This window comes from Drosophila ananassae, chromosome 2L (genome assembly GCF_017639315.1).
Source record: "Drosophila ananassae strain 14024-0371.13 chromosome 2L, ASM1763931v2, whole genome shotgun sequence".
Lineage (NCBI taxonomy): Eukaryota > Metazoa > Arthropoda > Insecta > Diptera > Drosophilidae > Drosophila > Drosophila ananassae.
In genome coordinates, this window is record NC_057927.1 from 18,125,784 (window position 1) to 18,178,560 (window position 52,777).

A 52,777-nucleotide genomic window follows, 5' to 3' on the forward strand; every position below is an offset into this window, starting at 1 on the left:
TTTTCCCCTAGAATAGTTAATGTATGCATTCCACTCTCATGCGTTTCTTAGCGGTTTTCACCTGCTTGAAATACAGTTGAATTTATCATGAAACCTTTTTAGCATTTTTTGTAGGCACTTTGGCAAGAATTTGGTCTTATTGTGGGGGGAGTATTCAATTTGTTGGACGCCAAAATGGACTTTCACTCCGCGGACTTTACTAAACCCAGAACCCAGCACATTAGAAAAGTTTTGGGGTTAATTACTCATTTCGCTTAGGGGATGCTGCACCCAAAGAAGACTTCAATTAGGTACACATTTTGTGCATGATTTTATTGCAGAAATATTTACACAAAAAGGGCATTCTGGTTTTTTCTACTTAGTACACTTTAAACGCTTTGGGGGTTTCCTCATTTCATATTTTTTTGTTTTGCTTTGTACACTCCTCAATAAATAAATAAATAAACAATACGCTGAAAGTACGCGGTTTAACTACTTAGACTAGGGCGAAATAAATAATCAAGCAGATTGGCCGAGTTTCGAAAAATGGTTTGGTTCACTGTCCCAGCCTCACTTCTGTCCGGCGTAGGCCAAGTCTTGGGCATCCTGGGGCTCCTGCGAGGACCTGGCCCAGGCGTGGGGATCCCAGGCGGGCGAGGGGTGCTCCAGGTGCTCGATGTGCTCCACGGGCAGGTCCACATGGTGATCGATGTGGTGCTCCAGATGGTGGTCGATGTGGTGCGGCACGATGTGTTCAATGTGGTGGGGAACCACATGTTCGATGTGATGGGGCACTACATGCTCAATGTGGTGGGGCGCAACGTGGTCTACATGGTGGGGATAGTGCACCACTTCGTAGTTGACAATCTTGGGCTTGGCAATCTTGAAGATAACCAAAGCTCCGGACAGGACGAGTGAAAGCAGACCCAGAGTCATGGCCTTCCACGTTTTGAGGGCGATCAAGCCCAAAGCCAAAGGCACCAGCACTGTAGTCTTGAGCTTCAGACCCAGAAGGAAGGGGAGCACAGCCTTACGGATCATGCCACGTCCTGCAAATGAATAAAGTATAAATATCATATTAAATTTTATCATTTTTAAAGAGTTTAAATATGAGAGAAAGAAAAATAAATATTGTTAATTATTGTTAAAATTAATTAAATTTTCAATAATTTTTTTTGCAGCGGCTGTTCTCTTCAAAAAGTGTCAAGAAACCCGTGCAAAACGTAATAATATATTTATCCATAGTTTAGTTCATGAAATGTATAATTGTCACAAATCTCTCTGATTTATAGCTACTCGAAATTATATACCAAATATCTAGAGCAATAGTTTATATAAATCATGTCACTTTGATTTATAGCTCATAGTTGAAAATAAATTGAAATACGCACCTTCGTTGGCAGCTGCCAGGGGAATAACTCCGCCCTGGGTCAGGGGATTCTCCAAAAGGAAATCAGGCACCAAGGAACGGGCCTCTGAGCTGCGGAAATACTCAGGTGCCTGGATCCTTAGGGAATGGCTGCCCAAGTAGCTGTCGATATCATCGAAGAGTCGCTCCTCAGGATTCAGGGACCGGGACTCCACTTTCTCTGAGGTTCGAACAATGGAGAGGCGCTCAGTGATGCGAACCTCTGGCTGTTGGAGGGCCGCGTTGAACCACTGAAGGGCCTTGGGGCGGACGCACGAGACGCTCAGATCCTTGAGGCAGCCATGGTACATGTCGAGGGCCAGCTGGGCGGCGGACTTGGGCGCTTGGTGACCTTCGGCGGGCGCCGAGTGGGCGGCCGTGGAAAGCGCCGCGAGGGCGACTATCAAAAATGCGGCGGGGCTCTTCATCCTTTCTGTGGCTGGCTCTATTCTATCGGTCGGTGGTGCGCACGCGTTGGCCACTCAGCGGGTTATGCAAATGTCGCACTGGTACCGCTTGGTTTTTATACGGCGTGTACTTTGCTAATTGAATTGCGTATGCCAGGTACGCACGGAGCTCTCTTTCCGTCCCGCTTTGGTCAGCACTTTTAGCCACCATTTCGTTTCGATTCGCTTTGTTTTGGCCACTCGAAAAGTCATGGAAAGCGCAAGTTACGAGTTTCACCTTTGTGCGGGGTATGGCCAACAACTAACTGGCTTCTGGTTCTATCGGTCGTCTATTGGGTCAATTGGCCAACGGTTTATGGGCACGCTGTTCTCTTTGTCGGCGGCATAGGAATACGTCAACACGACGACGATTTCCAGCATAATACCCTCAATAATATGCCGCACATAATTGAAAGTTATTTGATGGCTTCTTCGGGGTACTCCGCTCCACTCGTAAAATCAAGTGCCCAGCAATCCACAGTGCGTGCCTGGAAACCCAATTAGAATAAAACTCTCACAGCGGTCGTTTCTTCGGCATTTACCCACCAAGAAGTACATGGGACAGGCAATCAATTGCACCTGCAGACATTGACCAGCGAATCGGAAACCACTTTTTTATACTCCACAGCAGGGCAGATTTTGTTTGATTTTACATCTCAGAATAATTTCACTTTTATTCCATTCATAATATTGTTACATACTTTTAAAATGAACTTGTTTAATTTAAGTAGAATTGATTCCTTTGAATTGGGTGGGGCTTATGCATAATAAGGACCAACAGTAGGCATTACTATTTAATTTAAATACTTAACTCATAAAGTAAGACCATTTCATTTAGAGTCCTTCAATAATTTTTTGTTTTATGTTTTTTAAATTTCTAAATAGGGCTTTTGATCCAATCAGGCTTAAAAGACTCTCAAAATTAAAAATGTTTAGATATGCCTTTCGGTTAGTTAAAAAAAACCGTTACAAAAAGTGAATTTAAATTTAGTAGCCTTTTTAAATTATTTTATTTTGCTATAATATATTTTCACAATTTTAATTATATTTTAAAATTTTTAGAAATATGTAAAAAGAGAGAAAAGGTACAAAATCTAAATTTGTATTAATGGAAAACTGAAATGTACAATCTGTTCTATAATATAATATTCCAAAAACTCTAGAAAAGTTCTTGACCAAATGAAAAAGCGTAAATGATGGATTTTGGTTTGTTCTTATTCTATTTTGTCTCAATGAGCTCTTGTCCTTGTAGTCCGATACTGTCCACAAAGGAAGTCGCAATAGAATCAATTAAGTGTGGGAGTGGTGCCTACTTTATTTCATTAAAAATGTTTTGTTGGTTTCGAATAGCGGAAATATTTTCGTGGGCCAAAAAATGTTGGACCTCCTGACGCTGACATTTCTCGAAGTACTTGGCATTTAATGAGCTGCCAATTTGGCAATCGGTGTTTTGATGTCAGTGCAGTTGGTTGGGCCGAGACAGCGGGCCCACGAATCTTAATGTCTTACTTATGCTTCCGATTTTTGTTGTAATTGTATATATTTATTTTTTGATTTTACTTTATATTTCCTTTGTTTTTTGTTTGGGCAAAATGGAAATTTGCTTGGAGATGGGGTAGAAAAGTGAAAGCCATGCCATTTGCGTGTTAATTGCGCCTGGAATTTACATAAATATTAATTTCAGATGAGTTCGTGAGCTCGTCTTGGAGACATCAAAGTCGCCCAATAGGCTGCCTAATAAATATATTTATGCAAATGAGTTCTTTTCCATTTCGACTGTTTGCCAACGACAATTAGGCGACATATTGGCACGCCATTCCTGCTGAGTTGTGGCGCCTTGATTTATGCAAAGAAAATGTGTTATTATTGAACCTGCTGGTCTGAGTGAGTGATTCCCAGCATGTGGGTTGGCGGGTCTGAATATAGACTGCTAAAATATTCAAGCGGATTAATTCAAAGTAAATCCAACAGCATTGATTCTTGAGAAAGACATCAGGCATCGAGGAAGCATATTTGTGCTAAATTAGGCTTCGTCGTGGTCGGATTTGGTTTAGTTTTTAAGTAAGTATTTTAAACTTTCATCAGTAAAGCATTTGGGTAAGTATATTGGACAATCAAATGCTAGATTACTTACTTTGAATTCAAACCACTTTAAATAATTATATTTAACTCATCCCTTTAAAAATCCTTTCAAGGATATTCTGAAATTCGATACTGAATCCATATTTATTGAGATTATTCAGTTTCCCAGAAATCCAATTCGTATTAAAACCAAATGCAGACCAGGTTAATATTTAACACAATTTCAATTTATTTTCCGTTTATGTGCGCTGGCGATAAATAAATCCTCTAGTAACAATTTTTGCATATTGACTAATTGAATTTTTATTGGCGTCTATGTGACCGGCTATTAATAAATATTCTGATTTCATTATTGTGTGTTTTATCGAATTATGTGTTAAATAAAAATACATTCACATGTGAGTGGATGGACAATTTGAAAAGTGCACTGACCGCAGCCAATTCTAATAAATAATTTGTGAGTTATTTTTAACAAAATCAGAATGAATATTAAGTCAGCGGTCGAATGTCAGATGGGCGTAAATTAGAATAAGCTACGTAAACCATTAGACTAATACAAATAAATAAATAAATAAATAGTTTAACAAATTAATTATTCTTAAAATAGAGTTATTATCCTATTTACAGTTCGGTTTTTAACAAGGAAATATTGACTTTAAAGTTGCTCGTTCTCTTTTCGCAAATCTGGACCTGGTCCACAACAACCCTCTGGCTCATTTGGCCGGCATGTTGCACTGTGGGTACAGGCTCTGACAGTCCTTTTGATCCTGGCCATCTCGGGCAGCCTGAATTAGCCGGTAGAAACGCCTCACAGCCTCATTCGCATGCGTTACGGGCTCCAGTTCGCTGGTATCGCTGCAACGGACACAAATGGTTAACTTTTATAATAAACAACTTTTCGCGTATTTAATTAAGTGCCTATGTATGTAGTCGATGTGCGAGTACAATTTTTTTCTGGTACAGCCTTTAGCTTCAAGCAGATGCTTCTCCTTACGGTTAGATAAACTTTTGCTGTTGGGAGCTGCTAGGAAGTCAGCTAATTAATTTTGCAATTTCGGTACGACGCACTAAAGTTTTTCGGGAAGGGCATGTCGAATCACTTGGACTTACTTTTGGGCTTAGCAGCGCCCGTCTTTTGTGTGCCAGACAGCCGTGTTTCATCCGGAAACCCCCAACCAGCCATCCAAGGAATCGAGGAACCTATTCAGCCATTCAACAAGCTCAAATTGGAGGCGTCTGCAGCAATTGATTCTGGAGGCGGGGTGTTGCTAATGGATTTCATGTGACTAGTGAGTCGTGCCGTGAATGTGGGACTTGGGGAGCTTTGGGAATTTGGGGGATGGGTGGGAAAATCGCACCCACAAAAGCCAAGGCCAAACTGATTTCCTATGCTCTTTGGCTGAGTTTCAGGAGGACGTGACCTGACCATAGAACATCTTGTTTCACTTTTAGTGTCTAATACATAACAATTTCTGGCGCTCCATTAGAATTACATTTTATCTCACATGAGGTTAGGAAAATAGAAGGATGAAAGCCTTAGCTCTGAAAAATTAATGAAAAGGTTTGAAAAATAATTCTGAAAAATGCCAAACAAGTTTCAAAACGAGCTTCAATTATCATCAGATTCCTTTGAATGTCAATTATAATTACTACTGGACTTTTTCAATTAATTAAAAGGACTCTCAAAATTTAAATGGTGCTTAAATATGAAGGGCGTTTAAGACAAAAGTTAGCTTCTATTAGGCCAATTTACTTTAATTAATTTTCAGCGAGAAAGAATGAAAACCTGAGTTTCCAGAAATCTCTTTTTTGGAGCTTCGATAAGACAATTAGGCACACTTGGGCCGCTCAATTAATGAATGGCTTGTCACGGCCACGCAGACCCATAAATCACACAATGCCCAGGAGTAGGGAATAGGTCTAGGTTGGACTTCTCCCGGGACACTGCCGCTGTCAGTAAAAAATTTTGTCAACGCAGACACTCATCTCTCAAAAGGCAAAGAAAAAGTTGCCGAAAACAATTTTGCACTCATTGTTGTCAGCGTGAAAAACCTGGGCATGCCTCGAAAGATAATGAGCCATGAGAAATATGATGAATGCGAAATGCCAGTTTATCTAGCCGTCGACATGCTCGAGTGAGTCCGGAGTGACCGATGTGGGTGGAACCATTGACGGGGACAATGACGTGCACCATGTGGCATGTGCCACAGCGTTCCACTCGGCTTCCCGTGTGCTGTGCGCAGTTTGCAGCTCAATTAGAAGACGCGATGCGATGCAACAGCTACGAACTTGCCACGACAAAATGACAAACTGCACTTAGACAGCTTGCCTCGGAGATTCAACCTCAGAGCTCCACTTTCTTTTCACGCTCTTGCCCATTAATTGATAGGCGATGATGTGGCCGGGTTCAGGTTTTCACCCATCGAAACGCATAAAACTTGCCAAGTTGAAAACTAATTTAAGTTTGACATTGCAATTGGACATGGCCAGGGAACAATTAGACCAAATATAATGGTTTTCAGTGTATGTGACACTTTGAAAAATAATATTAAATTAATAAAAAAATTACAGACAATTTTTGAAGCAAGGAAAATCTGGATAGGACAATGTGAAAAGCCTGACATCATAAAACGTTCCTTTAAGAACCAGTTCTAATAAATGACTTACCGACTTAATTCGGCGGAAACGAAATTGCTGTGAGGACTATAGGTGGCCGGATCCTTGTACATGCTGCAAACAATTCGCTCTTTGCACAGGTCATTTTTCACTCCCAGCTGTTCGACGATTTTATCGATTTTCAGCAGTATGGGACTGTAGAATGGATCGTAGTTAAGCGGATATAGCGGCTGGAAATGGTAGAAAAAATACGCAAATTATTCAAACTGAACAAAGACTTAAACAGAGGATTTTTTGTGGCAAACCTGTCCGTCCTGAACGAAAGGCTGATGTTCAAGTATTTTCTGTTGCTGCTGGATTATTCGTTGTTCGGCTTGAATGCGAATTGCTTCCTTCAGCTGGGCAGCCAGTTCGGGCTAGAAAAGGGTTTTAAATAAATTAATATTATATTACAATTAGGATCTGCTCCCAATTCCCCGTATTTTGTTTATCCCAGTATTAGTACTCTAAAGGCTTAATGTAATGCACAAAACATGTTTTTCAGAGGTTTAATTTTCTCTGAAAATTAATTTGAAATGTTCTATTGTTTTAAACCTACATGGTAGCTGTCACAATTTAGGTTGTTTATGCAATGAACTTTTCGGTTGTCAAAGGGTCGAAAATGCGTTGCAAACCATCTGTTTTGGACAGTTTAGCAGAGTGAATTTAGAGCCGCTGGCACACTTTCCCGACAGGGAACAGCAAAGCAAGTTCCCATCATATTCGGGTGGCTTTGGCAAGGTGTGCTTATTTAATTAAGGTGAACAGCGGGGCATTTTGAAAGCTTACGGATTTTGCTGTCAGCTTTGCCGGCAGTGCATGGCAATGGCAATGTCAGTGGTAATGGCAATGGCAAAGTGCATTTTAATTATGGCTTAGTGAACAAGCCAAGTGCCTAAAAGCACAGCCCACATTTGTCCGTTCCTTGGGCGCTTGAGCACTTGAAAGTGAAAACTGTCATTGAGTGTCAGTCTGGAAAATTGTTTGCAAAGCAATTCACCTTGCACGGCCCTGCAATTTGAATGGTGTCGTTAAACAAAAAGAGAAAAGAATACAGGCACCAAGTCAAACATAACACAACAACTTGCATGGGCCACTGGGCCAAGGAAATAAGTATCTGCACTCAGAGGAAAGTGTCAATAAATGCTGCCCATGTGCCGGTTGTGGACTTTTCTTTGTGGGTTTGTTAGTTTGTTAGTGAGACTGCAGCAGCTTGATTGATTGTGATGTCTTATTGCTTAGCTGTGCAAATTTGCAATATGCAATCTTTCTATGGGAGCCGACACTGTGTCACTAATGAAGGGTAGAGCGGGTGGTGCCCCCTGTTGGTGTCAGCCCAATGACCCAGACACCCAAACTAAGCACCCTGCAAAAGTTTCCAATAATCCGTAAATAGGTATTTTACTCTCACTTTTTTAAGAAAAGACTAAAGGGTTATTAAATCTTAACATACACATATTACCAGCGGCGATCCTTTAAAATCCTTTATTATTTTTGCATTATTTCTACACAAGCATGGTTCCTTAGAAATTGTGTTTTCGAAAAGTTCATAGCGTAACTATGAGCCAGGCTAAGCAGGATTCCTGATTTCACAGATTTCTTAGTTTTAATAATTACACGTAGAGCACTTTAAACCTTCACATGCTTATTTCAAATAGAAACATACTTATGTATGCACCTTTATGGGATGTAATGTGATACTCACCGAAAGTTGTGACTCAGGTTGCTGCTGTACTAGGGGCTGGTGTTGCTGTTGATGTTGCTGTTGTACTTGAAGCTGATTGTTCCGTGCTGGGTCATATTGCGCCGCAATTTGCGCTGCTGCCGTAATTCCTGGTCCACTCTGCGGTGGGTAGCGTCCCGGAACGAACACCGGGTGGTGCTGGGAGTGTGCCGGCCTTGAGCTGGAAAAACAGGGGGACAATTAGTGGCGGGACGGGAGCGAGAGTGCACCGAGTAGGTGACCCACAATAGTTTCATGGGAGCGTCGAATCAAATTTCCTTTTCGCTGCTCTTTTTAATTGGCAAAAATTACTAACAGTGTGCTGTTTGGCTTTCATTAACAAAAACTGTAATTACATTTGCCTTCGCCATGGGGAGACATGTGTAACGTTGGGAAATAAACAAAAGGACACCGGAAATATCCCTTTTTCAAGGATAATTAAATAATTTAAATTAGTGAGGCAAATTGCAAAATGTACAGAAAACTTAAATACATTTGGGTTGAAGTTAAATAAACTTGAAGCTTTTGATTTAAAACATCCTTTAACATATTAAATCTTAAAATTATATTTGATGCCAATTATTTGATTCGATATTCTTCAGTCTTTCATAAACCTAAATCAATTTTTTAAAAATGTATTAAGCACAGTGAAATTTATAATATAAGGCAATATGAAAATATTCAAGGAAGAATTGTTAGCGTAGGTACTAAAAACAAAGAGATCAACCAAAAAGGTAAATTAACTCTGAAGGGCTTTTAGAATAGGGTTAGTAACTTATGACGTTATTCATGAGAGTGCGTTTCTGTTTCTGTGGCCAAGAGTGCTGGAGTGCCAGTGCAAGTGAGTTTTCGTGTGCTTTGGTTTCGGTTTTGATGGTTTTTGGACGCAGGTAGGTACCTTTGTTTGTCCTGACTTTGAAATGGGTTTGAACTGTGACTAGAGGCATGTACTTTCTGAGCACTTAATTGCTGGTGTTGTTGCAGCTGTGTTTTTAGCTGCTGCTGCGGCAGCTGGAGCTTGTGCTGCGACGTTGGCGGCCTGGCCTGCTGCGAGGATACGGGCCAGCGCTGCGGCTGCTGTTGCTGCTGCGGATGCGACTGTGTTGCATGTTGCTGGTGTGTCTGGTGTTGCGGGTGTTGTTGATGTCCCTGTGTGCTGCCTAGGCCCCAAGCATGCAGGACGTCGGCGTCTTTTGCCGTGTCGGGCTTAAAGTAATGCGCATTCTCCTCAATTTGTGCAACGCGATTTATATCGCCTATGTATCTATATGGTGATTGCAGTCGATTGTCGTGGGTGATGAGTGTGAGTGTGTTTTAGAGACAAGACAGATACACAGACAGTTACAGTAACAGTTGAGGATACGGGAAGAGTTATGCTGGCAATGGGTGTGACAAAACTTACTCGGATCCCAGGCCAGGACCACTGTTCTCCCAGGCCCCTTCGAAGTGCTCAAATCCTGGGCCGTGGCTTTCGTGAATGGGAGCTCCATGGAGATAGGTTGACGGATGTCCTTTCGGAGGGTGAGTGTAAATAATTTCAGGCACCGAATGGTGCTCTCCGCTATGCCATGGCGGCACAACCTAGAAAGAAAAACACCGAGAAAAATATTTAAAGATTTTATTACAATTTTAAATTATTTCTGCCCCAAATTTCAAGGACAAATGGTGCCTCTCTTTTATATTTGTGTACAAATCGAGCTAAAGGAATACAAAAAAAAATGATAAGCGTAAATTGAAAACAGTCAAGGCTGCAAGGCTTCTGCTTGACATTTAATGAACTCGAAATAGCAGAAAAGTTTTGGCTCTGGAGGGCTTCTTTTTCGAGTGCTCTTATAGCGACATCTTTTTGGCTATTTATAGCCAATGGCAGTGCTAGAACCGACCAAATAATACGCATTATGCCACACGACTTTGTCTAGTGGCAGCCGCCTCTTGGCTCAGTTCAATGACTGCCAAATAGCCGTAAATATGGAATCAAACACCAAGCTATGCGACAGTGTCATTGCTTGGAATGGGACTTTCTAGGTTCTTGATCTGCCTATTATTTGGGCTTTTTATTGTACGCCGAATCCGAATTGTATTTCAAACTCTGCGCCCCAAAAACTTTCCTAGTAAAGAGGTGACAAACGTTCATAAACAGATGACATGAAGTGGATGGTTCAACATTTTTGCGACCGGGAAGATATTCGTTCTCAGGGTGAAATTAATTTCTACCATCTTTGAAAGCTTCCAGGGTTGGCAGCCGTTTTTCAGTTTAATAAAGTTAAAGTGGTCAGAAAATTATGCACATAATAGTGGCCACCTGGGTGTGAATTCATAATGGATTAGACTACTCCCTGTTAGACATTCATTCCTTGTTTATTAGCTTTCCCCTGGAAGCAATTCAAATATTTATTTATTCCTGCGGAGAACAAGTTTAAACGCATACAGTCTCCATGGATAACAGCTTTCTCTGATTGTCACTGAAGCCCAACTCAATTGCACTCGACTAAATGAGAGTTGTAAAGGATTATAATTGCCAGATTGACTGTGTGTTTATTGAATCAATTTTCATGTAAATCCCCATCGTCTGGAGCTCTGGGAATTTTTTTCGCAGATATGGAAACCCGGATAATCCCGCGGAATGCCAGGCCCTGGTCTCCGTTGAATAGCATTCCCGGCGACATTTACGAATGCGAACATAAATATCTCATAAATGCGAGTATCTACGAGTGTGGAGTCTTTTCAAACAAACAGGCATTGCGAAAGCGACGAGAAGGACTGTTGAGGCTCCCAAGAGGAGGCTAACATATATAATCCCTACCTACGGGTACAATTCAAAAGATGGGATTTCATTTGACGATATGTCAAGCTGCTGGGCGCTGTCTGTGTCAGCGTGAGATTTTTTTCATGGAATGTAGAATAGGCACGTGCTACTTTAACTGAGAGACGGGAATCTTTCAATGAAATACTTTTCAACTCCTGTCTCTTGGTGACGACTCTAGACTTTTTTAATTGAATTTCCGGGGGCTTGCTCACATATCAACAAAAGAAACTTCCGACCGGTACAGATACAGACAACACCGAATCTCATCAAGTTTATTAATGAAATTTTTGGGAAAAATCTAAAACGTGAAAATAATAATCGTCTCAACCCAAAAACCAGTTAGCCACACGTTGAGGTGTAAAAGAAAGCTCAAAGAAATGTCATGTTTCTGTGTCATCGGTTGTACCAACTAAAAATGTTACAAATAAAATAATCTCATTGAAAAATCTTAATGACTGTTTGGTTCACTGGATAAAATCTGAAAGTTGTAAATCATTAGCAAACCAGAATTGGTAAAGTAAGGGTTCTCAAAAAATTTATTTAAAGGTAAGAAAATTTACATATTTTCAAGAAAAGTAACTGTTACTCTAACCCACAAATGTAGGTTTAAAATAAATTCGGTTTTAGCCATTACAAAAAAAAAGCCGGATACTTGCTGGAAATTATTTTCCGAGACCTTGACACAAGCTTCCCCCAAACCTTGCGGTTTCTTTGGAAAAAATCAATACTTTGCCCCGTCATTCTCTATTCATTATACCCTTGCAGAGGGTATTATAATTTTGGTCAAAAGTGTGCAACGAAGTGAAGGAGACATCTCCGACCCTATAAAGTATATATATTCTTGATCAGGATCACCTCCTGAGTCGATATAAGCATGTCCGTCTGTCCGTCTGTCCGTCTGTCCGTCTGTCTGTCTGTCCGTCTGTCTGTCGGTTTCTACGCAAACTAGTCTCTCAGTTTTAGAGCTATCGAGTTGAAACTTTGCACACATCCTTCTTTTCCTTGCAGGTAGTATATAAGTCGGAACGGCCGGGATCGGTCGACTATATCCTATAGCTGCCATATAACTGATTGATCGGAAATGCCATAACTTTGGTGTTTTTTAAGTTAGAGGGTTGGGACTTTCCACACATGTTATATTTGACCAAAATATCTTATGTACAAGGATCGGCTGACTATATCCTATAGCTGTCATAGAACGATCGAAATTGGCATAACTTTGGTGTTTTTTAAGTTAGAAAGATGGGATTTGGTACAGATTCTATTTTGGGTAAAACAATCGGATCTGCCAATTTTCATAAGGATCGGCCGACTATAAACGATCCGCTATATATCTAATAAAATAAGATGGGTGGCGCCACCTAGCGGACTGCGACTGAACTGCAAGGGTATATCAACTTCGGCTCCGCCCGAAGTTAGCTTTCCTTTCTTGTTTTTTGCTTACCGTATGATGGTGATCGATGAGATGATGATGATGATGGTATTTGGTTGGAGCGTGATAGGATTGCTGGTAGTAGGAGCAGAGCTTGAAGAGATGTGACAGCGCCGGGAATAGGAAGAGCAGGAACTTGAGGAGCAACTTCTTTGCAGCTCCGACTCCGATGACGATTGGCAACAGCCAGAACAACTTGATCTTGATGATCTTGATTATCAGCAGCAAGGCCAGGAATGACAGCACCAGTTTGCTGCGTAGAAATTTTTCTGGACAAACGAAAGTAGCAAACGAATCAAAGTTTGTTAATGCACAGGCAGAGAGTGAAAGCGCTTTCGAATGCAGAATCGCATCTGCATCTGCATATGCATATGTATCTCTGTATCTTGAAGAGTGCGTGATGAAGCAAGAAATTGCGAGTATTACTTACGTATCTTCTTTTGGATTATAGCCCCGGCCAGTCGGGCCTTGACTACCTGTTTGGGTATCAGCTCCAGCTTGGCAATGATCCCGTTTCCTTCGATCGCTCGCGGCGAGATGCGGAATGTGGCGCCATTGAACATGACCTCTGGCAGATCCACCTCCAGATCGTGTGTCATGGCGAATTTTATGCTTTTTCCGTAGAGAGCATTGGTCACTTCCTCGATGGGGGTTTCCGGGCTGGCTGCTTGGGAATTAAAAAAGCATTAGAAATTGTGCCGCTGTCGGGGATTGAAATGAACACTGAGTGACGCTTTTGGGTTAAGGAAAGTTTTGCTGATTTCCAGCTTACAGGATGCTCGGGTGTTCTTGCGCAACTAAGAGCAAATCCTCGTTCCGCAAACTCGACACAATGCCTATAAATAAATTTCAATTTGGTAAAAAAGTAAAATGTAAAGGGATGTGGGGGAGTTCCGTTTATGGAGCAACTTCCACTGAGGCAACATTTTTGTTTAATTTTGAAAAAAAGTTTAAAGGCAGGCGGGCTAGGAGATTTAAAAGATTTAAGATTTGACGAGTTTAACTGATTTCAAGGCAACGAAGATTGAATATTAAATAAGGTATTAGCTCACAATGGTTTCATCAATTTAAGTAGAAAGTAAATGGTATGCATTCTCAAACATTATTGGCTAATTCTGAGCCGAGTTCAGTGGCTTACATAATTCTTGGCCAGCGTGATTGTTGCTAATGTGCGATTGTTACAGTGTTTGCCACACTAAGAGCAAAAGAAAACATCGAATGGCTGCTAAAAAGCCGCATAATTGAGCGCAGTCAAAGCGCCGTGACTCATATAAACGAAAGATCGTTGCCGTGGTAGATATTTATTTTCTGCTCTCTGGCGGAGCAGTAAAATACGTAAAAAATCAAATCAAAACCCAGCAAGTGAAAGTTACTGGTAGCGGCACAGGCATCGGCATTTTTGTGTGGACGTGCTCAGGTATCGGTGAACAAAGCAAAGAAAAGAATCACAGATGGGAAAAGTGATCACACACACAAAAAATCCCAAACAAGGGCTCTTACATAAGATACATCTATTAGCTAAACGCTCATTCGAGGTGAAGAAGTATTTTAAAATCAAGAAATGAATGGAAGGTGCAGATAATTGAGGTAATCGACCATTACATTTTTCAATAAAACTTTATCAAGCCTATACTGTTTAATAGATTATGTTAGCTTACCGGCTCGAGCCTGGGAGTGATCCTCTTTCTCCTTTTCAGCTTCATAGTGAACTTGATTTTTGAAGAACTTGAGGCGTTGGGTTACATTCACATCCTGGACATCGAGGGCGCCATCCAGGTAGCTGAAGACATTCTTCTGGAAGCATGAGATGTCCGGCTTCAGGTAACAGTCTCGTACCAGACCATCCCACAGCTCGTTTCCGCTGGAGAATCGTCTGGCCAGACGCAGCAGCAATGAGTCACTTCCCTTAATCTTCTCTAGCTTATCCGGAGCCTGTGTGGCGTTCACCACAGGCTGCCATTCTTCTGTGACGGGAGCCTCCGTTCCCGGCTCTGTGGTAACCGTCACCTCCTCGCCTGATGACTCCTCCGTTTCCAAGGAAGTCAGCGGAGTGGTGGTAGAAAGGTGGCGGCCAAGCCGACCATTTCTGGCCGTTTCATCCGCTTGGACGGCCGAGTTTATTAGGCAGATCAAGAGGAAAACCAACGGGCCTGTTTTGAACATGCTGCGATTTAGACGCGATTTCCCGATGCGATTTCTACTGGCCTCCACTGTCTTGGAGGATGTACTCTGCCGCCGGCTCTCACCCGAGGTCCAATTATGGGGCACTTGCTGGTTGATTTGTGAGCTTTCCAGCATTTTCAGTTTCGTTTTGGGCTATCCGATTTCGGTTTCACTCAGTCAGTTAGCACTGTGACTGCCTGCCAGGTAATTAACACCTTCAAACTGCAATTGCAGCCCTGCAATCTGTGTCTTTCCGCTTCCCAGAATGTTTATTTAGCCAAAGTAACGTGGCTAGGAACGTTCAGTTTGGCAGACACAATGGCCGGCTTTATTGGCGAAATCGTTAGCCAATTGAGGAATCAATTTATGTGGCACTGGGGCTTAGCACGCAAGCACAATGCCATTGATTGGTGATGGCTCTGATTTGTTTTTGTTCACCACCTCGATTCTTTCTTTTTTTTTAATATATATTGTATTTGGCCGTACTTTCTTCTTGAATATTTACTTTGGACTCGTTTGTTTGGAATTTCGCTGCCGCATTTAGCGCGTTTTCTATTTACCAGCTTGTGTTATCTAGCGGCCAGCAATTACTTCATCGCGCGGCACACCTACGGTGTAACGGTGTATCTTGTGACTCGTGTATCTTGTGTGTTGTACCTCGTATCTGACAAATATGCAAATCACCTGTTAGCGCGTTTCGCGTGCGCATGCGTGCGCGTCTGGCGTTCAACTGAGCTTGTTGCGGCTCACACTGCTTGCCATGGTCTTGGCCAGGCTAAAAGCGGACCGGTCTCCCTCTCTATTTTTATGTTTCTCTCTCACTCTTTGGTTTCGTTCAGTTCAGTCGATCACTTTTCGCACTGCAACATCCGCGGTATCTGACCGAAGTATCTTCCTCTGCATTCGCACGTTGTATCTGCAAGATTCTTCCGACGCGCGCAAAATGTTAACTGTAAGTCAGACCCACCGCTGAAAGTTGTTTCGTCTGCTCTGCACTATGCTCCTATGTTTGTTTATACATTTTCCAGTTAGCTTTAGATTGTTTCAAGCTCAGTTTGTCTGCTGGTTTGACGTTAATTCCCCTTGTTTCTGCTAGCCGCAGTTTGAGCCGCTTTTTGTCGTTTTTCCTCTCTCAGGCGGGGCTTTTCACGGCCATTTAGGATCCCCAACCACAAACGAGTTTTCTGCAACGACAAAGCGACGATTTTTATTATGTTTTTATGAAGCCAATATGCTTAGTGAGTGTTTGACTTTTTCCCGGCAACTCAAAATCGAGTTGAAAGAGAAAATGGGTCAAAAGTCGACCGACTTATATTTAATAAATTGGTAGCATTTTTTTTTCTAAGTTTCTATACAAGTGTGCATCTTTATTATGCATTTTCCGGTTTTCCAATTTATAACGTTTCACAAAATATACATAGGTCAGTAAGCTTGCTGCTAAAAAATAAAAAATTCTATCAGACGATTAAGAGCGGAATTGGAAAGCTGTTCTTGGTGACAATAGAAAGCAATCAAAATGTCAAATAAAATTAGTATTACTTGAACCACTTCTGGTGAACAACAAAAGATGTATGCCGGCATACTTGTGATATATATTCTCTAGCTTTTGTCGTTCATGGCCGTTAAAGGTACTTGAAGCAGCAAATAGGGCCATCATCTATAATCAAGATATCAATCTTAACGATTGAACCTAGCCTTATTTACGCAGGTCCTTGATTCCTTTGTGGCATTCTAATTAGCTGCAAGTACTCGTTGATGATGGCTCAGACATTCACAGATGACAGTCTTGATATTAACTGTTTGTTCGCCTATAATCGTCTTTCCAGTGCAATCAATTACAGCATATTACGCTCGCAGCTGCACTGCGAATCACGCCTAATGGTTATTATTTTTAATGAGCTCCCAAGCAACTTAGGCGGTACGTATGCAGAAACGACATATGTTTCATGTAACGAGTCGTCTTGTTATGGCTTTTCATATTAAATCCATTCTATTAAAGTGCCATGCCGACTTATGTCATGCCGAAACAACATGCTCATAAAGCAGCGAGTACACAATTGCCATAAAAATAATGGCTGACTAAATCAAGTTGGCCAGTACACTGGCCAGTGGCAGAACTCCCTGTCCAAAATTAAAGCACTCAAGTGATGTAAGTTCTACGGCGGGTTCAAGACGAGTCGAAGACCTAGGTCAGACCGTTAGCAGACTAGAAGGGTTAGCGGCACAGAAAACAAGGTATTTAGATACTGCACTCCGAAAAGAGCAAATCATCTTCTAGTTATGATATCTACTTAGTAAATCTAGTAAAAATTATTCCTCTTGTCAGAAGATCAGGAAGATCTTTGAAAACTTTTTCTGCTAAATTTATTGACATGTGTGTGTTAGTTTTTGCGACAAGTGCTCTAAACTATTCCGTTATGGAACTTATGCAAGACTCAAGAGATTCATTTGTTTAACCTCTTGTTCTGCCGCTTTGACTTTCACTTGAATGCTTTCTGCTCTTATTTTAATAATGATTCAATTACATCTACTGTAATGACACTTGAAAATGGCCAGCTCTCGGTGGCAATTTAGATTACGTTTTTCGGAAGGTAACAAGCTTTCCCTGTAAAATGTGTTTGTGTCTTGTCGTTTTTTTTTGCCACTGTCAGGCACAGCATTTCCGTAAGATTTTATTGCATTTTTATGTGACAATTTCTCGGACGGACACACGCATCTGAGTCGTCGGTGGTTACGTAAAGCTTTAAGCATTTGCATTTCATTAAATTGTATCAGTTCCTGAGAGAGCCAACTTTCGGTTTCAGCCGAACGCCTAGTGAATGTATCTAATAGATTACTAATTTCACTTTATGCGTGCCTGTATCTGAGCTGGCCAAAGTGGTGCGATTTTTGTTAGCGTGCAAATATTTTAAAGAGTCTGTCTTTTGCGTTGCGTTTTTTTCTTTAGCCGTCAGAGAAATCTATAAGCCTGGTAAACCAAAAACAAATTCACTTTCGTTGCGGTTAACCAACTTGACTCACTAATGGCTTATTAAGTCCAAATAGATCGGATTCAACGTACTTTTTATGATCCATCTGCAAGGGAGTGCAACAAATTGAATCTAATTATTGCGACGAGCCCATAAAAACTGCGAATAAAAATAATTCGGACTGTCATTGGGCTTGCATACATATCTGCGGTTTATGGCCTGCAATTTATGCTAAAAGGTTTCAATTTCAATTAGGCTTGATTATTGAAGGGAACGACCTTTTGTTTACTTTCTTCTGACATGTTCGTTTTGTAGCTCTTAATTTGGGGGAACTTGTAAAAACCATGAGCAGTTTAGTTGGGTTTGAGAATTTACAACCAGTAGGCACGCCAACTAAGGCACTAATTGGGATTCTAATGTGTATTAGAGCGTGTTGAGATTCCCATCTGGCATGCGCTAATAATTCAACAGAGCCCTCTCGGGGCGGGTATTTAAGAACTTTATAAAGAGCCAGCCAGCTGCTGGCGCTAGAAACGCCACAGGAAATTTCACTTTTACCAACTGGAAAATGCACATGCACATGAACATTTTCTTGTAAACTGGTTTTTCATTTTTTCGGTTGATAAGCTGGAGGCTAAATTTGCAACCGGCTTTGCCAGCAGCTGTTGCCGTTTGTTTGAGTGGCCTGCCAAAAAAAAACTGGGTCAAATATTCGCGTTCACGGACAATCGGGTCCGATTTGTTTGGCTTTTCGGCCGCTAACTTACTAACTGGATGGGATGTTCCGACAGCCACTGCCTCTGGAAAACACGCACTGACACTTAAACTCACACACACGTCATAACGATTCTGGGACGCAATTTGTTGTTGTGGTGTGACGCCTAATTAGCGTGATATTTGGTCGTTGTTGTTTTTCCGCCACTGGTCACTTTCGCTCTCGCTTTTCACAAGAAGAAATTTGGGAGATTTGATTTCAAGAATCCATCACCCCAAAGCCCGACGCGTCTTTCACTTTTTACTGTTTTGGGCTTTTATTTCGTTTTTTAGCGGAGAGGCGTGATAAACGTCGAAGGCCGGCAAGCGTGGAAGACCAACTGAATATCTGAACCGAGGTGCTCAAGATGCGACCAACTTTGGGTGTTGGTAGGTGAGTTTTGTCGTACAGATACTTATACCAACACAACTACAGTTAAGGAGAGAGATAGAAAAAGAAAGCATAAATTTCTTCAAGGGCCTAAAAGTATGCATCAATTGGTAAAAACTATTCAATTAATTGTGCTAATATTGTAAACCATTCGAATGCATTCTACGATTTATCCTCTAAAGATCACTTAACCCACTTAAGTCATATCTCCACAAAAGTTATTCAAGTATTTTTTTTTCAAAAAGTTGTATATTTTACTAAAATGTATCAATTAGTTAATATTACATATACATTTTAAAGAGTTCATCTAATTTTGTGGTGCGGAGTCACTCTGCTTACTATTGTCATCCAAATTTCGTGTGGGTTCTGTTGGTTTTGTTACTGGAGATTCAGTTGTGGTTGTTGTAGAGGTAGATGTGGTCCTCCTAAATTTTCCCCTCCATTTCTGATTCCCAGGTTTTATGAAGTTGTTATTTATCTCTTGCCATTTGGAACTATCACCTTTGAAGGCATCTCGTAGTAGTTTTGCAGACATCAGCTCATTAAATCTTAAATTGATTTGATCTTCAAGATTGTTGTTATGCGAAGTGCTCACTGTATTCATTTGGTTCAGCATTAACGGAATGGGATACGGAACGTAAATTGGCATTGGGTAGAAAATGGGTTGAATATGTGCCTGGGCGGTCATTGCAGCTAGTGGAACAGGATTAATTAAAGGGAAACTTTCCCAGCCACCAGGCATCGAGAGGAGCTCATGAAGCTTTGATTTTTGTTGCTGATTTAAAGATGGTTTTTTGATTTGTTGCGGGCGGGATTTTTTATGTGGGTTTTCTGTTTTAGATGTTGAATCCGTTGGGGTTGCTAAAGTTGTTTCAAAATCTGGATTCAGCAGTTCCGGTTCCGACATGACTTCCATATTAACGTTTGAGGTAGGGTTTGCCAGCATAATTAATGGTGATTTTGGATCATCAGCTCCTTTTAGAACTTTAAGGAACGGCTGCGCATTGTTGTTGGTTTCACCAACAACTAATTTTAAAAGCGAAACCAAAATCACTGAAACTATTTTTAAAATTGTTTAAAACATATTAAAACGACTAGCTTCCTTCAAACTTACTTATATACATTGACTTCATCGTGATTAAAACGCTACTAAAGTTCTTGTGATCAATTCTTGCCTTTATACCTTCAAATCATTGTCTGAATAGAAAGTAGGTTAATTAAAACATTAAACTTTAATTTTGCTAATTGATAACGAGTATTTTTTGCCTATATCTCAACATGCTAATTAAAAATACAGATGCCTTCCACTTTCTTTATTTATTAGTCGTGGTTGTTAAATTCTGTGAGAAATTCTGCAAACCATAATAAACTAATATCTTTATCATATAATTAAAATCTATATTTGACGGGCTTATTTCGGAGTAGTAGACATATGCTTTAAAATTATAAGTGGGATTACATACTATTCTTTCTCAAAGCGCATTAAGAAATATCCAAAAATCGACCTAAACATCATCTTGACATACAGGAAGATGCGGAAAGATTTTACAAACTGTGTTTTCAGTTGTCGAACTCGATGTAGGTATGGCGGTGGAAGTTGTTCCAGACTCAGTAGTAGTGGAACTTGATACGACAGCTGTCGACGTTGTTCCGGACTCAGTCGTAGAAACTGTTGTTGCCACCGCAGTGGAGGTAGTTCCTTCTGTTGTCGTGGAGCTTGACGTTGGGATCGCTGTGGAAGTCGTCGATTCTGTTGTCGTAGAACTTGAAGTGGGTATGGCAGTAGATGTTGTATCTGAAGTTGTAGAGCTTGATGTGGGAATTGTCGAAGTTGTCATCTCTGTTGTCGTGGAACTTGATATGGAGATATCTGTGGAAGTTGTGGTTTCTGTTATCGTTGAACTCGACGTGGGGATCGCTGTGGAAGTTGTTGTGTCTAATGCTGTAGAGCTTGATGTGGGGGCCGATGTTGAAGATGCTGTCGTCTCTTTTGTCGTCGAGGGAATTGCTGTGGAAGTTGTTGTGAAGCTTGACGTGGGGGACGCTGTAGAAGTCGGCGATTCTGTTGTCGTAGAACTAGAAGTAGGTATGGCAGTAGAAGTTGCCTGGTCTGATGCTGTGGAGCTTGATGTGAGCGCCGCTGTTGAAGATGTAGTAGAACTTGAAGTGGGGATTGCTGTTGAAGTCGTCTCGGTTGTTGTGGAACTTGACGTGGGGACCGCTGTGGAAGTCGTCATTTCTGTTGTCGTTGAACTCGACGTGGGAATTGCTGTGGGAGTCGTCGATTCTGTTGTAGTAGAACTTGAAGTGGGTATAGCGGTAGAAGTTGTCGTGTCTGATGTTGTGGAGCTTGATGTGGCGATTGCTGTTGAAGTCGTCTCGGTTGTTGTGGAGCTTGACGTGGGGATCGCTGCGGACGTTGTTGTGGAGCTTGATGTTGGGACCGCAGTGGAAGTCGTCATTTCTGTTGTCGTTGAACTCGACGTAGGAATTGCTGTGGAAGTCGTCGATTCTGTTGTCGTAGAACTTGAAGTGGGTATAGCGGTAGAAGTTGTCGTGTCTGATGTTGTGGAGCTTGATGTGGCGATTGCTGTTGAAGTTGTCTCGGTTGTTGTGGAGCTTGACGTGGGGATCGCTGTGGACGTTGTTGTGGAGCTTGATGTTGGGACCGAAGAGGAAGTTGTCATTTCTGTTGTCGTTGAACTCGACGTGGGAATTGCTGTGGAAGTCGTCGATTCTGTTGTCGTAGAACTTGAAGTGGGTATAGCGGTAGAAGTTGTCGTGGGGATTGCTGTAGAAGTCGTCGATTCTGTTGCCGTAGAACTTGAAGTGGGTATAGCGGTAGAAGTTGTCGTGTCTGATGTTGTGGAGCTTGATGTGGTGATTGCTGTTGAAGTCGTCTCGGTTATTGTGGAACTTGACGTGGGGATCGCTGTGGAAGTCGCAATTTTTGTTGTTGTTGAACTGGACGTGGGAATTGCTGTAGAAGTCGTCGATTCTGTTGTCGTAGAACTTGAAGTGGGTATGGCGGTAGAAGTTGTGGAGCTTGATGTGGGGACCGCTATTGAAGTTGTCGTGGAACTTGAAGTGGGGATTGCTGTTGAAGTCGTCTCGGTTGTCGAGCTTGAAGTAGGTGTGGCAGTAGAAGTTATTGGATTTTCTGTTGTTGCGGGAAGAGCTGTGGATGTTTTTGGATCCCCTGTTGATGTCGGAATCGCAGTTGAGGTTGAAATAGAAGTCGGAACAGCTGTGGAAGTGGTTGGATTTCCTGTTGATGTTGGAATGGCAGTAGAGGTCGGTCCGACTTCTGTTGCTGTCGAAGAAGATGGCGGAATGGCAGTGGATGTGTTTGGATCCCCTGTTGAAGGCGGAATCGCAGTGGAACTGGTTTGTGTTGGAGCTGTATTTGAACTGTTTGGATCTGATGGTGGCTGTGATACGTTTGGTGAGGCTGTAGTTGTTTTTCTACGTCGCCATTTTCCCCAAAATCTTTTAAGAGCGTTGCGTGAGCGGGATTCTTCATCGCTCAATTTATTTTCATTTAAGCTGCCGATTTCATTTTCATTTTCAAACGGATAATAATTTTTTCCTTTTTCTTGGTTACCATATTTTAGCATTATGGGAATAGGTAAGTTGGTTTTAACTGCATCCTCAATTTTTTTTAGTTCGTCTGACTGGTTGAAGCCTTGGCCTAATGTGAAGCATAGTATCAATGCTGAAAATGAAACAATGTATAAGAACTGGGTTTTACTTTACTTTATCCTCTGCCCCTACCAACATAAATGTTCTCCATGGTAGATTAAAAGCAACTAAGATTCTGGAAATAGATTTGGCTTTTATATCATAATGATTCGTGCAAATTTGAAAGTGGGTTAGTGGTTTGCTCAAACGCTAATTAGAAGCAGAAAAGAGGGAATATATATTATATTTCCACATTTTCTTTAATGTGTTAATTGTTAAATAAATATTTATTTATATCACTACACGAATATATTCATATACATATATACATATGTAAGTATATATAAATATTATTTTAAATTTTTAATTCATAATAAAGATTTTGAAAAATGGGCTACGTAGTTGCCGTGGATGTTGTTTGGGTTTCTGTCGAGGTGGGAATCGCCGTGGAAGTAGTTGGTGCTTCTGTGGCTTCAGAAGGCTTAGTGACGGGTGTTGAGGATGTGGTTCCAGCATCTGTGGAGGTTGGAATTGCAGTTGATGTGGTCGGTGTTTCCGTTGTTGATGAAGACGATGTCGGGATCGCTGTGGAGGTGGTAGGAGTATCCGTGGAAGTAGGTACTGCAGTGGAGGTTGTTCCTTGGGTTGTTGTAGTCGACGTCGTTGTAGATGAAGAACTTGAAGTGGGAATAGCGGTAGATGTTGTGATATCTGTGGAAGTAGGAATTGCCGTAGACGTTGTTGGTGTTTGCGTCGTTGACGAAGTCGAAGTCGGAATGGCTGTGGAGGTGGTAGGAGCATTTGTGGAAGTTGGAATTGCAGTGGAAGTTGTCGCTCGAGATGTTGAAGATGTGGAACTTGATGACGGAATGGCTGTGGAAGTTGTAGCTGCACCAGTTGAGGTAGGTATTGCCGTGGAGGTAGTTGGCATTGCTGTTGATGCTGTGGGTGTACTACTTGACGTAGGAATAGCCGTAGACGTTGATGGCGTTCCGGTGGATGTTGGAATTGCTGTGGATGTTGTCGGGGTTCCTGTAGATGTAGGAATAGCCGTGGAAGTGCCAGGGTCCGGAGTTGTTCTTCTAGTGGTTGGAGGTGCATTTGTAGAGGTTCTTCGATGCTTTCGGCGCCATTTTCCCCAGAACTTTGTTTGTGAGGATGGCTCTGAATCATCAGAACCGATATAATCTCTAAGTTTATCTAATTTTTCGGTCTCTATTTTATTAATTTGTGAAGCAATTTGTCTTTCCAATTCACTGTTCGGAGGTCTAAGCCAATTTTTTAGAGGAATAGGTAACTCCATGTTGACTAAACTGGGAATTTCCTTTACATCAATTTGTTGATACGAAGAATCTTCCGATTCTCCGAGTCCCAAACTTATACAAGATAGGGTAAGAAGCGACAGAAAAGCTGTTGATATTCGAAATCGAGAAATCAGGAAATACTGTATGTATGTATGGAGAGTCTCAAGTCTAGACTTACCTATGCAGAACGACCCCATGGTGTTGTTTAAACTACTGTCATTCTGCTGTCAGCTATGGCATTTTATAGTGCAAAAAATTAGCTGGGATTAGAAAGTTTATAAGAAACTGAAATCAATATAAAATAATTTTGCTAATTGGTGCATATTGGCGGATTTCTTTTTCACATGTTTGGAGATGCTCTTTTATTATACATATTTTGTTCAGTTAAAGTCTCCTTAAGCATTCCATGTTACAGATTAATTCATACAAGCTTAATTTAACTGTCTTTCTTAAAGTAGAATAAATAAGTATGTTTAAAATAATATTACAATATTCCAACTGTTTCAACTGAAGTTACTGGATTTGGTTGGCAGCCTGATCCACTTTCAGGGACCTAGCGTAACCACCGTAACCGTAACCACTGGCAGTGCCTCCGCCGCCTCCTCCAGCGAAGTGGGCGGAGTGACCGTGGCCGTCTTCGTGGGTCACAGAATGCGAGTGACTGGAAGTATAAATGGGCTTTGCCACTATCTCGTAGGTGGTGGACTTTCCGCCACCACCGGCCAAACTCTTCAGACCCAAGACTCCTGAGAGGGTCAAGGCCATAAGAGCTGTCATCAGAGCCTTGCCGGCCATCAGGGCGATTGCACCGAAGCCCATCGCCATCAACACGCCTTTCATCATGACGCCTGCGGCCACGAGAGCCTCTAGGCCACCTTTCTTCCCAAATTTATGCTTTCGGCCCTCTACCAAAGACTGGTCATCCAAAAGGCGAAAGCGCAGGAAACGCGTCTTCAGGATATTCTCCAACTTGGCCACAATATAGCCGTTCAATCGAGTGCTGGGATCACTAGGATAGCTTCGAGCTACTTCTATAAAATAAAATAAATATCAAATTTGATAATGGCATTTTTAAGGGAACTCCAACCCACCTGCCATAAGCTCTGATGCCTTAAGTTCTGTGGCATTTTCATCCTTCACCACACTGACGCCTGGCAGGACATTCAGTTCCTCTTGCTCGGCTAGCTTTTCCATGATTTTGACAAATTCGATCTTGAGACACATCCAGCTAAACGATGATGCCTCACAGCCGTTGAGAATACTATCCGCTTTTTGGGGTTTCTTTAGAGTTCCAGTGGGACTTATTGGTGATTCCGTGGACTGAACACTCGCAGCCTGGGAGTATTTGCACATAAAGGCAAACAGGGCCAGGTAAAATAAATATTCCAGGGTCTTGACCAACAACATCTTTGATAAACAATGTAATGCCTTTGCGATCGTTGGATAGACTGCAACATCTCAATTTTATGGCCTTACCTTTTATACTTGCCACTTCGCTGCTGCTACTGTTACTGCTACTGCCGCAGATACGGCTACTATTCCAATTCCCATTTCCCTTTCACCAAATATGAGCTCTGTACTCTTGGAGGCCCTTGTGCTTTTCTAATTACCCAAAACGATTTGTGGTCGAAATTCTTCCCAGCGTCAGTCAGCTGCGTCCAACTGGGCGGCACTTTCGCTTTCCTCTGCGGCCAGTGGCGGTGGTAAGTCTTGCGAAACGGCCCAGACTAGCTAATTCTGTCACCAAACACAGAAAAGTTCCAGCTAATGAATTCCCTCAGAGATCCGAATGAAATAATGAAAACTCTCAGGCTCAGAGTCGGAGACAGTCAGATAATTACAAGTGCCGGCCAGATAAAAGTCGCGTGCCTCGGACCTCCATAAATTAAGACACAACATTTTGCCTGCCTAACTGGGACTAACTAACAATTCATTGTTAATTATTACTACATTTTCATTTGTGTTCGGTCTAGCCTCGTTTGGCTACTTTCTTTGCTCATTTTTGCCCATGAGGTAATATATCTTTCCACGCCGTGTCTTGCCTGCTTTATACTCAGATTACATGCAGTGCTAATGACCAATTTATTGGTCAGCCTTGGTATTTAGTTTATTTTCTATATTTCCAAAAAAGTTCTTAAAGTCAATCTAAGTGAATATAGTGATAAAGTGTTTGCTATAAATAAAGCATAAAAATTAAATTAAAATAATAATTGAAATAATTGTTATTAAAATTTACAACGGATTTCAAATTATTGCAAGTTTTTTATTAATTTATAAATTTTTTTTCAATATAAACATTTTTAATAAATATTTAAATAAATCTTTGTACGTTTCTTATTTGTCCAACTCATTTACCAGCCGGAGCCCTGGTAGTGGTTGTAGTAGTGGTAGTTGTAGTAGTCGAGGATGGATTCCATTTGTTTCTAAATTTTTCACCAAATCTTTCGAAAAATCCTCCGGATTCATTATTGTTGAAAGGAGGGAATCGTAGCTGACCGTGGTTCGAGGACTCTTCTATTACTGGAACACCTTCAATAAATTCCTCAGTGTTTGTGGTTTCATCCTGAAAAGTCACAGTCGTCTCCTTATTTTCGACAGGAAGTGTCCAGGCTAAGGACATCAAAAGGGCGATGGTGAGGGCGAAATAAATGTGACACCCGAAGAGTTTGCTGCTCAAGCCGTTCATCTTGGATCTTTTTTTAATTTATGAAAGTTGGATTCGACTTATATATACAAAGTCGAAGTGGGACGTTTAATTAAATGCCAATTAGGAAGTTGGCGCAAAGAAAGCCATTGGGCCTATGACAAGGCAATTAAATTTGCTAATATAATTAGGCGACCATATGTTTGCCTCGGTTTTGCATTTTGACAAAATAAATTAAAAGTGCTTTGAAGAAAGCTACTGGAAGCATTTAAAACCTAAAAATGGATACATCAGTTTGTTAAATTTGTTCATTTTTATTTTCCGAGCCCTTAATTCTGTTTGTTTAATTTTTTTCTGTTGATTGTAGTTATGTCAACAGAGGGTCGAAAAATAAATCAATTTGACGGGGAACCATTAATCTTAACCTCTGTCGAATATTGTTGACCGGGGCAGTGCCGGGGCTAGTGACTTCTGGTCAAGCTGGAAAAAAGGTCGGGAAATATGTTTGCCATATATCAGGAAAGCAGAAGGCCCTCAATTTTTTGGCTCAACGCTTTGATGATATTTATAGTCCCATGATACTTGTTTCACTTTCATGTTTTTTGTTTACTTTAATGGTCCGATGAAGAAAAGTTTCGAATGGCAGTTGTTTTTGCATTTGATGAATCATTTTTATTCAATTGCTTTAAGTTATTTGAATAAATACTTAGTAAGTAAGCTCTTAGCAGGTATAATCTTCGTTGTTTTTGCTTTCGATAAACCTGAGTGACATTAACATCCGCCAAGAGACATGTGGATTGTTGAAATGTGCAATAAATATGGCGCAATCATGATTGATTTTTGTATCCTTAAGCATTGTCCTGAGCTAGCCAAGGGTCGCGGGACCATTTGATTTGTTCTCTTTTTTGTTTTTTTTTTGGTTTTTGGTATGTCGCAGCTAACTAACTAAATGTAACTAAATAATTATTGACTACGAATTAAGCCATTCTTCAGGGTGAAGTCTTAGGGGGATGGAGGGAAAGAATCAGGATAGCTTAAGGTGGGAAAGAAGGGGGCAGGACGAAGGTGGAAGATGACAGTGAAAAAGGATAGTGTGGAGTAAGAAGGTGGGGTAAGATATAGCAGATAGTTTAGCATGGGATGGATGGATCAAGTCAGCTCAAGGTCCGGCTTAGAAGGGCTGGGCCAGGCCGTAATGGTTGTAGGCCAGATCGGCGGCGCCAGCCTGACCGTTGCGGCTCCAGTCGGAGTGCACGATGTCAGCGTTCAGGGGGCTGCCAGTGATGTAGGCAGTGGTGATGTGTTCCTTCTTCTTGGCTAGCAGATCCTTGAAGAAAGTGGCACCTAAAAATAAACATAATTTTATCGATTAAGTATTTGGTTCACAGTTTGCTTGGCGGATAATCAAACTCACCAGCCAGGATGAGGGCGAGGAAGGAGATGGCCAGAGCCTTCAGGGAGATGAACTTGATGATGGTGAACAGGACCTTGACGACAACGGCCTTCTTCAGCTTCAGGGCCAGCAGGAGGGGCAGGAGCATCTTCTTCATGCGCTTGCTGCGAGACTCTGGAGAAAGTGAAGAGGAAGCGCTTGATTTAGCGAAGCTCCCAAAAGTATTCAATGCAATGTTTGTGCGGTGAAAGCTTTTACATTTCTTTCCCCTTAAGCAATAAAATATGCCATTGTTTTCGTTTCGTTTGAGGAGTTTTGGTTTGAGAGGCTTTGGGGTTATTCCCCAAGAAGCTACTGCTTACATTTTGGAGTAATATAGGATAAGCTTTTTGTTTTTCAAATTCATAATCAAATCTTAAGAATACGAATTGTTTAAAGGAATATATAATTAAAGACGACACCATGATTCTTTGAATGAAATCTGATTAAAAGCCATTTCTTCTTCAATCGATAGCTTATGAAGCACTCACCCTCCATGGCACGTCCGGTGTACTCGTTCTCAGAGTTTTCTTCCTGCTCATCGCCAGAGAAGGAGAGGTTCAGCTCGTGGGTCTCCAGGTAGCGTTCGGCACGATCCTCGAAGGACTCGACGGCGTTGCCAGCTCCGAAGCTGCGGCCTGTCTCGGATCGGTCGATGCGCAGTCCACCGAAGAGAGGAACTGAGTCCTCGGTATCCAGGCGGTTGAGCATGTTGACCAGGTCCCGCTCACTAGAGTCCTGCGAGGGCAGGGCCAAAGCACCGCACACAAGGCTGGCCAGCAGCACAACACATACGAATTTCGCGCACATTTTGGTTTTGGGTTTTTGGGGTTTGGCTAGAACTTGGTAGAAAATAATCCTTGGATTGGTCGGCGGACTGCTGCCTGTTGTGTTGGCTTTGTGAACGGGAATCGCTTTGTGATTAATTGTATGCACTGCCCCCGCATTTTATAGCATTTCGAATCGAATGCGTGCCCGTCGTCGATTGACCAATTTAGTGGCTAGAAATCGCGCACAGTCCAAAAACTGAGAAGAAAAAAAGCAATAACGCACCGTACTGCAATAACAATACCGAATATCCAAAAATCCAAAAACAATTTATGCAAAGCATATGCGTATGCTACCTGGCCGGCAATTTCTTGACCATATTTCCACGCACGTCGCGATGTCAACGAAAGGGAAGTGGCCACACGGCTGGCTATATGGCTTCCCCTGTCTCCCTGTCTGATTTCTTAGCCACTTGGCTGGCAGTCTGCCGGTTGAATATGATTTTTGTATATTTATTTTATATAAGCAAGTGGCCCAATTTCAGAGGTCCACCGTTAGTTGAATCGTAATTGGCATGCACTGTTGTTTTGTGCGGACGTGTTTGGAGTGCCTGTGCCAGATTCTTGGCCGGTGTTCCTCCACCTTGCTCATTAGGCGTGCCATTGAATGCGATTAGGGCTTTCAGATTGCTACTGGTGGGTGGATATGAAATAGAAAAGAGAGATAGATACAGGCCGAAGACCCGCCCGTATTTGGTATGCCCCAGCGATGGTGACTTAATGCTAGTTTTGGCCCAGTTAGTTGCTCTGGCGCTTTCAACGCTTTCGATTTCATTCTCCCATTGTCATGTGACATTTGCCGCTCGTTTTCTATTTCAATTGCTTCTAAATCTATTTCCAAAAGAAAGCTGAATTGTAGCACATAGTCGCATATATCTTTTCAATCGCCAAGCGACACTTTTATGAGCATAAGTAGAAAGTTTCTGGTAAACAATTAACATGCCAAGCGGCCATCCCATGGTCACTAGAAACTCCAATTATGAGCCGTGCCACAAACTTGCCAAAAACTAAATTCCCTGCTTATCAGTTGTTCTTTTTATTCGTGTTTTGTGAGAACGTTGTTTGTTTTTGCGGGACAGCAGAACCTGCCACAAGTTTTAATTGCCAACGGAAACTTGTTGCAGCCGCCCTGACGACAAAGTTCCAGATAAATTTTTGTATTTGAGGTCTGTCAGCATTTCAATTAAGCCCTGGGAAAGTCTCGGCTCCCTCCACAAGGCCAACACGTGCTCGGATTTTCGGACTTTCAGGTGAAATACTCTTGGTTTTATTCAAACATACAACTTGACTGTGTGGTGAATGTGTGTGTTGCAATAAATTAGTTAATTACATTTCGAATAAATTACTACAGGCTAAAAGGTTTCAAAATGAAGGCACATCAGTGGCTCTGGAGCTCCTCCAGCTCTTTCTAACTTTGTTGTTTTTGCTGCTTACTGCTGCTGCTGACCGGCGTAGGCCAATTGCTGGGCATCGGACTCATCGCTGATGCTGCGAGCATAGGGGTAGGAGGAGGAGGCAGCTCCCGAGCTCCATCCAGCGCTGGCAGGTGCCGACCAGGCGTTGGAGCTGTAGCCGCCGTATGAGCTGCCGCCGAACTTGTTGCCGAATCCGCCCAGCAGACGGGATCCGCCGACCAGGATGGCCAGGAAGAAGGCTATCTTAGCAACGATCACGGCCTTGAAAGTGAGCAGAGCCAGGAAACCGAGCACCAGGGGAATAACAGCGAAGAGCTTGGCGCCAATAGCCAGAGCCAGGGGTCCAATCATCTTCTTGATCTTGCCGCGGCCTAAAATGAAATAATTTGTTGCAATCATAGTCATTTTATGAATTTAGTCACCACACTCTTACCTTCATCCAAAGCACGGGCAACCTGCTGGGTGGTCTCGGCGGGCAGTTTGAATTCCAGGTTGTGGCTGCTCAGAAATTCGGTAGCACTGGAAATAGCCAAGTCCACGAGGCGTCCAGTACGTTCATCAGCATTTTGGGGCAATTCGGCGTAGACATCCTGTTCGCTCAAGGATTTTCCGGTACGAGGGACAGGGCTGGCAGGATCTCTGCAAAAATAATGTAAAAAAACATTTCAGTTTTTGTCATAGGTTGCCGGTTGATACAAAAGAAATTCCTTTGAAAAGGGCACTGACAGTCATATATTTGTTTGTTAATTGAAAAACAAAATTAAAGCTTGTCAGTTTCAGTTTTTGTCGGAAAGCCAAATAAATGTAACAAGTTCATTATGTGGAAATTCAGTGAACCCATGGTATAAATTTTAGCAAACTGTTTCTATTGCAGTTATGGCCCTGGACCACTTTTAGGATTGTTAGTAGGATGCGGTGAGATTTCTTAAACTTTATGATGCAAGCACTTGAACTTTAAATCAAATAATTATGTTGCCAGGCACGTTTCATTATTTAATTTTTAGTTTGAATTTCTTTCAAAATTTTTTTCACTTTCACTGTAAACAAACACACACCTTTGGAAGGTGACTCCGCTGGCCAACTCGATATTGTTGCTCCTGGCGGCGCGGTTGAGGGCGGTGATGCCCTTGACGGCCAGGCAGGTGGCCATGTCGTCGCTGTCGAAACAGGCGCCCAGGTAGCGGGCCGCCCGGCCGAACGTGTTGTCCCCCTCAACCCGATTGTCTTGAACACTGGGGGCAGCAAAGGCGCAGCTGGCCGCCAAAAGGGTAACACAAGCGATGGCAAACACTTTCATTTTCGTTTCGAGGAAGTTGACGCGGTTAATCCTTGCTTAAGATGCTGTTTCTCAGATCTGCTGATCTCTTGGAGCGCTGAGATGAGTTTGATGTATGCCTCTCGGGGCATCTAGCCTTTTATATTCGGCCGCCGGCTGCAGCAGCTGAGCCGCTCTGTCGCCGCTAGCGTCTCAGTCGTTGCGCATTACAAAACAATTTAAAAGTAAATTAAATAAAAAAAGGCACTAAAAAAGCAAGCCAACCAGCAGAGAGCCAAAGAAGCGAAAAGAGCGCACTCGGAACTCTGGAGTCTCAGCCACATAAATCTAGAAAACGGCGGGGAAATAAAGTCAACTTGTTTGTCAAATGAATATGTTCATTCCGGGCTGCCTTTTTTTCGGCAGCGCTGTCGCCGTCGTCGTTGTCATCCGTCAACGTTAACGTCAACGTCAGCTTCGAAGTCGGGCTTCAGCTTCAGCTTCATATCGAGAGAGAAACTTGTACTTGGACTTGGCCATTGGGCGAAAAGGGGCGCCCTCGTGTAAACAATCGGCATCATCATCATCCGCCTATACACAGAAAGAAAAGCTCCAAAAATTAAACCAAATTTGGAACCGAGGGTACCAAACACTCTCCTAAGGGTCATAGAAAAACTTCATCTTAAAAGTCCTTTTGGTTATTTGTTTTGTGTATTAGTTTTTTTTTTATATATTTTTATTCTAAATATAATGTATATAAACTGAGTATAGGATGGATCATAAGGAATCTGTGTTTTTAAAATTCTAAAACTCAGATGACTATTCTCATAGGGTTTATTTTAATATAAAGTTATATTAAAAACCAATAAACCCATTGTGATTTTATTCAAATACGAATCTTCGAATCTGGAGTGCATTTTTTCCTGTGTCTTTGATCATGGGCCCGAAATTTGGTTTGGGCATGGGCAATGGGCCAAAAACACTCACACCCTCGATGAGGCTGGGTGCCCGGTATTTACCAGAGGTCTGGGTCTGGGGCTGAGTCCGCGTTTGCTTTTGTCCAGCTTTCATTCGACTCTCGCAATACCCAAGTCACATATTTGCTAATTTATTGACGCTTCTTAGCCGATCCGGTTGCCGTATATTTCACGCTGCCCATTTATGAACGCAAAAATGTATATTTTTCTCTTTCTTCAGCATAAATGGGTCATTTGTATTTGCCCCATCTATTGTTATTGTTGCTATTGCTATTATTGTTAGGATGAGGGGTATGGTGAAATAGCATTTAGCACTTTGATGATTGAATTGGACTGTGCGGCGAATGGGTCTATTTGGTAATAATTGAAAGTTAAGTGGTTAATATATAATGTTGGAGGAGAATGGAATGATTGTCAGGATCGGATTTTATATAACAGGTATATGGCAAAAAGTATACTATTATTTTCACTATTTAAGTAATCCAGAACTAGTGTGGGAACCTACTTTAGTCTCTGCCAAATATTTGTATTCTCGAGACAAGCTCAGAAAATTTGGCTATCATAAGTCTGAATCTGCACTCAATTTGCTGTCAAAGAGTTTCTCTAGCGACCTGAGACACATTTTACAAGTCTATCAACTGGCTTTGAACTTTATGATTCATCCATTCAGCCATCTATCCATTTATCCATCAATGTTTTTCCCAGTCACGTTCTGTTATCACGGCCCGCATTTCCAGCTGCATTGACGTCTTATGTTGCTATACGAATTTCTCTGCCGGCACTGCATCGTAAAATCTGGCGTTTCGTACAAAAGATCTCTATAAAATCGAAACAACTCCAATTTTTAGCAGCAAAAAAATTTGTGTTTTTATTGTGCCCAGCAGCTTATTAAAGGCAACCCATTCAAAAAGCCAAAGAAAAGAAGAAAAAACTGCCTCACTCACTTTCATTTATATTACAACGAAATGCGACACTAAATGTTGCTGCCCTCAATGTTTTTTCATGTTGTCGTTTTTAGCCAACTGATTGTTGCTGGCCAAAAAAAAAAAAATTCAGCCGCGGGCGTCGGCGTGTCACACGCTGCGTATGAGTGACGCGCCTTTATTTTCGGTTATTGTTTTAGCCAAGAGAAAAAGAAAGTGTGCTAGGTATGCCTTATTGAACATTTTGTCCAATGATTCACTTGCCGCAGCAATTTGCATAGTTCCCTGGATTCCACGGTATTTCAACATTGTATTTCATTCACCAAAAACGATCATCGCATCATCATGATGTGCAGACCGCTGATAACCCGAATACCATTGGTCTGGCTCATACTCGTAGTATAGGATCCAGTTTTTCGCATTCATTCATTCATATATTGCCGACAGGTCCACGGTTCGCGTCATCGTTTTCGTGAGTGAAAGTTATGTAATGTTTTCGGTGAATTTTGCAATCTGCAGTGCGAACTGTTTAACCGGATGGCTGGGACCTCCAACGCCCAGCCAATAAGGTGACGGGATTTATTACCGGCCTAACTGTCAAATCAAACAAAATTTCTAAATGCCAATCAATAAACAATTTCTCTTTTCTTCATTGCGGTTTTATATTTTCTGCTCCCAAGAACTGTCAAGGCTACACTGGAGAAAAATATTAGAAACTTTCATTTACTGACCACTTTATTGTTAAGAAAGTTAAATAATTGGTAATTGGGTAAAAGCATTCATTTATTTTTAATACAACTATATTTCTTTCCGTGATCCCTTTTCCTGGATAACCTTTGTCAAAAGTTTTTTCTTCTCGCCTGCCCCTCACGTAATGCGTTTTTGACAGCAGCCTGGTAGGAATTCATTATTTACACAAAATCAATTAGCTCCATTTCATTTGTGCGCTTTTCGATTTGCGATTTGTTGCTGGGCGTCGCTCAATTAGCCGGCAACAAGTTGCCATAAATCGATGGCTCACTTTCCTCCCTTGGCGGACTGACCGCATGTGGGTGTGGCTGGCTGTCTCAGCTCTCTTAGGGTTTGCTTTTCAAATTAGCCTGACTTTATTCGCAGTTGAATTTCGAGGCTTTGCCAGCTGCCGATTGCCTGTATATTGAGTATTTTTGGGCTGCGTGCGTTCTACTGACCCATTTTCGTGTGTTTTCATCGAATATCAACAAATGGAATGCCAGCGGGCATTATTGGAATTCCAACGCAACTAAACGAGCAGACGAAATTTTCACAGAATGTTTATTGGTTAAGGGCTGGAAATTTGTTTCATCTGAAGCGATAAAAATACCAAATGGAAATATAAATAACTGGAATTGATAGCCGCAAACTGAAATAATTTAACAATTTTCAAAAATAAAACACAAATCATTTGTATGTAAATAATAGTCTGAAATATTTAATAAGAATTGTATATTCTAATTAAACAGAATAAAATTCCGAAATAATATTTGCAATGGATATAACTTTTTAACATTTTCTGTAAACAAAACCAATCAAATTTGTAATCACTCCTGACTGGGTGCAATTATACTCATGTCCTCATACTCATGACCCCGAAAACCCAAACAAATTCCATTAGGCTACTGAATGAAAAAACCAAATCATCCACATTGGCCCCCTCAAAAAAACAACTCGGCTGTTTTGTATCTTTTTAAGCTTTTTGGGTTAAACGTTGAAATACCAGCAGGTGAAATTGATTTTCTTTTCATTTGTGCAAATATGAAATGTCAATATTGTGCGTAGTATCGTTGCCATTGTTGCTCGACTGAGAAAGTGCAGCGCCAACGCCATGCATTCAACGGATATACATAAATTTGTATTTTTCCCCTCTTTTTGGCTCAATGGCTTTTATTTTTGGTTGTGTACCTGAGGTCGTTGCTAGTTAAGCTATTTGCAGTTAAAAATTCATAGCTATTACCTTGCGGGCACACTCCAGTTCAACCCCAAAACAAATTCAATACACTTTGGCACAAAGTGCTAGGAGAGCAATTGCCATTTTAGATGGTATGGTATATTATTCATACACTATCAACAGGTATACATGTTGGCCAAAGTAGGAAAATGCAAATTTTCTTTATGTTTTGGAAAGAAAATCATGGTGTTAATGTTTTATTCATTGCTTTCCTCACTTTACAAATTGGTGGAAGCCACGATTTATAAAAATTTAAGAATGCAATATTCTTTAAGCCTTTAAAGAGTAGAGATATACCATTCTATGAGAGTAATGTTAACCCTTTCCTTTTCTCCACTTGCTCATATTTTTCTGGGTAAAATAAAAATGATAAAATGTGCCTGTGGGATGAGTTTAGGCTCTGGCTTAGGTCTAAGTACCATCGCTTTGTTTAACCTCATCCCATTTGGGGGCCCAAAAGAAAGTGAAATTGATGACACCAATGCACAGAAAACAAATATGAAGCGATGCCTATGCTAAATGGCCAGGTTAAGTAATCTCGTCAGAGCCGCAAACATTGCGCAGTCGGCGAAAAGCCCAACCACCGCTGAGAATGTTGTTAATAGCCCTGGCCGTAGATGCGATGACAAAAGAGCGGTGTTGCCGACTGTTGGCTCCCCTTTCCCCACCCCTTTCCCAAACTTAATTGCCAAGCGCGACTCAGCTTTACTTTCAACGTCTCACTTAGAAAAAAGTCGCCGCACAAAGATACGCCCTGTTGTTGTTGATCGATCTGTCAGATACGCGGCAAGCATACCGTAGTCTTGTATCTTGTAGTTCGGAGCTGGAGCTTCACTGGTGGTTGTACCTGTATCTGTTTCTATTTCTGTGTATCTGTGGCTGCCCCACCCAAGTCACACTTGCAATTGTCTCTTTGCTGCCTGCGCCCTAAAACTTTCACTTGCGGCGTTAGGTGCGTAGGCAGCTAATTTGAATTCATCCAACCGTGAAACCTAAGCCGAATAATTGGGTATCCTCTAATATAAAATTTTACAAATTTAAGAAAAAAGGTTTTTATTTATAATGCTTCATTCGTAAAGTTAGATATTAAAGAATCCTGTATACTTTATAATAAAGTATGAATCATATCTCATTTATCTACCATTTATTAGTGGTTATCTTTGGGCAAAACAATGTAAATTAAACTCGATTGATATACATAAATTTGTAATTAAATACTGAAACTATACTTTTTAAACAGTTTTTAACAAACCTTTTTTTGTCATACTAGTTTTTATTTAGTTATATTTTCAAACGCTTAACATCTTAAAATATGATTTAAAATTTTTATAAAAATTGTATACATTGTAAAAATATAATTTTAATTGTGCAAATTTTTTGGCTAATATTCTACTGCAGAAAATTTTTAATTCTTCGGCTATATATAAAGTCTCCTCGCGCACGCCAAGGCATGCAGGTCGTCACCTCTACAATTTCGGGGCTTTTTCTCCAGGTGCCACACCAACTATAAAATTATATTGCCACCCAAGCGGCCACCAAAATCGTTGCACCGGCTGCTGCATGCAGATGATTGATTTATGTCGACCTGTTTTGTTTACTTTTGGGCTTTCGGTTTTTTTTTACATAAGCGTTTACAGGCCGTTGTCGTTTGTCGGCGTTTATTGCAACAGGCCTTGCGGAAGTGCCGCTTCCAATGCGGCGACATTGATGGCTTGGCTCTGGTCATTGCTTTTTTGATTTTGGACAAACGGTGCGGTGCGGTACGGTGCGTATGCGCAATAAACCGTTTTATGCATAACGGCACCGCCGCAGTGCTGTTAATTTTTGCGCTTCGTGCACGCAGCAGCGGCGGCAGGTGATTTGACAACAGGTCGTATACGTAACGTGGAGTCGTCAAAGTCGGGCGAGCCATGTGCTAATTAATCGTTGATGAAGCTAAGAGTTACGTGGCCCTATTTGTCTATTGGCCAACACCACACTACAACAAATATTAAATTAAACTAATTTTTAAATCGAATTTTTAAACGGAAGCTAACAACTTCAAGCTAACTCGTTCAAAGTAATTTCGCTAACTAATATAAAATTTAATGCATTAAATGCAAAAACTCATAAAATTTTTCTAATTTCTTGCTCTAATCTATAAAAAAGGTTTGTACAAATTGTCATAGTTGTGATCTTTCGATAATCCCAATGGGATATAGGGCTGTCGAATGGGCATCCAATTGCTGCCACTTCCTGAAAGATCTCCGGCATGGAATCCCTTGATAGCAGGCGCTGAGGAATGTATAATCTCTAAGCGATCGTGTGCATGACCACTAGACATTATCCATTTTAAGGCCAATAGACCGGAAGTGGCCAATGCGATTTTCCCCATAACAAACGATGAAGTCGAAAGTGCCGTCAGCCATTTTAATATAAGTGGTAGAAGAACAATTTTAGCCAAAGCGGCGGCAGCCAGCATGGGATATATCATTTTCATCAGTTTCTTCTGCTTTTTGTGCTTTCCACGACCTGCAAAAACAGATGTCATTAGTTGGGAAGCCTTAATAAACCTGCTTTACCATTTTAAAAATATCTATAATTGTTATGAAATATTAAATAAATTCACCACCATGATATTATTAAATTTTTTTACTATTTTTGTGGGCCAATATCTCTTTTTGAATTAAAAGAACAAATTAAATCTTTAACTTCTAAAAACTGTATAGTTTGCATATCCTAAGCGCTGTTCTTAAATGTTCTATTTGTTATCATTTAAACGATTACCTTAGATGTCTCCTAAAGACATAGTAAAAGCTTTTGTAGATCTAAATATTGTTATAGTAAACCGCTAAATAATCGAATGACTTTTAGCAAAATTGGGCTAGGAACCCATATTGTAGTCCAGGAAATTTAACAAAAAATCGAAAAAATATTTTGTTCATAGATTTAAATGCAGGTTAATGGGAAATCGACCTACAAATCGTTTAAGTTATTCCGCTTAATGATCAGAGGACTTTTGCCTTGCCTATAAACTTCCTTCCTTTTTTAAGGGGATCCTCCAGGAAATTTTACAAAAAATTCATTAATTTCTGAATTACTTGCCAGGTTTCAAATATTTAGACTGCCCTATATAAATGGGGGCAAGGGAGAGAAAAGGGTGTGCAATGAAATATTTTTCAAACTCACCTTCGATTTGCCAGCTTTCAATCATTTTATTTAAGTCATCGGCACTCAGATCATCTTTTAAAATCCTTTGAAATTGGTTTTGGGCCACCGCTAGCCACTCGCGATCCAATCGCTGCTGCTCTTCAGATGCAGCTTCAAATTCAGCGTCCTGTTCTACCGCTGCCACTATGGCTCCACCCAACTGCACCACTGGTGGAAGGGCTTTTGCACCACCAAAGGACGCCAGCCAGAGCTGGAGGGAAATTGCAAATGCGATCGAAATCTTTGGCATGTTTAAACCGATCTAGAGCTCCCACCCGACTGAGAAAAAGTGGGCACCCATTTCAAACTGCTCGTTGCACTCGACTGCACTTTTTTATACCATACCTGTACTAAACTGTATACAGACTGGCAGTCGGTGGTATGTTCTTGGCCAGATGGTGGCCGCACTTTTTCTGGTTCTACCTTGTTTTCGCTGATTTTGTTTTGCTCCGGCGATTCAGTTTTACTTGAGCGTGAACGGACACATTAAATTTTCCCTGGTTTAATGAATGGCTCACCGCAGACATTTCACTGCTACCCATTATTTTGCTACTAGTGCTGTGGTTGTGTGCACCACACTTGTCGTGGGTCAATTGCTCCAGCCATCAACAAGTAAAAACTCTTCATTATCGGTGGCAGGTATTTTACTCCGTTTGGCTTCGTTTCGGTTCACTTGCCATTTTGTTAGCCTGACAGCGTTTTTCCATTTCTAAACAAAAATTTTGTACGTCTCGCATAAAAATGTACGTCTCTTTGATAATATTTATTAAGCTTCGAGATAGACCATTTTCATTTTAGTTATTTCAAATTCCACTTAATATAAATAGCTTAAGAATATTATAAAATATTTTGGAAATAGATTGGCCTGACCTAATCAAATGGAATCTGTCCTGAATTCCTGGAAAATCATGTTTTGGGATTTAATTAATTTTCCATTTATTTCCAATTTATAGTTGACTGGGTCAACTGGTGTTACTGCTACGAAATTCAATGAAAACCATGGGAGTCCTAATTAAAAATTCATTAATAACATTGCTATTGCCGTTAACCTGAATAGCCATGAAAATCTTTCGCTTCCATTTTTAAGGCTTTCCCTGGACTGATGTTTATTTAAATTTAGTTGAATGCCACGAGGCAAACATAAATAGGATTAATTAAATTTTACCAATAAGAGGGCAACAAACATAGTCAACATCTACAATTATACAAGCCGAATGGTTGGGAGTGTGTGTGTATTTTGCTGGGAAATTGAATAATGCCCAAACCGAATTAGGTGTGGCCCAGACGAGGCAAATGGACTTATCTTGGCCGACTCGGTCCGTATGTAACTGTGACTTTTTGTGCAGGCCATATATATTCACTTGACATTCCAGCCCGAGTCAAAATCCGACTCCAAACACATTCAAATGCACACGCGTGCCACGGAACTAATAGCACTAGTCACTCCGGCATCCAGCGCCAACTTTAACGTACTTTGCTGTCGTCACTTTTCATGCCCGAAACCCTGACTCTGAATCTGGAAGTGGTATTGCAAGTAAAAGCTGAAGCAACACAGAGCGTCTGTGGAATTTATGGGTGTCTGGGTGTCAGCGATACATTTGTTTGGCATCCGGTTGGTATTAAAACCATACACTGCCCCTTGAAAGTATTTTAGTGACATTTCAGTTTAGAATACTCCACTTACTTGTAAGTCGCAAATTATTCCTCAATTTACATATTTATGTAAGAATTTTAAAGAAAAATATCTGAAATAAACATTTATGCAAAACTATTGGTTTGATTAAATTTTTAACTTTAAATTCCTAATCATCTAACTCAAATGTTTTAATCAAATGCCAACATTTTTCAAAGAATTTTATAAATTAACATTATTTTAGATAGACAATTCTCAACTTTAAAAATTTACTTACTTTAAAAATAAATAAACAAAATGTATATTATTTTTGTTGATACTTATTTAAATATTAGGAAATATTTCTAGAAGTTTTTGTTTTTACTTTTGGCAAGTAAGGAGACTACTTTCCAATATAAAATGCTTTTAATCTTATTGAATATATTTCTTATTTTAAAATAAAATTATAATATTTTTTGACAAAAATAAAACAATCTATTAGTAAAATTATAATCTAAAAATGGTTGAAAAATGCATTAGTAAATTGTGAAAAATAAATACGAGATACAAAATTAATGCTAGGACAAAAAATTTCTAGATAGAAAAGAGCAATCACCTATCGGATAGAAAAAGCTCAAAGGTTTTTTTTAAGTTTTTTATCGCTTTCGAGGGACTTGACTCTTATGTACACACTTTATTTCACTCAAGGGCGCGTTTTCGCATTTTTACAGCACATGGATACAAAATCGACCAATCGATGTGGGCTCCAAAGTCGAATATGTTAAATTTAAATCTAAGGCCCAGATCATGAGAGTTTCTTTAAAAGGAGAGACTTGCTGCCGTGGCCACCCGCGGAGGTCTTCAGACTCATTACGGCCGTAAAGAGGGCGAAGAAGAAGCCGGCCAGGCCCGTGGTACCCACCAGCAGGGTGAGTCCACCGATGAGCACGGGAATCAGGGTGAGGAACTTCAGCTTGTAGGCAATCAGAAGGGGCAGCAGCAGCTTCTGTATCTTCTTCTTCAGCTTTTTGAGCTTGCGGCCCTCCCACTCGACGGTAGATAGGCGGCTGCGGCGACCTTGGGCCACCAGCTCCTTTGATGTTGCACCTGGCGCTGCGGCATCCAATTTATTTGAGACGGCCACATCTGCGGGCGGATGGGGAGGAGCGGAAGTATTAGTTAGACACTTAATTAAATGGTCAATCGCAGGCGTTATTAGCTCTAGACAAAATTTCTCTGAGAACATAGTTCTAAAATATTCTAAAAATTTTTGCATAACTTTTAAAGAAAAAAAATATGTATGTATGTATATGATGTTAGGTACACGTTAAGATAAGATAATAAAATAATTAAGATAATATCCAGTCAATATAATTTTCTTTTTAGTGGAATATTCACGTGGAAAACACCCACCTGGCTCGTCAGAAATAAAGCTCCTTACGGAGTCGCAGAAGTCCCTCACTTTCACCAGCGCCCGTTCGAAGGGTTCCAAGTATGATTCCACTCCCCGAGGCGACAGATGCTCCTCCGATTCGAAATCAATGGCATCGGTTTCATCATCATCACCATTATCTTTGTTGGTTAGAGTCGCAGGCAGCTTGTTGACTTCCGGTTTGGCTTCCTCGGCCTCCGGCAACTGGCGTCGGATAGGGCCGCGTCGCATCTGCTGGCTTATGGCCAAAACGTAGCTGGCTGGATCGGTGGCTGGAGGAACCTGTTTGTAATTTCCGTCCGCCGTCAAGGAGTCTGCCACACTGTCGTTGTAGCGATGGTTGTAGGCGTAGTAATTGATAGGAAGTCTTTGGTGCTGCAACTCCTGCCCCTGCACTTCCTGCTTTTGCTCTTTTCGACGTTCCCGTATATTCTGGGAACTGGGTGCCGTCGCCTGGAGGATGAGCCAATTGTTGTGCTGCGTGAATGGCTGCCACGCATTCATCTGCAGATTCAGTTGCGGGTTCTGGTTGCCGGAAGTGCCGCCATTAAACCGACTGCCGCTGCTCCGTGCCACTCTCATTGTTGCGAGCACAAAAAGGACGAGAATCAACACTTGCCCCGTTTGCCACATTGCTTTCGGTCGTGTGGATCCTTCGGTTGAGATTTCCACTTAACACACGCACTCCGCACGCCGTTTAGAATCGAACTGAAGTAGTCACTGCTCCGAGATCTATTCAGACTAAATTCTTTTGGGCATTTTCGAAATTTTATGGCGCTATCTGGTTGAGCGATTTTACGGCCTTTCGCCGAAAAGTGCTGCGGCTATTTGGCCTGTGGTCAAGCGACCAGTTGATCTCCCAGATAGCTTTTCACATCCACGACTTTTACCACAAATACACGGAAATTAAAATACATGTGAAACTATTTAATTGAATTCAATAAGCACATTCTATGACTTGGGGAATCTCCTTAAATATGAGACTCTCACTAAAACTACACAGAATTCAACATGTTCACTTTATTAAAAAGGGAAATTGCTGTTTCTTTTTGAAGAGGCTGTTCATTCTTGTGGTTTTCGTATTTTTCGTATGGAGGTACTATTTTTCACTGTGCACACATACTAAAGGGTAACCCGTCAGGCGGAACTTTATTGGATGGGGAGACTGAACCACTTCCCAGATCCCAGCCATATAAATTTTCACAGACGAAAAGTGGCTGCCTTATTGGCAAATCGAAGATTAACGCTCCAAGGAGCACGACACGTGCTGCTTTGACCATTGGACCATTGACAATTTTAATTAGAAAACAAAGACCTGTTAAGTATTTTCGCAGTTTTCACTTTTCAGCGTCTTTATTGATCCTGTTGTCTGTTGCGAGATGAAAGACCAACTGAAGGCCTTGCACTTGATGCCACGATTCTATATAAGTTCGGGCCCTGGGAAAGTGTGCCCAATGGGTAAATTCAAATAATTGCATCTCCGTGCGTGCTAATTGGCTCTCTGAATTTGCCACTTGTTGCTCGTGGTTGCACTTTGCAACAGTTCAGTTGAATGCTCCCGTCAAGTGCTGGCCAAGCGCTTAATCATTTTCCAACTTGCCATTCAGGGGGCGGTGTTCAGATGCCACAGTCCCAGCCACAGACTTCAGGTGTCTTCTGTTGTCTTATTTTTTAATGGAACTTCACTCTGTTTTGTTCCTTGTCACATACTCTTTGGCGCCAGCAGTATGATGTTGCATTTGGATAAAAAAGACTGCAAGCTTTTCAGCATAGTTTCATACAACCAACCTTTTAGCTAAGCATTTTTTAGGCTTGTGGTGGAAAAAAGTGACGTTCGAAAGTGGAAGAAAAGCTAGCTTAGACTGAGATTTTTGTTTTTCCGGAGATTCACTTAAGCCATGAAAAGGTAGGTGTTTTTTTAAATACGGCTGAAGTGAAATGGCAAATAGGAGGAAGTCGATGTTATATTGCCTAATGATTTTACTTTACCTTACGAAAATAATAATATCCTTACTAAAATAGCAAAAAAATTAGCCCTCTGATAAGAAAAAGTTACATAATAAGTATAAGGGGATTTTATTCCATCGTTCACATTTATTACAAATTACAATAGTTGGTACACTAAAGGAAATAAATAAAGCAAAATTTTATTATTTTTAATTTAGATTAATCGAGTCGAATGAATTCATCAAAAGCATCCAATAAACCCTGTCTGCATTGGGTTAAAGTATTAAGTTAAAGGTGTTTAGTAACTTTGAATTTGTTAGTTACATAGTTACTTACTTAGTTTGATATTTAACTAAAATATGTTATTAAATTTTCATCAGTGCTTTAATTTAAAGAATAGAAAACAGCTTTTGTTGTGTTTCTATTTTAAATTTTTTTATGCTGTGTCATAGCCTGCACTCTATTGGATTCCCTTGCTTTCGAGCTGGCTAATTTAGAGGCAAAACTAGTTCAGCTCAGAACTCTTCCTACGCCCTGCTTTAATGGAAATCATAAATTTATTTTCGGGAATAGACCAGGTAACACCGGCTTTTAACCGACCGCTGCAATAGAGTTGACACAACGACAACGTAGCCGCGATGATTCAAAGACCTTGTTTTTGGAGAGGTGCGGAGTGTGTGCGACATTTAGCCACTCACTGAGCCACCTTAGCCGGGGTTTGGTCAGACGGCTATTAAACTGAAGGCGATTGTGGCTTTTGGCATTAGTTCTACTTGTGCTTCGCAAGCGTTCGCAATCCGCAATCCGCAATGAAAGTGAGTGAGCTCTGAGCCAGAAGGATTTCCGAAGGGTAGCACTAACCATTTTGCATTTAGGTATTCGTTTGTCTTCTGGCACTGGCCGCCACTCTGGCAACCACAAGCGCAGGACTACTGGGTCTGCTGAAAGGCGGTGGTGGTGGTGGCGGTGGTTATGGAGGCGGATACGGTGGTGGATACGGAGGTGGCTACGGAGGTGGCTACGGCGGTGGTGGCGGTGGAGTCCAAGTCGTTAAAGTGATCAATACCTATGAGGGAGGACATGGAGGCGGCGGCTACGGAGGCGGTGGCTACGGAGGCGGTGGCTACGGTGGTGGCTACGGCGGTGGCAGCTACGGAGGTGGTGGTTACGGAGGCGGCTACGGTGGCGGCTATGGCGGCGGTTATGGCGGTGGCTCCCGCGTGGATGTCTACAAAGTAATCACAACCACCCATGGGGGAAGCAGTTACGGTGGTGGCTACGGAGGTGGTTACGGAGGAAGTTACGGTGGCAACTACGGTGGCGGCTACGGTGGCCAGTCCGGCTGGTGGAAAGTAAAGAAGTAAGAAACTGTAACGTGCCCATCCACCCATGCATCCAACTACCTCATTACCATTTAGCTATAGTCCGGATAAAAACTTGTTTATGTACCTGCAGAAAGAATAAAACTTAGAAAAACTTCCATGCCATGCCGAGACTCTTAAATAAATTTTTTTAATTAGAAAAACAAGTTTAAGATTATCGGTGCTTAGACCGCTTGGCGAACCCACAAATAAAATCGAGAGTGAAACTAATTTAAATCAAATAAAAGTATTTTTATTTTACCATGTAAGCGTCCTTTTAAATCTGGAGTTAAAAGATTGAATAATTTGTTTTTAATCAAATTAATTGGCTAAAACCCAATAAATTGGTTTTGTTTCTATATAGATGAGTTGCTAATTATATTCTGGTTTTGCCTTTCTTTTTGAAGAATAAAAATCTAGTCAATTGTTTTTTGTTAAAATAAAAGCTATTTAGCTGCACACGAGGTGATTTTATCGCATTAAATTATATAACATTAGCCATAAAATATCGTGGCTAAATTGCAATTTTTGTATGTGCTTAAAATTTTCTAACAATATTTAAGGTAATTAAGCAGCTTAATTTATTTGAATAATTATTTGATTTATATAATATATGTCATTTTTTTATTTGTAAAACTTACAATCTCTTAATTAGCATAAACGGCTTTTAATTCTAACGATTTGTAACAAAATGTTGTTGAAAAATTCCAATTAGAAATGGTTTGGCTTTTTAATATTAATCGCTGTCGGTTTAAATAAATTCAGGTTTTGGCTTTCAATAGAAGATAGCACTCAAATTATGCATATTTTATGCAAATTGAAACCAAAATACCATTTTGTATAAAATGAGAACCAAAACATGATTACTCCTCTCATTTATACAACCCATTTTTTTGTTTACACGAGAATTACTGTCGAATTTCCGTGTTGAAAAAAAAAACAATTTATCTGAAGGATTCCTTATGTTACTAGCCAAATTGAGTTAGCAAAGCTAATAGCTTTAATTTTTTTTTTATCACATAGCCAACAATTTTATTTGAATCCGAACCATTATCCCTGGTTTCTGAACTCAACTAATTGGATGATGATTCATTTGACGTAATTCATTATTTTACCCTTGTTCTTCGGCATCATCCCGTGTGTGTTCTGTTATGATTAAATTCTGTGGAGAGCTCCCGTACTTTCTTCGGTCGTAACTAACTTTGCTCCTCGTGTTCATGGCCTGGAAATATTTACACAGCTGTACTCTCTGGTCCAAGTTATTTCGTGGCTTAAATCTCTCGGCAACGCATCTGTCGGTCTGGGTGAGTTTGCAGGTTCTCGAGTCAGAGAGCAATAAACGTGGGCCATAAGGTTGCCGAATATGGGACAAACACCCTGGGACACTACAAGTGGAATTTATGGTAGCCGGAGATGGGGCCGGAGATGCACAAGTTTTATTAGGATTTCGCCAAAGGAAGCGGATGAAGCTGGATACAGGAAGTTCAGATGTGAGCAAGGAAGAACTTCTATAAATACCAGCCACGCAGCCACCCATGTAGACATCTTTAACTTGACCTTTACACATGAAATTAAAGCTACTAAACGGTCTTCCTTCCTTTCGATTGGTATCAATGATTTATTTGTATACATTTTTTTTGTTTTTCTGTTTTTTGAAAACTTTGCTGCTTACATGCGAGTTACACTTACGGCTACTACATAAGTAAATAAATAAATAAGTTAAATAAATTAATACACTTAGTGGCTACATACAGTTAGGCAATCTAGAGTTAATGTGAGTGCGCAGAGTGGAGTGAGTTGGAAACGGAGCTGGAGAAGCGGAAGTACGAGAAGTTATTGAAAAAGCAGTTAGCAAGTGAGAAGTTGTGAAGAGCAGAGGGTGCACATGCAGATTGAGATACAGAAGCAGATACAGATACAGGTAGAAAGATGAGCTAACAGTAAACATAGCAGGGCAGAGCGGATAGCGCGCCACATGTTACAAACAAAACATAATCGATTAAAGCAAATACTAATCATAAAAAAATCATCCGCATTGCCCAGTGGGAACGCACGTTCTAGATACATTTCAGTGGATGTATCCATAAGTGCCACTGCGCGTAGAGTTAACCGTTGGAAACGCTTCATCAAGCCTTCTTGTCTGCCCCGTAGTGCAAGTGCAAAAAGAGTGTTTATGTATATCTAATTACAATCTGTGACCGTCCGCCGCCACCGTCGTCCGTGCTTTATCCACAAGATAAATGCATATGTGTATCTGACACTCGACAGATCGAAGATCTAACTCCATCCTATGACTGGGTCACATGCGATGCACTGGCCTTTGGATGCTGCTGATGCAATTGTTGCTGTTGGATCTGCTGGTGGACCTGCTGTTGTCCATGTGCCCGGTACGCCAGCTCCTGGGCCTCGGTCAGCGATCGGCGGTCCCAACCACCGCCGCCACCTCCTCCGCCGCCGCCCGAGGACCAGCCGCCGCCACCGCCTCCTCCGCCCGAGGACCATCCGGAGCTGCCACCTGACGACTTGCCGGACATCAGCTTCTTCAGACCGATTATGCCCGCCAGGAGCAGGGCAATCTTGGAGATGATCAGCGCCTTGCCCGCCAGGATGTACAGGGCTCCCATGGCGATCGGAATCATTCCCATAAGTTTCATTGCCATGCCCATCATCATCATTCCCATCATTTTCTTCATTTTACCACGTCCTGTAAAAGAAACAAGTAGGTGTTTAGTTTTTAAGTATACTATAATAAATACTCTATTAATAAACAAAATAATTAAAGTATTTCTTAAAAAATCTTGTGTTGATAATTCACCATCTTGTGAAGAAACTTCTTTCCTAATAAACTTTATTAGATACGTACTTTTTGGTATCTCTTTTTTCAGTAACATCTTTAATTTGCAAACACAAGAATATAAACAATTGAACCCCTTGCAGTCTTCCTCATAATTGAAAATGACTCCTCCGGAAAATTTCCCAACTCTGAATGTGACTTCGGGGAAAAATATGGTGAAAGTTCCAGCTCAATTAACCAAAGGCTGTGTGAGAATATTTTCTCAGGCATTGCCTTGTTTTGGCAACAGAGCAGCGTGTGTGGCTTTGATTTTGCTGCCTTCATTAGGGACACTCCAGGCGATTTCACTTGCTTGCATCGCAAGGTGAAAATTGCATTTCGATATGGGCACGTCCATGCATCTGGATGTGGACAGGGACGCGGATGTGGACTTGAAAATTGAAGTGGAAGTGGAAAATGATATGGACACTAATGCTGCCCAAAAGACTGACTGATGATCGGACTGTCATAACCAGCTCTAAACAGGCATCTAAATCAGTCGTCGGGGGGATGGGATCTAAGACTATTAGCCAAAAATGGCCAAGCTATTGGGAAAGTGTTGGCCAACTTGTAACTGACTACGCTAGTATCGATTAAAAATCTTGATCAATGATTTGAAAGTAAAAGAAAATTTTCATGTGGCGTGAAAGTAAGTTCACTTTTCATTGGATTGCATTGCGATCTGCGATCTTGATGTGGATGTTGCAGTAAGTGCTTGTGTCAAATTTGTAATTGATGCAGGCGGTCTGGCGACGACAGCTCGCGCTCAAAATGGAAATGAAAATGCCAACGGCCTGGCCTGGTCGAGGAGTTGTTTTTCGTGGCCCCAGTAGAGAAACGTGGTCGCCACTTTCATTGCATTTGACATGGTCATGACATTTGAACGTGGCTTAGTTTTTGCTTTTTATTTTCCATATACAGCCATCAAAAGGGTTTATGCACTACAGAACAAAAGAGGTATATAAAATGAAAACATTAAAAGTTAAAATATAGTTACTACTAGAAACTTTCCTTATTTAAGTATTACTAAGATTTAAGTTGTACATTTTTATGGTTAAGCCATCTACATACAGCTTCGAAAACTTTTTGTAATTAAAACGATTAATTACAAGGTTTTTTGTTAGGCTCATAACAAATATAGAGTATTACTGCATCGTGATGTGAAGCTTACACTAAATAACATGCTTTTTGGCATTTTTTATTTTTATTTAGGCAACACGAAATTCTGGCCTGACATTTTTTCGACGTTGTCGCTACCGTTTGGCTGATGTCGTTGCTAAGGTTTCTGGGTCATTCCTGAGTTGCTCAACGGGTTTTCTCGTGTGTGCGTTATGGGTGAGGAAAAAATAAAAACAATCGCGCATTTTCCCAGAGCCATGAGTAGCCACCTCCCCAGGTTAACATACAATGCAGTATGATAAGCCAGGAAGTGGGCCAGCTAGCTATGCAGTTGCCAGTGTCATTGTCAGCTAAGATATACTTTTGATGGCTCTCTTGGCTCTAATAAATAACTGGCAATTACTGGCCGGAGCCATAGTCGCAGCTAAAGTCAAATTATGTCACTGTTACGCGCAATGGATACGATACTGGGGTATTAGCGGTAACCGCAATTAGACCGCCCACAGAAAGTGATGATTGTATGGTTTTTTACTGGCTTGATTTGTTTGTCAAAGAATTTCTTGTAATCTGTGTGTTTATCTAAGCATTGATTGCAAACAACAGCAGGTAACATTATCCTTTTAAACTAGATGTATTCCTTTTAGATATTGTGAAAAATAAGACTTAAAAAATCCAATCCTTTTCTTACCTTCTTCTAGACCACGGCCTATTTCATCGGATGTGAGCTTGGGGAAGCTGACCTGGAGCGAGTGGCCATTGAAGAAGTGGCTCAGCCTGTCGATGAGCATATGAGTAAGCTTGGCGTCCCGATCACTGCCCGACCTTGGGAGCGAGGACTCCAGTTCATTTTCGCTGGTCACCGGCGAGCGAGCAGGAGCGTTCTCCAGGCGCACCAGCTTGATGCCGTCGGCCACGTTGATGGCATCAATGGGAGATAAACGGTCAATGAATGAGATGGCCTTCTTCTTCAAACATGGCACGAACCCGGCCTCGGCCCGGGTGCACTCGTCGTATACCCGTAAAATGGTCCGGGCCCCGGCATTTTGGACGGATGGGCTGGGTGGATTGCTCAACTGCTCGGTGGCCGCCTCACAACTGCTGGCGAGGAATAGCACTGCGAGCAGGCTAAGAGCCTGCCAACCCCTCTGTTTCAATGTCATTTCAAATATTTCACTTTTCACTGTTCGATGGAACACCAAAAGCAGCAATTACAACACTCGCGGCACACCACGCGGCAGGTGTTTCCTGTGTGTGTGTTTGTGGTTGTTAATCCTTGGAGATCCTAAAGATTGCAGACCACTGGACACTGGAGTAGTTCGGAGCAGTGGCTGCCGTCTGCTGGCTCAATTCAAACTGATGCCTAGCCTTGGCGCGCTTTGTTCTTTTATAGACCTTTCTTTCTTCGCTCGCTCCAAGTCTTCCAGCACTCGAACTCGGCTTCGACTTAATCGCAATTTGATTTTCCTCGGCTTCGTTTGCCGTCTTCGGGCCTTCAGCTTGAGCTGGCTCTTTTCTTCGCTCGGCTGTGGGAAGAAAAGTGCGCCAGTGTTGTCGACTGGCTGTTAAATACAAACTTAATTTTCATTAGAGCAAAAAAGGATATGAGATACGAAAAAAGTTAATACCTTTTTTGTTTATTTTTACAAGGATATCTTGGCATATCTTAAAAGGATAGCTTGGCAACTACCAGATAATCTCAAATATTTATATCTGACAAATTTATTTTTTATTGAGCAATAAATGTTAAAGGCTTTAAAATAAAAAGCACATTTATAGTTTTTTTATTATCAACATGTAATACCCTCATTCATTTAATGACCTATTTAGTAAAATAGCATGTAAACACCCCACAATTTCTTCATTCATTCATTAATTGTTCATTTATGGCTTGCCCCTAAGAAGAAAATGTCTTTTTTCACTTTTGCCAAATGTTCGAAAATGGCTGGAAAATAACCAAGTTGGCAACACCGCTTTCGGCCTCATGATCATTGGCAGTAGTAGTCGTAGCCTTCAATGAACCAAAGAGCCCAGCAGCAAAGCGAAGGCGAGGCCAAAAACATTTCCAACGAGTTTCGACTAGTTTTTCCAGCTATAGCTTTCGTTGTTTATGGACAAACATATTAGTTGCATTAGTGGCTTTTGGTAGGAGTTCACTTTTTTTTGGCATCTGACCATTTCTGTAACTGGCTGCCGTTGTCGTTGACACTTTAATTTCAATTTGGCTTTTAGCAATTTTCGCCATTCGAGTTTTGGCCATAAAGAAAGTCATTGCCAGACACTAAACAGTGGCCAATGGCAATAGCATTTTATGTGTTATGCAAAATGCCGGCGGGGGTGCCAATGTGAAAACTAGGGCTTTTCAGGTGGGTAGCAGCATCCCACGATGAAGTGCATTAAATGCTTTTGGGCCATCGACATGTGCCCTGGACCGATATATGTTAAAATAATGGCGAAAATGCTGAACTGAAATAAGCTGACACAGCTACGTGTATTTGTATCTGTATCTGCAAATGCATTCATGTATCTATGCATCTGATAGAATGTGCCTCCCCACATGCAACTGGTGAAGGGAAAGGAAAGCGGCACAGCATAATTATGCTTAGTTTTCCCCACAAACACAAAAAAGGTAGAGAAAAACAAATTTCAGAGCATTCTTGCTTTACTTTATGGAAGCTTTCGCTTTGGGATCGATTCATGTGGCAGCCGGACATAAAATGGAATATGAGCCGCTCCCTGACTGTCGAAAATGATTTTTAGCTAATAAAGTGGCAAATTAATGCCCTGCCGGCCACAAAGATCTATGACTAATGGCCCCTTGGCTGCTACTTACCAACTTACGAGTACTCACCAACTTTTGCCTTCTGGGCCAGCACTTCGGCAAGGTATCTTTTACCGGGCTATTCGCTTTTTTTTTGGGCCACTTATTCGGGCTTTTGATTTAGTTGAACGCCGCCTTTTTTTCACGCCACTTTCACTGCGCCACGTCCGAAGGGGTCCGGGAAAATTTCCAGGGGCAGTTCATCGATCTGCATAAAGCTTCTCAAGTGCCGCGGTGAGTACTTATTTATTTGCACTCAGCTTTGTTTCCGTTTAGGTGCCGCTTGATGAACAATGAGAACTAAAGCGTTTTTGGGTTCACTGGCCGCTGACCGTCCGGCAGGCGGCCTTCATAAATGTCTCAAGCCAAATGGAAATATATGGGATTTTCCCCAGAGGCAGTGAACCTGAACACCAAGTCCTGTAAAATGATTATATATTTTTTCCAAGAAATTTATGGGGAAGGTTCCAGGTTGTGTTAGGCTGAGAAAATAAACAACAATTTTCCTGGGCGCTTAATTTGATTTAAAGAAAAGTAAACATTATCAATCCGCTTTAATTTTTTTCTCATACTTAAGAGATAAAATCAAAAATTTTAGACACGCTCCCATGTCGCTTGTTTTCTCGGGACACTTTCGATTCAAATTGTTTTCCTCGCCTTTTCAAATGCCACTCGGCGAACAATTCGACTAATGTGCATTATTGTTTGTATTCCAGTCTAAGTCGGTCTGTCAAAATGTCCATCAAGCCCTGGGGCCCAAAGCTCCCAACAGATGATTTTCCATATTATTATGCGGGTGTGCAGCTGCAACCGAAAATATCCGCATCCAATATGTGTACAACGTGAAATGTGCAACGCCAGACATGTATCCATATCAAACGCCCATATCTCTCGGGCCGTGCAAGAGCATGTGAAACAATTCCGATTGTCTTCCTTCCTCGGGCATGCCAATGTGTTTCCATTGGCAAGGCCAAATGACAGCAGCAGCAGCAACATCAGCGGCAGCCGTAACCACAGCAGCAACTGCAATATTCGCTGCAGCAGCAACACAGTCTGCTACCTAGGCCCCGTGGCAGTTTTTTTTTTTTTGAGTTTCTGTTGCTGTCGCCACGCCTTGCACTTTCCTCCCCGACATAAAGATTTTTCACAGTTTTTCTGTGCCACTTTGCGGTCGCGTCCAAACAAAATAAAAACACTAACAACAAAAATTAAGCGAAGAACTGCGTTTTAATAAA

The 52,777-nt window shown here is 41.3% G+C and overlaps 12 protein-coding genes across 13 annotated transcripts; 1 reads left to right on the forward strand and 11 right to left on the reverse strand.

Annotated features, from left to right (window-relative positions):
- Window positions 1-285: 285 nt before the first annotated feature.
- Window positions 286-2,060, reverse strand: LOC6499187. Its single transcript, XM_001955113.4, has 2 exons — window positions 1,371-2,060; window positions 286-1,028 (listed from the first exon to the last, which is right to left on the reverse strand). The coding sequence occupies exons 1-2, from the start codon at window positions 1,813-1,815 to the stop codon at window positions 550-552; spliced, it is 924 nt and encodes a 307-aa protein (XP_001955149.1). The 5' UTR covers window positions 1,816-2,060; the 3' UTR covers window positions 286-549.
- A 2,064-nt stretch (window positions 2,061-4,124) lies between these two features.
- Window positions 4,125-18,758, reverse strand: LOC6499186. Of its 2 annotated transcripts, XM_032449449.2 has the most exons (10): window positions 18,431-18,758; window positions 14,190-15,878; window positions 12,962-13,195; window positions 12,544-12,800; window positions 9,696-9,874; window positions 9,192-9,557; window positions 8,276-8,474; window positions 6,837-6,947; window positions 6,583-6,761; window positions 4,125-4,770 (listed from the first exon to the last, which is right to left on the reverse strand). In XM_032449449.2, exons 2-10 carry the CDS (start codon window positions 14,827-14,829, stop codon window positions 4,629-4,631), a joined length of 2,307 nt encoding a protein of 768 aa, XP_032305340.1. In that variant the 5' UTR covers window positions 14,830-15,878; window positions 18,431-18,758; the 3' UTR covers window positions 4,125-4,628. The 2 variants fall into 2 exon arrangements, with proteins under 2 accessions (XP_032305340.1, XP_001955150.2); XM_001955114.4 differs by lacking the exon at window positions 9,192-9,557 and having other exon boundaries at window positions 18,431-18,757.
- A 356-nt stretch (window positions 18,759-19,114) lies between these two features.
- On the reverse strand, window positions 19,115-19,940 carry LOC26514283. The gene is made up of 2 exons (XM_032449775.1): window positions 19,922-19,940; window positions 19,115-19,860 (listed from the first exon to the last, which is right to left on the reverse strand). Exons 1-2 carry the CDS (start codon window positions 19,938-19,940, stop codon window positions 19,115-19,117), a joined length of 765 nt encoding a protein of 254 aa, XP_032305666.1.
- A 372-nt stretch (window positions 19,941-20,312) lies between these two features.
- On the reverse strand, window positions 20,313-23,989 carry LOC26515093 (flocculation protein FLO11). Its single transcript, XM_032449776.1, has 5 exons — window positions 23,971-23,989; window positions 22,887-23,652; window positions 21,067-22,218; window positions 20,530-21,012; window positions 20,313-20,430 (listed from the first exon to the last, which is right to left on the reverse strand). Exons 1-5 carry the CDS (start codon window positions 23,987-23,989, stop codon window positions 20,313-20,315), a joined length of 2,538 nt encoding a protein of 845 aa, XP_032305667.1.
- A 132-nt stretch (window positions 23,990-24,121) lies between these two features.
- On the reverse strand, window positions 24,122-25,241 carry LOC6499184. The gene is made up of 2 exons (XM_001955116.2): window positions 24,884-25,241; window positions 24,122-24,823 (listed from the first exon to the last, which is right to left on the reverse strand). The coding sequence occupies exons 1-2, from the start codon at window positions 25,197-25,199 to the stop codon at window positions 24,306-24,308; spliced, it is 834 nt and encodes a 277-aa protein (XP_001955152.1). The 5' UTR covers window positions 25,200-25,241; the 3' UTR covers window positions 24,122-24,305.
- An 810-nt stretch (window positions 25,242-26,051) lies between these two features.
- Window positions 26,052-26,930, reverse strand: LOC123257262. The gene has a single exon (XM_044715596.1). The coding sequence runs from the start codon at window positions 26,476-26,478 to the stop codon at window positions 26,140-26,142; it is 339 nt and encodes a 112-aa protein (XP_044571531.1). The 5' UTR covers window positions 26,479-26,930; the 3' UTR covers window positions 26,052-26,139.
- Window positions 26,931-27,082: 152 nt separating this feature from the next.
- On the reverse strand, window positions 27,083-28,818 carry LOC6499183. Its single transcript, XM_001955117.4, has 3 exons — window positions 28,360-28,818; window positions 27,851-28,003; window positions 27,083-27,780 (listed from the first exon to the last, which is right to left on the reverse strand). The coding sequence occupies exons 1-3, from the start codon at window positions 28,676-28,678 to the stop codon at window positions 27,608-27,610; spliced, it is 645 nt and encodes a 214-aa protein (XP_001955153.1). The 5' UTR covers window positions 28,679-28,818; the 3' UTR covers window positions 27,083-27,607.
- Window positions 28,819-29,939: 1,121 nt separating this feature from the next.
- LOC6499182 lies at window positions 29,940-31,869 on the reverse strand. The gene is made up of 3 exons (XM_001955118.4): window positions 31,166-31,869; window positions 30,544-30,749; window positions 29,940-30,481 (listed from the first exon to the last, which is right to left on the reverse strand). The coding sequence occupies exons 1-3, from the start codon at window positions 31,405-31,407 to the stop codon at window positions 30,126-30,128; spliced, it is 804 nt and encodes a 267-aa protein (XP_001955154.1). The 5' UTR covers window positions 31,408-31,869; the 3' UTR covers window positions 29,940-30,125.
- A 4,506-nt stretch (window positions 31,870-36,375) lies between these two features.
- On the reverse strand, window positions 36,376-40,039 carry LOC6499181. The gene is made up of 2 exons (XM_001955119.4): window positions 38,400-40,039; window positions 36,376-37,742 (listed from the first exon to the last, which is right to left on the reverse strand). The coding sequence occupies exons 1-2, from the start codon at window positions 38,668-38,670 to the stop codon at window positions 37,369-37,371; spliced, it is 645 nt and encodes a 214-aa protein (XP_001955155.1). The 5' UTR covers window positions 38,671-40,039; the 3' UTR covers window positions 36,376-37,368.
- A 493-nt stretch (window positions 40,040-40,532) lies between these two features.
- On the reverse strand, window positions 40,533-43,332 carry LOC6499180. Its single transcript, XM_001955120.4, has 2 exons — window positions 41,446-43,332; window positions 40,533-41,178 (listed from the first exon to the last, which is right to left on the reverse strand). Exons 1-2 carry the CDS (start codon window positions 42,095-42,097, stop codon window positions 40,838-40,840), a joined length of 993 nt encoding a protein of 330 aa, XP_001955156.2. The 5' UTR covers window positions 42,098-43,332; the 3' UTR covers window positions 40,533-40,837.
- Window positions 43,333-44,102: 770 nt separating this feature from the next.
- Window positions 44,103-45,008, forward strand: LOC116654518 (ctenidin-1). The gene is made up of 2 exons (XM_032449668.2): window positions 44,103-44,226; window positions 44,287-45,008. The coding sequence occupies exons 1-2, from the start codon at window positions 44,221-44,223 to the stop codon at window positions 44,773-44,775; spliced, it is 495 nt and encodes a 164-aa protein (XP_032305559.1). The 5' UTR covers window positions 44,103-44,220; the 3' UTR covers window positions 44,776-45,008.
- A 1,363-nt stretch (window positions 45,009-46,371) lies between these two features.
- On the reverse strand, window positions 46,372-50,096 carry LOC6499179. Its single transcript, XM_001955122.3, has 2 exons — window positions 49,413-50,096; window positions 46,372-47,476 (listed from the first exon to the last, which is right to left on the reverse strand). The coding sequence occupies exons 1-2, from the start codon at window positions 49,882-49,884 to the stop codon at window positions 47,061-47,063; spliced, it is 888 nt and encodes a 295-aa protein (XP_001955158.1). The 5' UTR covers window positions 49,885-50,096; the 3' UTR covers window positions 46,372-47,060.
- Between the last annotated feature and the right edge of the window lie 2,681 nt (window positions 50,097-52,777).

Bases quoted from the DNA above. Each gene is read 5' to 3' on its own strand.
- LOC6499187 (XM_001955113.4), bottom strand. From the start codon at position 1,815: ATGAAGAGCCCCGCCGCATTTTTGATAGTCGCCCTCGCGGCGCTTTCC. The intron at 1,029-1,370 runs GTGCGTATTTCA...ATTCATTTGCAG, and splicing joins CCTGGCAGCTGCCAACGAAG to GACGTGGCATGATCCGTAAG.
- LOC6499186 (XM_032449449.2), bottom strand. From the start codon at position 14,829: ATGCTGGAAAGCTCACAAATCAACCAGCAAGTGCCCCATAATTGGACC. The intron at 9,875-12,543 runs GTAAGCAAAAAA...TTTTCTTTCTAG, and splicing joins TCATCGATCACCATCATACG to GTTGTGCCGCCATGGCATAG. The intron at 4,771-6,582 runs GTAAGTCATTTA...TGTCCGTTGCAG, and splicing joins GTTTCCGCCGAATTAAGTCG to CGATACCAGCGAACTGGAGC.
- LOC26515093 (XM_032449776.1), bottom strand. The intron at 22,219-22,886 runs GTAGCCCATTTT...AGATCCAAACAG, and splicing joins ACAACATCCACGGCAACTAC to TTCAAATACAGCTCCAACAC. The intron at 20,431-20,529 runs GTCAAGCTCCAC...TGTCGTATCAAG, and splicing joins ACTTCCACAGCGATCCCAAC to TTCCACTACTACTGAGTCTG.
- LOC6499184 (XM_001955116.2), bottom strand. From the start codon at position 25,199: ATGTTGTTGGTCAAGACCCTGGAATATTTATTTTACCTGGCCCTGTTT. The intron at 24,824-24,883 runs GTGGGTTGGAGT...TTTATTTTATAG, and splicing joins GGCATCAGAGCTTATGGCAG to AAGTAGCTCGAAGCTATCCT.
- LOC123257262 (XM_044715596.1), bottom strand. From the start codon at position 26,478: ATGAACGGCTTGAGCAGCAAACTCTTCGGGTGTCACATTTATTTCGCC.
- LOC6499183 (XM_001955117.4), bottom strand. From the start codon at position 28,678: ATGTGCGCGAAATTCGTATGTGTTGTGCTGCTGGCCAGCCTTGTGTGC. The intron at 28,004-28,359 runs GTGAGTGCTTCA...CACTTTCTCCAG, and splicing joins CACCGGACGTGCCATGGAGG to AGTCTCGCAGCAAGCGCATG. The intron at 27,781-27,850 runs GTGAGTTTGATT...GTTTATTTTTAG, and splicing joins CCTCGCCCTCATCCTGGCTG to GTGCCACTTTCTTCAAGGAT.
- LOC6499182 (XM_001955118.4), bottom strand. From the start codon at position 31,407: ATGAAAGTGTTTGCCATCGCTTGTGTTACCCTTTTGGCGGCCAGCTGC. The intron at 30,750-31,165 runs GTGTGTGTTTGT...TTATTTTTGCAG, and splicing joins AGCGGAGTCACCTTCCAAAG to AGATCCTGCCAGCCCTGTCC. The intron at 30,482-30,543 runs GTAAGAGTGTGG...ATTTCATTTTAG, and splicing joins TGCCCGTGCTTTGGATGAAG to GCCGCGGCAAGATCAAGAAG.
- LOC6499181 (XM_001955119.4), bottom strand. From the start codon at position 38,670: ATGCCAAAGATTTCGATCGCATTTGCAATTTCCCTCCAGCTCTGGCTG. The intron at 37,743-38,399 runs GTGAGTTTGAAA...CTGTTTTTGCAG, and splicing joins TGAAAGCTGGCAAATCGAAG to GTCGTGGAAAGCACAAAAAG.
- LOC6499180 (XM_001955120.4), bottom strand. From the start codon at position 42,097: ATGTGGCAAACGGGGCAAGTGTTGATTCTCGTCCTTTTTGTGCTCGCA. The intron at 41,179-41,445 runs GTGGGTGTTTTC...ATCCGCCCGCAG, and splicing joins CTTTATTTCTGACGAGCCAG to ATGTGGCCGTCTCAAATAAA.
- LOC6499179 (XM_001955122.3), bottom strand. From the start codon at position 49,884: ATGACATTGAAACAGAGGGGTTGGCAGGCTCTTAGCCTGCTCGCAGTG. The intron at 47,477-49,412 runs GTAAGAAAAGGA...TTTCTTTTACAG, and splicing joins AGGCCGTGGTCTAGAAGAAG to GACGTGGTAAAATGAAGAAA.